This window comes from Hyla sarda, chromosome 3 (genome assembly GCF_029499605.1).
Source record: "Hyla sarda isolate aHylSar1 chromosome 3, aHylSar1.hap1, whole genome shotgun sequence".
In the NCBI taxonomy this organism is placed as follows: domain Eukaryota; kingdom Metazoa; phylum Chordata; class Amphibia; order Anura; family Hylidae; genus Hyla; species Hyla sarda.
In genome coordinates, this window is record NC_079191.1 from 344,368,465 (window position 1) to 344,431,801 (window position 63,337).

Sequence of the window (63,337 nt, forward strand, 5' to 3'; positions counted from 1 at the left end):
TGCTTACAGCTAGGCTGTCAATCGTGTCTGGATAGGAATGCTTACAGTATGAGTAGGCATCATTACAGCCCGGGGTGCCATTACTACTTCAGCAAGTCACATGCTTGTTGACTACTTCAGCCTCATTTACATACTGCATGTGACATTTATTAAAGCTGTTTTCTCCACAATTACAGACATGCCAGTAGACATCCAGGCATGGTAGAACACATGATATTGTCCAAGATACATACAATAGTAACAGCTCACCCAGTCAATATCCACGCATGTGCGTGGACCCACTGGCACAGCCTCTGACTTCACTGCTCAGCAACTTGGAGAAAGAAAATGTCCAGCATGCAAGGTGTGAAGTACAAACAAGGGTCTTTCTTTATTGAAGTAGTTTCATAGACACAGTAAAGCTCTTAGAGATAGATAGATATGGGAGTGGCCGGTTTTTGCTCCCTCCAACCAGATCCGGCACCCGTACACTACAAACGTAGGGTGAACCCACCCTTAGTGAGGGCTTTGCACAAAGACAAGGATGATCTGATTATGATGTTTTCCTCTTACTCACTCGCATTTAAGTGACAGCTGAATGAGGGGATAATAAATGATATTTAGACAAATAGGTTGGTGAGAGGGAAAGGATGGGCTATGGGTTTAGTTCCCCGGAGTACCCCTGTAAGGTCAAAATGGGCTGTGTCCTTAAATAAAACTATGAAAAAACTATACTAATAGACAACCACATTACATCCATCCATTGCTGTTGCTAATCAGTGATATCAATCTAATTTCATCTAAACTTTATCAATACTTGATCCAAACATTATCAAAATTTCCTCTAAACTAATTCCTATTAAAAAAACATGCCCATGCAGACTCAATACACATTTTAATGTATAACACACACCCCATTTAATAAAAATAGCTGAAAGGGTACTACTGTACAACAATTTAACTGTATATTATGCTCTTGTGCTGCAAAGTATTTTTATGATATTTAATATATTTTAATAATATTGTACTGTTGTCCAGCCTGTCCAATTTCCCTTTACATCACGTTTGTGATTAATAAGAAAAATCACCTTTCCGCCCTCCCACAGAGAACTCAGCATCTCCATTGCAGTGCAACTGTTGTCTCCTGGGTTAGGTGCTTGGATCCAATTCAGACTATCCCTCATGCATGTAACTGACTGTAAATTAAAACCTTAATGACCACCAATACATTTTTTTTTTATATGGCAGACGTTAAAGGGGTACTCCGCCCCTAGACATGTATGGGGGGGGTCAGGCCGCTGGGACCCTCCACGATGTCCGGGCATTCAGAAACCCCAAGTGGCTGGACCCTCTGGGATCAGACATGTTAATCTCTGTCCTTTGAAATACCCCTTTATTCTAGAGCGCAGTGTTTTTAAGCACTCTAAAATAGCCACATGGGCTAGGTGTCTGTCATAGGCAAATAAGTGAAATATGTGTTAAAAAAAACAAAACAACAATCTTCCCAGGGACTGGTTGTCTAAATCTTAGCTAATTCTTTCCATCTAGGATCAGGACCAGTAGTGGAGTGATGTAAATATGTGTTTATAATCTCTTCATTTCATCACTTTATTTTTTGTATATACAGATTTCCATCATAGATATTATAGGTTTTAACCTTTTTAAGGATGCCGGGCATATGCATACGCCCTGCATCCCGAGTCCTTAAGGACGTGGGGCGTATGCATACGCTCGTGGGAATTCCGGTCCCCGCCGCTAGCCGGTTGGGGACCGGACTGGGATGCCTGCTGAAATCATTCAGCAAGCATCCTGGCACATCGCCGAGGGGGGTCCTGAGACCCGCCATGTCGGCAATTGCAGAAAATCGCATGTGAATTCAGACATGCGATTTTCTGCTATTCCGGGTGCTGATCGGGACTCTGGTGACCCGATCACCCGTAAAATAGGGATGATCGGAGCTGTCAGTGACAGCCCTGATCATCCTGTGGGATAGAAGCGAGGTTGCAGTGCTGTGATCTCTTCCTATCCCCTGCCATTGGTCAGAACTGATTCTGACCAATGGCAGGGCAGGACAGTGGGTTGCCATGGCATGGGAAACTACAGTGGGGGGGGAATGAAAGTGAAAGTAAAGGGATCTTTACTGTGGCAACCACTAGGAAGGCCAAACCAACTCCCAGCATGCTGGAAGTTGTAGTTTTGCAACATCTGGAGGGTCACAGTTAGGAGACCACTGTTACAGTGGTGCCCAAACGGTAGCCCTCCAGATGTTGCCAAACTACATCTCTCAGTATGCCTAGACTGCCAAGGCATGCTGGGAGTTGTAGTTCTGTAACATCTGTCCCTTCAGATTTTGCAATTTTCATGAAATTTTTGAAAATTGCTGCTCTACTTTGAAGCCCTCTAATTTTTTCAAAAAGCAAAAATATGTCCATTTTATGATGCCAACATAAAGTGGACATATTGTTTTTGTGAATAAAAATGTAATTTATTTGGAATATCCATTTTCCTTACAAGTAGAGAGCTTCAAAGTTAGAAAAATGCTAAATTTTCATGAAATTTTGGGATTTTTCACCAAAAAAGGATGCAAGTAACGCCAAAAATTTACCACCAAAATAAAGTAGAATATGTCACGAAAAAACAATCTCAGAATCAGAATATTCGGTAAAAGCATTTTCGAGTTATTATTTCGTAAAGTGACGGTGGTCAGAATTGCGAAAAAGGGCTCAGTCCTTAAGGAGAAAAAGGGCTGCGTCCTTAAGGGGTTAAGGTTTGGATATAGGTATATTGTATGTACAATTTGTTGGTTGTTAATAAAGTTGATTGATTTTGTGCTTATAAGGGGTGGGGGATAGTACACCTGTTTACTTGCCAATGTACCTATGTTGACCCAGGTTACACCATCAGATAGGCTTCTTTCACACTATATGTTGCTCCTTTTTATAATGTCCCGTTAAGAAAACCCTTAAAAATGGCCGTTACAAAATCCCATTCAACTCTATGGGATTTTTTGATTATCCGTTATTACCCGTTATAGCCCGTTATGAATAACAGACGTTATTTGTGACGAGAGAATAAACGTTACATGCACTAATTTTTCTCCCGTCACAAATAACGTTGGTTATTTATAATGGGCTATAACTGGTAATAACGGATAATCAAAAAAATCCCATAGACTTGAATGGGATTTTGTAATGGCCATTTTTAATTAATGGTTTTCTTACCCGAACATTATAATGGGTCTTTAAAACGGAGCAACATATAGTGTGAAAGGATCCTTGCAAGTGAAGGAACATGCACGTGTTAAAAAGTCTAAGTGCCAGCTTCATACTTTTTTATGTTATTTAATTTTTTTTTATCAATTTTTGTTTGCATTAAAAAGACAAAATCAAACACAAACCATTTTGATATACCAATACAAACATTTTTCATGATCCCCGCCTTTCCCTTGACCCACCTCTCTGACCCTTACCTCCCCACACAAAAAAATAATAATAATAATTTCTAGTTTACTAATGCTATTCTCCTTCATTCTTCATTCACTATCTACTTCATACATTTTTTGCTGTTGAGTAGAGATGAGCGAACTTACAGTAAATTCGATTCGTCACGAACTTCTCGGCTCGGCAGTTGATGACTTATTCTGCATAAATTAGTTAAGCTTTCAGGTGCTCCGGTGGGCTGAAAAAGATGGATACAGTCCTAGGAAAGAGTCTCCTAGGACTGTATCCACCTTTTCCAGCCAACACGAGCACCTGAAAGCTGAACTAATTTATGCAGTAAAATTCATCAACCGCCGAGCCGAGAAGTTTGTGACAAATCGAATTTACTGTAAGTTCGCTCATCTCTACTGTTGAGCAGACTTCCAGGCTCCCCATTTCTTACTCCAAACCATCTTACATTTTTCGTTTTTTCCCCACCTTATTTTCTCTTATCTTTTTAGTCTCTCGATTTCTATACCCCATTCTGCAATACTAGGAGCATTAACAGATATCCATATTCTCATAATTATTAGTCTCCCCAAAATCAATAAGTTTTGAATATGCTTCTTCTTAAACTTGGGCAGCCTGGGAATCGTACCAAACAAAAACACCTCTGGAGACAAGGCCAACCTAATCCCCAATCTTCCCCTTATCTGATTTTGAATACCATCCCAGAAGTTTCTTACTAGCGGACACCCCCATGTCATATGAAGCAGATCCGCCTCTTCCTCCTGGCGCTGAGTTTAATATATAACCAATGCATAAATGTGGGAAAAATACTTTTTTCATTTTAGGGTTTTTATTTTGCCTCAGTAAAATTTTATTTTTTCACACATTAAAATGTCAATATTGCTTAAAAAACACATTTGATATTTGGTAAGTGACTTTAATAACCAACAAATGTGAATATTTACATATTACACTAAGTAATCAGAATGTTAATAAAGATGTAAGTACAATGGAATAGCTGAAGCATGAATCTTCTAACGGAAATGGATTTGCCTTCAGATGTGGAATTATAGTCTTCTGCTTCTTTTTCATAAATCATCTAGTCCAGGGATCCTTTGGAGCTGGAATAGTCAAAAGGTTATGATACTAGATCATTTGGAGCTTAAGGATTAGTTTTGCATATTTCTATACAGTATCCAATGGCATTGTAGAATGCGGTTTTAGAATCCCAAACCTTACACAGTGCAGACCACACCAGATCCAGAATGCTTAGAAAATCTCCTCACCATTGCTACCTTTTTAATGTTAGCTCTCCTAGTTACAGTATTTCCAATGCTCCAAGTCAAAATAGCAGGTTCATAAAGCTTCCTTTACTAGGATATACTATAATATTTTGACCATGGAGCTCCAGCCTCTGGGACCCCCACTGATGCCTAAATGAATGGAACGTATGTCACATGAGCAGTTCTCCCATTTACTTCATGTGCCTCTGTTATCTTGCCCAGATCTGAGGGGGGTAAGAGGCTCCCAGAATACTCACATAGTATATTTAAGGGGTACTCCAGTGGAAAAAAATTTTCAATCAAGAGGTGCCAGAAAGTTAAACAGATTTGTAAATTACTTCTATTACAAAAATCTTTACCCTTCCTGTACTTTTTAGCAGCTTTATGCTACAAAGGAAATGTTGTTATTTTTTAATTTCTTTTTTTTGTCTTGACCACAGTGCTCTCTGCTGACACCTGATGTCTGTATCAGGAACTGTCCAGAGCAGGAGAAAATCCCCATAGCAAACCTATGCTGCTCAGGACAGCTCCTGACACGGGCATCAGGTGTCAGCAGAGAGCACTGTGGACAAGACAAACGCTTTTTTTAAATAACAGAATTTCCTCGGTAGCATACAGCTGCTAAAAAGTACAGGAAGGGTAAAGATTTTGTAATAGAAGTAATTTACAAAGCTGTTTAACTTTCTGGCACCAGTTGACTTATAAAGACCTAAAAAAAAATGTTTTCCTCCTGTGTACCCCTTTAAATAAATCTCTTTAACCTGAGGGGCTTCCCCGGAAAAATTGACATTATGGTAAAAATGTATCCTGTCAAGCCTGTTCAATACAAAATTCAGGATCTGCTTATATACCTTGATATGTTTATTCTCTGTATCTCTTCATGTGTTATAAATAAATTTTTTGTAAATACATAAAATTTTGGAACCGTCAACATTTTTAGGAAATATAATAGTATACGTACGCATGAAATATCACAGAATATATTTTCATCTATTCATAGCTGTATAATTAACTTTGTTTTTTAAAGGGCCCTGCCAAACTTGACATGTGGAGAGGGAAGTGCTCAGTCGCATGCATTTCTGTGCTTACAGTTCTAGCGATCAGTCTGAACAATGATCAGGTAATTAAATACGTCTCTAGGGCATGTCAAATGTTTTTTCAAGTGAAAGGCACAATGTGTATAGTGATAGAAATCTCTGCTTCTTTCTACCCCCATCTTAATCATCATTCTAATAAGGAAGTTGGAGATGCTTACTTTGGACAATTAATAAATCTGTACTTATAGTTTATTGTTCTCAGTGACAGATATAAAACAGCAACCTTGCAAAAATGATAACTTTCAATTTCTGCCAAAAATAAAATGAATGCTAAAAAGCCAAACAAATTCCCTTGATTTGATAGGCTTCATGATTCCTAAAATATATTTGTAAATCACTTAACTAACCCCCCAGAAAAAAAAAAAAATAAAGTCTTTACCACTAGGTATCTCAGTTCCTTGCAAACTGCTGTTCGCTGCCTGGGGAATTCCATCTCTAACAGGAGAGAGACCAAAAAAGAAGACAGGAATTGGGGACATAGTTTAGCTTGTGCTGTGCAGGGTAAAGAGAGAGCCTGCTTGCTTTCCACAATGTGCTTGAAAGGTAAATCAAGGCTTCCATGTCATCTCTGACCAGAGGGCTTTCAGGGGATTAACAACAGCAGTAAGAGAAAAAAAAAAGCATACTTTTTCACCACTCTGAAGGATTAATTTAACAAAACATTGATGGTTTCTAAAAATCTTTTTAAAAGTGCAGGTGCGCTTCAATCAGCAAGCTTTAAATATAATTTCACTTTCTTCATCAGGCATGATATAACAAAATATCCGAAGAAACACTGACAACAGATAGGATATGATTAACCAGCACTATATTTGCTGTATTATTATGTTGTATACCTAATTCTGTACACTAAGGCCCAGATTTATCAAACTGTGTGAGAGAAAAAGTGGAGTGATTTTCCTATAGCAGCCAATCACAGCTCAGATTTCACTTCACCAGAGCTTGTTAGCTGAGCTGTGATTGGTTGCTGTGGGAAATTCACTCCACTTTTTCTCTCGCACAGTTTGATAAATCTCCCATTAAATGTCCTGTTGGGGTCTCTATGTTAACAAATTAAGACAGAAACGAAACACTTTAAAGGACCCACTTTCATTCTATGATTCAGCTCCTGGGCATGCTTCATAGCAGGTGGGTCCCAGCTGCTATCAGCAGCCGGGACCTGTGGCTAATGCTAGTCATCATCAATCACAGCGTCTAAAATGTAATAAATTACATCCCCGCTGCTGTGAGGACAACCGGAGCGCCCTTACCTGCCTCCTCACCATCTGATCGGTTCCCCAATGATCCAGGAAGCCATGGCAGCCTGAAGTGCGGCAATAACACTGATCAATGCTGTGCAATCTAAAGTATGCATGTAATAGTCCCCTATCGGGACTAAAAAAGTCCCAACAAAACAAAACCGTACCAACAAAAACTACAGACTATGGTGCAAAAAACGAGCCCTCATTCAAACCTATGTACAGAAAAATCTAAAAATTTAAATTGGGTATCATTGTATCCATATGGACCTACTGAATAAAGATAATGTGTAATTTTTACTGAAAAGTGCACTGTGTAGAAACAGAAACCCCCAAAAGTTATAAAATCATTCTTTTATCAATTTCGTCCCACAAATATAATTTTTTTTGTTTCATGGTAGATTTTGTGGTGAAATGATTGAGGTAATTACAAAGTACAATTGGTGACACAAAAAAACAAACCCTCATATGGGTCTGTAGTTGGAAAATTGAAAGAGTTATAATTATTAGAAGGTGAGTAGAAAAAATTGAAAGTGCAAAAATTCAAGCATTCTCAAGGGGTTAACACAAGGACAGGTCCCATCACCACACAATAAATTACTTTAAGGCCTCTTTCACACTATGAAATAGTTCCGTTTAGGAACTTCCGTCACCATTTCCGTCACTATATCGGCGAAACCCGGCCGTTACAAAACCCCTGACGGCCGTGACTAAATCGCATTGCAGCCTATGGGGTTTTGTAACTGTCCGTTTGCACCCGTACATGCCCGTAATTCATTACGGGCGTTATACAGTGACAGGACATCGTGGCGGAAAAATTACAGCATGCAATTGCTGCAATGCAATTTAGTCATGGCTGTCAGGGGTTTTGTAACGGCCGGGTTTCGCCGATATAGTGACGGAACTGGTGACGGAAGTTCCTAAACGGAACTATTTCATAGTGTGAAAGAGGCCTAAGGGTACGTTCACACGAGCGGATCCCCAGCATGTATTACGCTGTGGATCCGCTGCTGAAGGACCGCTGTATGCTGCCTTCACAGGTGCCTGCTCGGAGGGACAATCTGCCGATTCGAGCAGTCACACTGCAACGTGCGAGTCGCCGCCTGCATGTGCAGTATACTTGCACATCGTGGCTGCTCTCGGCCTAGCTCAGGGAGCAGGAGGAGCGGCCATGATGTGTGCGAGTACACCGCGCATGCTCAGCTACTCACACATCGCAGCAGTGTGTCTGCACGTAGCAGCGTATTGCCGCTCCAAGCAGGCACATCTAGAGGCATTCTGTAGGGGTCCCTCAGCGGCAGATCGGCAGCGCAAAATGCACTGTGGATCCGCTCGTGAACCTGAACGTACCCTAAGACGTATTTATCTGTCATCAAACATTGTTGCAGCCCAGAACACAATGAAGAATGAAAGTTGCTGTCTTAGGCTTCTTTCACACTACAAAAATACTCAGTTTTAAAGATCCGCACGAAGTTCCGTCTGAAAATCAGCTGTAAAACGTCAGTTACAAAATCATTAACGGCCGTTAGAAAATCCCATTATAGTCTAAGGGATTTTTCTAATAGCCGTTTCAACATGTTATAGCCCCTTATTAATAACTGCCGTTATTTTGTGACAGAAGATAGTAACGGGAGAAATAGTGCATGTATAAATATCATACAAATGATATCATGATAAAACGCCTAAGGAATCTGGTCCAGAGAAAGGAAAAATATCACATCTCTGAACTAACGTCAATTCACACTGCTTGTCTGTTACCAAATTAAAGTGTACCTATCGTTAGCAAAAACTTTTTTTTATAATGTAGATAATACCTTAGGTTATGTTCACACGGCCGTTGTCTTCCATCTCGCTTTTCTTCTGTCACTGCCTCCTAAAAGGACTATACTACTAACAGATGCAAAAGGAAGCCATTTAGTGGCATCCTTTTGAATACGTTTTTCATCTGTTCGTATGAAAAGTCAGCTGCCTACAGACTCCAGCAGCTGGGACTACTACTACTCCCATCATAGAACAGACTTGTTTCCATGATGGGAGTAGTAGTTCCCCAGCTGCGGGAGTCTGCCAGTGGCTAAGGAGACTACGTTAGTGTCTGTTCCATGTTTAGGATAGTAGTACAGGGGCTGAGGGATTGATCGCACCGAGTCTCACTTCTGAGACTCGATGCGATCAGAAGTTATTAAACAGGGGAGCAGGCGGCATGCTCCACTCCCCTGCGATATACAGTGCACTTTTACTTTCATTTTTAAATTACCTGCCGGGAGCCAGGCAGGGCTCCCAGCGGGGTTTTTGAAGTGCAACTGTCATGAGTTTTTAGCCCCCCCAGGCTACTACAATGTTGTTACAGATGTCCATAACGTAAGTGTAACCATACCTTTTTTTGCTTTTCCTCCTTCTTTTATAACTTGTAAAATACATTTATCCATCCATCAGGCACAGTTGGATAGGCGTGGCTTGGCACTGCTGCCACGCCTATCCTCTCCTTTCAACGCTGGGTTCGCTGTGTAGTAAGACATAGTACATGCACAGCGCACGTGCCCCTCCTAACGTGCAATGTCAGTGAGCGCTCACTCCCGCTGCCTATGCGCTCACTGTGCAGGTGCAGCACTAGAGCAAGGGATGGGCGCATGCGCTGCGTCTTACTACACAGCGGTCCCAGCACTGAAAGGAGAGGATAGGCGTGGCGGCGGTGGGGCTTTGCAAACCCCAAGCCACGCCTATCCGACTGTGCCTGATGAATGTATTTTATAAGTTATAAAAGAAGGAGGAAAAGCGATAAAGGCATGGTTACACTCACGCTATGGACATCTGTAACAACATTGTAGTAGTCTGGGGGGCAAAAAACTCATGACAGATGCGCTTTAAACTTATAGGGGTAGATTTCTCAAAACCTGTGCAGAGGAAAAGTCCAGTTGCCCATAGCAACCAATCAGATTGCTTGTTTCATTTTTCACAGGCCTTTCTAAAAATGAAAGAAGCAAGCTAATTGGTTGCTATGGGCAACTGGGCAACTTTTCCTCTGCACAGGTTTTGATAAATCTCCCCCATAGTGTGCATAATGGCCATATAATCATATTCCCCCTACTTTTGTATAATCTTTTTATTCCCTCCATGTATATTTTGTTCCCCCATGTATATATTGTATTATAAATTATTCACCTGCTGCCCGGTCTTCTAGCGCTATCACAACAGGGACATGTTAGTCGATTCCCGCAGCTCACCTCCATACCTTGACAGAGATGAGCAGCCAGTAATGGAGGGACCACTCTCCCCTGTGCACTGCTTCATTCATTCACCGCCGTTGGTTCCCAACATGTCCCCGCTGCTGCCCTGCTTCAAGCGTACCCGACGGAGATGAGCAATGGGGAATAGACTTAGATGTCCCCACTGTGCGGTCAGATTGCGCTTGGAGCAGGGCAGCAGCGGTGACATGTCAGGAACCGGCGGCAGCAGTGAATGAATGAAGCAGCGCACAGGGGGGACAGGTTCCTCCATTCCTGGCTGCTACGGAGATGAGCGGTGGGAATGGGCTGACATGTCCCTGCTGTGCGCTGTGATAGCGCTAGAAGACCGGGCAGCAGGGGAATCATTTATAATACAATCATTTACTGTATAATACAATATATACATATATATATATACAAGTCGGGGGAATATGATTATATGGTCATTATGCACACTATAAGTTTAAAAACCCCACCGGGAGCCCTGAATAACTCCTCGGTGCCGGACATTCAGGGCTCCCAGCAGGGAATTTAAAAATGAAAGTAAAAGTACACCGTACATCGCAGGGGAACGGAGCATGCTGCCTGCTCCTGTTTAATAACTTCTGATTGCAACGGGTCTCAGAAGTGAGACCAGGTGCGATCAATCCCTCAGCCCCTGTACTACTACCCCCAACATGGAACAGACTCTGTTCCATGATGGGGGGTAGTAGTACAAATACTCATCCGTTTGCCATACACTTCAATGTTAAATTTATAATATTAATTTCTATTCCATTATTTTTGAGGAGAGAAAAAATACTGCATGCACCATCTTTTCCCTCGTAAAAAAAAATGGAACAGGAAGCAAACGGGTGCAAAAAGGTGATAAAGGATTTTTTTTTAAATTCCATTGACATCAATGCCATTATTTTACAGCCATTTGCAACCCCTTTGAAAAATTATCAAACGGATTGATAACTGGCATTTATTAATGGCGCAGACGGTCGTGTGAACGAGCCCTAATACATATACTAATAAATTATATGTACAGTATATTTGTAATATACATTGGTTAAAAATGTGTATTTTTTTTTTTGGGGGGGGGTGGTAATTTTGTTCCTGCAGCTATTGCCTGTGTGTCTCTGTGAGGAGACCAAATACAGGAAGTTTGGGCTCTGTGCAGACTCCAAAGTTGTCAGTCATCATGCTGTGTGAGTCGGTGTACAGAGTCCTGCTTTCATCATTGCACAGAGCCCCGCTTGTCCACCCTCACTTCCTGTATTTGACCTCCTCACAGAGATACACCTGCAATAGCTGCAGGGACAAATATATACAGAATTTTTAACCAATATATATATAAAATGTTACGCCGAGCGCTCCGGGTCCCCGCTCCTCCCTGGAGCGCTCGCAGCGTTCTCCTGTTCGCAGCGCCCCGGTCAGACCCGCTGACCAGGAGCGCTGCAATAATGTCCCTAGCCGTGATGCGATCCGCGATGCGGGACGCACCCGCTCGCGATTCGCATTCCGGCCCGCTTACCAGACTCGTTCCTCATCTGTGCTGTCCCGGCGCGCGCGGCCCCGCTCCCTAGGGCGCGCGCGCCGGCTCTCTGCGATTTAAAGGGCCGGTGCACCACTGATTGGCGCCTGGTTCTAATTAGTGTGTTCACCTGTACACTTCCCCATATAACCTCACTTCCCCTTCCCTTCCTTGCCGGATCTTGTTGCCATTGTGCCAGTGAAAGCGTTGTGTGTCCCAAGCCAGTGTTCCAGACCTCTTGCCATTGCCCTTGACTACGATCCTTGCTGCCTGCCCTGACCTTCTGCTACGTCCGACCTTGCTCTTGCCTAACGCCTTGTACCGTGCCTATCTCAGCAGTCAGAGAGGTTGAGCCGTTGCCGGTGGATACGACCTGGTTGTTACCGCCGCTGCAAGACCATCCCGCTGTGCGGCGGGCTCTGGTGAATACAGTAGCAACTTAGAACCGGTCCGCCGGCACGGTCCACGCCAATCCCTCTCTGACACAGAGGATCCACCTCCAGCCTGCCGAATCCTGACAAAAAATATACATAAAATGTTATTTTCTATGTTATAAATAGTTAACGACAGGTACGCATATGTATTTATCCTCTAAGGCTTTTTGTTCTGAATCTGTGAGAAAGGCTCCTATATAAAAAAAAAAAAAAATCTCCAATGCAGATGTCAAGATGGTCCAACACTGTAATTTTTAAAGTAGTATACCTCAAGATCCCCAAGATATTCCGACTTTAGCACTTTTAATGCCAATTGAGCAGCATACTTCTTTGCTTCTTTCTTGTTGTTTCCTGTCGCTTCTGGAAATTTCCTTTGACCAATTAATGCATGGCAGAAAAATCTACAAAACAAGAATGTGTTTAAACACAGATAGTCCAACATTTTATTGAACAGGGCAAAATGCACAAATGACAAAAAATGTCATAAAAATAATACATGTAAGTGTGTTTGTGTTAAAGTAATGATGTTGTAAGGGGTTACAAGATTAGAGCGAAAACTGTACAATGGAATGGAGGATCTAGTACTCTGCCACTGCTAGCCTGGACACTAGATGACATTGTAAACTCCACTCCCTCCAGCGCAAACTACAAGTGCTTGGTATCCTTGATATAACCAGGTAGTTAGGGGATCAAAGGTTGGAGAAGACTGTCCACCCAAGCTCACAGGCTCTCACTAAAGCTAGGTTCACACGGCCGTTTGCATCCGACCCGTTAAGGGTCTGATCGCCTTTTTTTTTTTCTTTTCTTGAGCCGATCGGACCCCGAAACGGGTAAGATGCAAACGGCACCCATTCACGTGCACGCGGTCCGTGGGTGATCTGGTAATTTTACAGGAATTTAGCGGGAAAAAAAAAATACTGCTAAGGCTGCATTCACATCTCGTTTTTGACATGCGGGTGCCGGATCCGACTGGGGGAGGGGAAAACCGGGCGCTCCCGTACCCCAGCCAGATCAGCCCGTAACTCCATTTACGTTAATGAGCTGACCGGAGTCAAACGGTGACTCCGGTCGGCTCATTTTTGACCCGTATGCGGTTTCCTGACCGGACCTTAAACCATAGTATACTACGGTTTTAGGTCCGGTCCAAAACCGGATACGGGTCAAAACTGAGCCAACTGGAGTCACCGTTTGACTCCGGTCGGCTCATTAAAGTAAATGGAGTCACGGGCTGATCCGGCTGGGGTACGGGAGCGCCCAGTTTTCCCCTCCCCCAGCCGGATCCGGCACCTGTATGTAAAAAACGAAATGTGAATGCAGCCTTACACTGTTTTTTTTTCTTCACTAAGCTTGAAAGAACTGCCAACAGAGCTCCACCTAACTGAGCTTGATGGCAGTGTGAACGAGGCCTGAAGGAGCTTATCCCGGCCACGATGGCCTGACGGGGTGGGGGAGGGGGGTATTGACTCTGTTAGTTTAAATAGTCCTGTAAATCTTGTATGCACTCGGCCTGCTTAATATCCATAATCAAGGCTTCCTGCTTGTCCAGGTTCTCCTGGATTTCATGGTCCAATTCCATAAACATGGAATGACCCTTAAACAGTGATACACTCTCCTCCTGTAATGTAATAATGTTCATTTGAATTTTTTTTATGTGTCCACTAGATTTTACTTGTTGTGATGTCATGTACCATGTGACCTATAGTACTGCTATAAATTCAACCTTTGTGGTCATTTCTAATGCTATGACTAAGGGTCTTGCATGATCCGAATTGCGTCGACGTTTGTCCTTTGCTTGGGATGTGATTTTACTGATCTGTATAAAGAGTTCCTGTTTTGCACCTAAAGATGCTGGACTTTAAGTTTTCTTCTATTGTACCACGTGGCAAGGAACGCTGCTGGCTGGTCAGGGAGCAGGTATAACAGTTTGGCGTGTGAGAGTTGTCAGTGCATTTTCTTCAATGTTCATTTGAATGTTTCTTTGTCTATGGGTCTATTAGAATAGCTTCCCACTCATTTTCAAATTCATCTGTGTAGATTGTTGATGGAAACTTGCGAATCCTTAGCCTTTATATATTATCCGGCAAGTACTTTTGTAGGGTAGAAATGTCCCATGTATGTCTAGACTCCTGGACAAGAGCAGTTTCCAACTGAGACATATTGATGTGTAAGTCCACTAATTCCTGATTGTCTTGGCTGGCAGTATTAAGAAACTGATATTTTGTTAGCACAAGCCTTCCGATCTTCCACCTATTATAAACATACACTTGTAGGAATCGTTCCTTGCGTTGTTATGGTGGACATCTTGATGGAAGACACGGGACTTGGTATTTCACCCCGGGGGAAGTGTGGAAATACCAAATGTAGTATTAAAGGAGTACTCCGGTGAAAACCTTTTTTTTTTTTTTTTTTTTTTTTTTTTAATAAACTGGTGCCAGAAAGTTAAACAGATTTGTAAATTACTTCTATTAAAATTTTTTAATCCTTCCTGTACTTATTAGCTGCTGAATACTACTGTGGAAATTATTTTCCGTTTGAAACACAGAGCTGTCTGCTGACATCATGAGCACAGTGCTCTCTGCTGACATCTCTGTTCATTTTAGGAACTGTCCAGAGTAAAAGGAAATCCCCATAGCAAACATATGCTGTTCTGGACAGTTCCTAAAATGGACAGAGATGTCAGCAGAGAGCACTGTGCTCGTGATGTCAGCAGTCAGCTCTGTGTTTCAAAAAGAAAATAATTTCCGCTGTAGTATTCAGCAGCTAATAAGAACAGGAAGGATTAAGATTTTTTAATAGAAGTAATTTACAAATCTATGGAGGTATATAAACATAATTTATATAAAATCAGTCCTCAAGGTACAATTGAAAAATAGGTGAAATAAGAGTTGGTCCAGTAAAAGTTAGTATATGGTATTTATTAGATACAACAATTAATTAAACTATATATGTATAATAAAGGACAACCTATAAAGCCCCAGCAGGGCCCTTGCATGGGGTATAGGGGTCCAAAAGAATAATAAAAATGGTAATAAAATGGTAATAAAAATTATAAAAAATGTAGGGGTATGCTGTATATTGAAACAATTATTAATAGTCTCTAGTATAGATGAAATTCATTCCGTTGAAGCACTTATTAGTCAATTTGTTACAGTTCAATCAAAATTTTTTTGAATGTTCAGCGTTGAAGTGAAAGTATACTGTGATAATATGGTAGGTTGTCACAGTTCATTCATAAATTGAGGATACAAAGTTGTTGTAATGATGCAGTGTAACAATATTGACACAGTTCATGTGGCAATATACTAATATTATCACAGCTCAGTCGTCGGTAGGTGATGCAAAGTTATTGTAGAAGAGCGCTGCACTGAGATATCGTCTGAACGGCTGTTTATGATAGGGTTCGGTGCACAGCACCACTCACCGGTTCCTAGGGGAACAGGACAGGATAGGCTGGCACGGCTGGGTAGTCGGCGCAAATGGGTAAGTGCCTGTCCGGCAGTTGGGTGGCTGAGTCCTGGGCTGGCACGGCTGGCATCCGGCCTATTGAAGTAGATGTCCTGGACTCTGATTTGCCGCTGGGTGTTCTGTAGCTGGTTGCGGGAGTGGTGATCTGTGATGGCGTCCTCGTGTCTGAACAGAGCGCTGACTGCGCGCGTGATGCGGTGGTCACCGAACAAAGGGCATCCAGCAGTTGCAAATGCCGGAATGGCAAATTGATACTGAATGTCGATATACAGTATATTATAGAATAGCTATACGCGTTTCAAGGCCTCGGGCCTTTTCTTCAGTAGCAATGGGGTTCCCCCATGCACAAACATGTACTGGACGATCCTGTTCTTCGATAAGCAAGTGAAGTATGACCAAGTATGCCATAAGAAGAGCTGCAAGTATAATTTACTCATGTTTACATTCTCCATTTTAACCCATTCATGGCCAAAGGTGTGTGGGGCCTTTTTGACCCCTGCAACATTTTGGTGGTGTTTGATTTTTGATTGCTTTCTTGTCCACCTCAATTTAGGGATTTCTAATTATTTAAATTGGAGCAGATATCTAATTATTTTCTAGCTTTTACATACAATTTTTCCAGATTTTTTATGTTTAGATTTAATACTGTTTATTCATTTAAAGAGTACCTGTCATAAAGTTGATAGATATTTTTATCCTCCAAGTTCATCCTCTGCTTTTAATTGTAATACTTTTTAGTTTTCTACCTTGATATTGAGCGTTCCCCAGCAGGTATGACATCATCTGAAGCCCTGCAGGGGAGAACTTCCTCCCTCACTCTGCTACACACTGCAGATTGGCTGAGACCGCACACACACACCCCTCAGCTCTCAGTACTGAACTCTACAGTGTGCTCAGATCTGCTCAGCAGCTTGCATAGGGAGCAGAAATATTTAGCACTATCTTAAGCACATTATTCAGAACTTTGCACTGAAGGCATCATGACTCAATATTCAGCTCCATACACTCTATACACTGAGCTGAGGTTCCCCTTGCTGCATTTCCTGACTTTTGTCTCTGCCAGGTTGCTGCAGGGGAAAATCTGCTAGCAGGACTGCAGGTAGGACCAGAAAGAGGACCCTTGGGGGCCAAACCTTTAGGGGTTAATTTAACACATTTATAGTGTATTAAAAAAGTAATTCACATAGGCTAATCTATAATATATTACATTTCGTTCATTAACCCAAAAAAAAAAAATCTAGTTCTATCCACTATACAATGTACATTGCTATAGCAGTGTGTGTGTGTGTATATGTATATATATATATATATATATATATATATATATATATATATTGTGAGAAGGTGAAAGGGGCCATCGTGGATGGTCGGTATGTGTCACCGAGGTTCCTGGCCTCGGTGGAGTAAGAGCCGGTAATTTTCCAGTGTCTGCGCTGCAGATTGAAGACTGACACTACAGTTATAGTATAGCTGTAAAGTTAACCGGGACGGCTCTTACTGGGAATGGCCAAGTGTGGGGTGGGGGCCATTCCCCACAATCCAGGTCCCCTTTTGTTGGCCTTAAAGGCAGCTTGCTCCACCAGCTGGAGGGGATTGTGTTTTTTGTAGCTTACTTTGTGTGAGTGGTGAGTTTAAGTCCTCCATGCCCTGGCTCTAGTCTGAAAGCTGGTGAGAAATCTGCCTGGAGGCCTGGAAAAGACATTGTAATTGCCGCATGGTATGGACTCTGGTGTGAACCAATACCTAAGGGAACGCAGGTGTTTGTTGTTTTTTCCTTTTACTGCACTAAGACTGTTTTGTTATTGCCAAGTGTGAATAAAGCACGGCACTTTGATTTAAAAATCCTGATTCCTTTCCTCTATAACTGCAACCACACCTGCCTGCAAGAGCGAGTCATCACATTATACAGTATATATATATATATATATATATATGTATATATATATATATGTATATATATATATATATATATATATATATGCCCTATTTTAGCTTTAAATGCAATACCCTTCCTTAGGTTAAGGCGCAACCTCTGTACATAGGTGATAATCATAACGTATAGAATATATTTAGTAAAAACACAGAAACAGATGGGGCTGGGCAAGAAAAACCTAAAATCAATGGCTGGGAATGATTGTTGGTGCAAAGTATATACTGCATGACAAGAACATTATATGTCTAAGTACCTTATGCCCATGCAAATGTATTTGTGTCATGCAGGATGTCAGAAATTTGTACTTGATAAGAGCACAGGGAACAGGTTTTTTTGATCGTCCGTCATAGTACATAATTTGTCTCTCTGTGGTACAGTCCCATCTTATGCTATGTGGTCAAGTGCGTGCAGGGCTGTCAAACCTAGTTATGTTTATTAACAGGCTGCAGGCACAAGGACCATCTTTGTAGCCTGTTAATAAACACAGAGAGGTCACATTTAATTTTTCAGAATATTTGAAAGAAATCATGTTGTCCAATGATTGGATAAAATCAGAAGGATGTAGAATTTAAGTCAAGAAAGGTATTCTTAAATATTATTTGTCACTTACTCTGGCATGTGAGAAGGTCCTCTGCGCATATCCACAAAACTAAAATCCAAGCATTTATTTCTCTGGCAAAAATCATTGAACAGTCCAACATAATTTACATCAGACTAAATGAAAAAATAAATACAATTATTTCTGGATAGTTCTATAGTAAAAATACATTGAAGAATAACTACAGTATACTGTTGTGGTAGCGTTCACCCCCAGTAGCCATTTGCATGTTCATTACGGGGGCGGGCCAGATGGGGAATATGAAGGAGGCAGGGGAGCTTGGTCAGCTGGCTCCCTGCTTCCATTGTGCAGAAATGCACAATAGGAAGAGAAGATTAACCTGCCATAACTCTACAAATACTCACCAAATTAAAGTAAGTGACAACTTTATTTTATTTTTTAATTTTTTAAAGCGGTTCACCTGCACTATAACCCAGTATATATTGGGTTTAGTGCGGGTGAACAGCCTGTTTCTCTTTTTAAGCTATGGCAGCTCTGCAGACTCCTCTTTGTATGGGGCCATCAGGGGCTTATAACTGCTGAGAGACTTTCTTTAAGTCGAAAAGTTTAGCATATAGAAAAACTGCAGAAAATACATCAAACAGAAAAAACCCAAATATTTTGCATAAAAAAATTGTCTTATTTAAAGTTCCACCCCTGTTAGTAATGCCAGATTAAGTTAGAGGTGTCTGCCCCTCAATCAATCAGGCACTTCTGTGGCTGCCTGTGTGGCATCCTTAGATATGTATGTCAGCTCCAACCTGACTTAGATTGCCACTTGAAATTATGCCAGTTACTGGTGTAAATAATAATAAATGCTTCCCCTGCCCCCTTTGCTGGCAAGCCCAGAGCACTTTTTTTAAAGTGTGGGGTGCGGCGTAAATGGACACAGAAGTTGCACATTTTTGCACAAGCAAATCTCCCCCATAATCTTCAAAGTAGCATCTGCCTGCAAGAATTAACACCATGAAAAAAATGAGTGATTTTTGAATGATAGATTGTTCAGCTCATCCCCTTGCCTCCTCTTTGTCCCGGACTGGGATACTCCAATCTCCCCTTGAATCCACAACAGTGAAAGAGTAGTCCAGCACAGATTTAATGCATAAATTCTTTATTCACAAGACACGGACATGTACAAAGGTGACGTGTTTCGGCCGCGTTAAGGCTGCATACAGCGGTCAAAATGTCGTCAACTTTGTACATGTCCGTGTCTTGTGAATAAATAATCTATGCATCAAATCTGCGCTGGACTACTCTTTCGTTGTTGTGGATTCAAGGTGAGATTGGAGTTTCCCAGTCTGGGACACAGAGGAGGCCAGGGGATGAGCTGAACAATCTATCATTCAAATATCCCTCATTTTTTTCATGGCGTTCAAAGGTGACGTGTTTCTGGCGCATTAAGGCTACGTACGGTGGTCGAAACGCGTCACCTTTGTACATGTCCGTGTCTTGTGGATAAAGAATTTATGCATCAAATCTGCGCTGGACTACTCTTTCATTGTTCTAGGCACGAGTAATGTCATCATCATGCGCCAGAGCACAGACCCAATGAGAAGTGGGGAGAAGAGGCCACGCTGTGGACTGCGCAGAAGCCAGGTGAGTATCTTTGTTTTTTTTTATTTTTATTATTACATCACCGATACTATTACCTAACCAATTACTATGACCTAAAAGGGGCTGCTCCTCTTACTACTACCACCTAAGCGGATCTGCTACTCTTACTACTACCACCTAAAGGGGCTGCTGCTATGCTTTTACTACCTAGAGGGGACTGCTGCTGCATTTACTACACAAAAGGGGCTGTTGCTGCTTTCACTACCTATAGGAGGATGCTGCTGCTGTTTTTACTACCTAAATGGGGCTGCTGCTGCTTTTACTACCCAAAAGGGGCTGTTGCTTCTTTTACTACCCAATGGGGGCTGCTGTTGCTGCTTTTATTACCTAAAGGGGGCTGCTGCTGCATTTAGTACCTAAAGGGCGCTGCTGCTGCTTTTACTACCTAAAGGGGGCTGCTGTCGTTGCTTTTACTACCTAAAGGGGGGCTGCTGTTGTTGCTTTTACTACCTAAAGGGACTGCTGCTGCTTTTACTACCTAAAGGGGGCTGCTGCTTTTACTACCTAAAGGGGGCTGCTGCTTTTACTACCTAAAGGGGGCTGCTGCTTTTACTACCTAAAGGGGGCTGCTGTTGTTGCTTTTAATACCTAAAGGGACTGCTGCTGCTTTTACTACCTTAAGGGGGCTGCTTCTGCTACTTTTACTACCTAAAGGAGGCTGCTGCTGCTGCTTTTACTACCTAAAGGGGGCCGCTGTTGTTGCTTTTACTACCTAAAGGGACTGCTGCTTTTACTACCTAAAGGGGCTGCTGCTGCTTTTACTACCCAAAGGGGGCTGCTGCTGCTTTTACTACCTAAAGGGGGCTGCTGCTGCTTTTACTACCTAACGGGGCTACTGCTGCTTTTACTACATAAAGGAGGCTTCTGCTTTTACTACCTAAAGGAGGCTGTTGCTGCTTTTACTATCTAAAGGGGGCTGCTGCTGCTTTTACGGCCTAAAGGGGGCAGCTTCTGCTGCTACTTTTACTACCTAAAGGGGGCCGCTGCTGCTTTTACTACCTAAAGGGGGCCACTACTGCTTTTTTACTACCTTAAGGGGGCAGCTGTTGCTGCTTTTACTACCTAAAGGGGACTGCTATTAGTACCTAAAGTAGGCCACTGCTACTATGGTAATGAGGGAGGGGATCGAACCAGAGTGAAGGTCTTCTGTGTGTTTCTTTGTAAGGGATGCCTTGTGTTTAGAGAGTTTGTGGGGTAGGCTAGAGTTTGAAACTATTTTTATATATCATTTTCTTTTTCTTTTTTTAATAAGGTCTATCCTATGGATAGGGGATAGGTTTTATTTCCCTGGAGTACCCCGTTAAGTTCGAAATTGGTCTGGTCGTTAGGGGCATTAGGGGTTAATAATATTCTGTTGCGCTAATTCCTGACTCACGTTTTTTCTAAGGCCTCAGAACTCACCGCTTGCAGAGAGAGAAAAGCCCTTTTGCATGCAAGGTTCTCAGCCGCCCTTTTAGTTCTGTCATGTCCTTCTCCACATTTTTTTTCATTTACAAACACACAGGCAGTAAATCTAAAAGTAAATAAATAAACATTGTTTTTTGTTTTCAAAACAACAGTGAATTAAACCTAAAATACACTAAACAAGTTATGTACATAGACTTATTTGTATACCTTAAAGCGTACCTATCATAGTTCCAAAAAAAAAAAAAAAAAAAAAAGCCATATGTTACCCGAACCCTAATCCTGATCGTGTACATATATGTTTTATGTCTCTAGGATCTTTATTTCCAGAGATACAAGCATTTATCTTTTGCTCAGTAACTTTTTCAGTGTGCAGACTGGAGGGGGCGTGTCTGTGTCTCCCTCACTGTGTCTGCTCTGAGTCAGGAGTGAGCCTGGGCTGTCAGCCAACTCTACTCTGTAACCCTTTCCTCTCTGCTTTCATGCTGTACATGTTACACAGAGGAAGATGCTTGGAGCTTGCCTGCAATATTCCTAAGACATCATGGCGAGTTCATAACAGGATAAAATGTATAAAGATAAGAATAGATCTTTATAAAATTAGTGCAAGGATTTTATAGATAAAAGTACAGCATTTTTATGAATACGTTTTCTGTCTGTTTTATCTTTTCCTAGTAAAATTAGATGCTAATGAACATAGCTGTCACTGGCTGGCACTGGAGTTCCCCCACAATAGGGACAGGCACCGGAGTTCCCCCACAGTAGCACAGTTTACCCACATTAGGTAGCAGTTCCCCCACATTAGCATAGTTTCCCCCACATTAGGTTGCAGGTCCCCCCACATTAGGTTGCAGGTCCCCCAACATTGGGTTGCAGGTCCCCCACATTGGGTTGCAGGTCCCCCACATTGGGTTGCAGGCCCCCCACATTAGGTTGCAGGCCCTCACATTAGGTTGCAGGTCCCCCACATTAGGTAGCAGGTCCCCCACATTAGGTTGCAGGTCCCCCACATTAACATAGTTTCCCCCACATTATGTTGCAGGTCCCCCAACATTGGGTTGCAGGTTCCCCACATTGGGTTGCAGGTCCCCCACATTGGGTTGCAGGCCCCCCCACATTAGGTTGCAGGTCCCCCCACATTAGGTTGCAGGTCCCCCCATATTAGGTTGCAGGCCCCCCACATTAGGTTGCAGACCCCCCACATTAGGTTACAGTTCCCCCACCCCCCTAACACACACAGAGACACACATACATACAGACACACACATATATACATACAGACACATATATTTTTATATTGCAAAAAGCCATCATATGATTAGTTCTGTAACATATAAAAAGTTTTCAACAATGACAGTGCCTCTTTAAACATTAAGGTACACAAATACTGTAAGTCTAATGACTTTATAGAATTTTTCTGTGAGTCACTTAGATTCATTCTGTCTAATAATACTTCACAATATAACAACAAATGATACCTTCAAAAGCAGGGGACTGCAATGGGGTCCCCCTGTATCTTGTGTTTATACTAATGCATTTTTACCGGTGCTGGAAAGCAACTTCGTCTTCACCTCCAAAAATCCCTACGTCAGACATATTAAATAATTTTTAAGGTTTGTCAACGATATTTTTAACATTTTTATAACATTTTTGATAAACGTGAAGACGAATTTGCAAGGTTTGTACAACTTGAATTCAATTAAATGGGTATTCCGGGCAAAAACATCTTATTCCCTATCGAAAGGATAGGGGATAAGATGTCTGATCAGCCCCCCCCCCCCCCCCCCGCGATCTCCCTGCTGCAGCTGCGTCTGAAGTTTCAGAATCCTCCGGGCTTTCAATAGAAATGAATGGAGGGGGCGTGGCGTGACGTCAGGTCCCCGTCTTGGAAGCCCTGCGGTTTCCGAAGCTTCAGACGCAGCTACGCATAGAACGCGGGCTGCTGCAGGGAGATCGCGGGGGTCCCGCCGGGCCCCCCTCCCGCGATCAGACATTTTATCCCCTATCTTTTCGATAGGGGACAAGATGTTTTTGCCCAGAATACCCCTTTAACAATGTTAACACAATGATTACTTACCAATTTGATGGAACTAAACTCAAAGTTTTTAGATGCTATGGTAATAGCCTCTGAAAACACTCTAATAACTACATCTTTTCGTAAAACTACTTCCAAAAATGCATTACTTCATTTCCAAAGTTCTCACTCTATGCACACTTAAAAGAGTCAGTTCATCTCAGATTAAAAAGAATTAATAATGATCAATAAAATTATTTGGATGAGGCAAAAGATTTTACCAACAGACTGACAGAAACGAGTGACAGAAGCTTTTGAAAAAGTAGAAATGAAAACTAGAAAAGAATTGCTGAACGAAAATAAAAGTAAAGGTCCTGAACAAAACAAACATTAACATTTCATTAACATTTGTGCATAAAATCATTTAAATAAACATCCTCTTAGACATTTGAAACCTGCTGCCTGTGTGAATACTGTCATTGCCGACCCCACCGTGTGAGCTGTTCCCTACACACCACTGAGTCGCAACACTAAAATTGAACAGATACACGTGCTGTATGCTAATGTATGTTGGGCACTAATGGGACCGTGCTATTCACACACTAGCAGTGCCGGACTTGTGTTCTTTGGAAGAGTGTGACATTTAACAAGTTGTATGATGAACAAAAATTTTTGAACAAAGATTACCTGAAACTAAGAGAAAACTAAGGATAACTGGTCTGAACTACCCACACAGCTCCTGAAAGAACAAAGTAGAGATTCCTCAGTACCTTGGATCATGAGATGGTCCTGTCCCGGAGTTATTAAAGCGATAGGTCAGCCCAGACGAGGTACAGTGTTTTATAAGTTTTCCTTTATAGTTCTGCTCTGCCATAATAAAAAATTGAAGAAAAATGAAAAATTTTGAAGGAAAAAAAAAAACATTAACAGCGTACATCTATTGAAGTGCTTATAGCTAACATACACTGGTGCTGTACTGCGGGCCGGTCTCATTTATTATAACAATGTTATGTGTCTGATCCCCCGTGATTAAGTGTTGTGTTGGAACATGCTCTATTCATAGTCTATGAGAGAGCCAGAGATACATGATCACTGAAATATAGATGAGCAAGAAGAGGCCGGAATGTAATCACTAGCTGGCCAGATTTGGGTTCAAAGGGGTTATCCAGCAGTTTTGGGGGGTTCAAAACTATGTCCGTTCTGTAGTAGATAACAAAACAAACCTTTTCTCAACACCTGCTCTACTGCGATGACTCAGGTGTCCTGTTCAGGGCCCCGCAGATTGTTTTATTGAGCAGCAACCTGACGAGTAGGGCCCAGGAAGAACCCGGGTCCAGTGTGTGACACTTTCGCTTAGGGAATTGCTGGCCACAGAGATGTCCCACCTTGACTACCAATTCTCTGAGAGGCATTGTCACTCACAGGGCCTGGGTGCTTCCTGACGCCAACAGTAACGCTGCAGCTCAGAAAGAGGATGGCTGAGGAGCACAGAGAAGGACACTGGAGGCATCATGGGAGCACAGGAGGTAAGTAAAGGTTTGTTTTGTTATATACTACACCAGAGCTTTCCAAACTGGGTGCTGCAACACACTAGTGTGTCAATGCTCACCCCCAGGTGTGTCGAGGCACCATCTAGTCCCGCATCAGTAGCCACCGCCAGTTACTGTTCTAAAGCAGCCATGGCCCAGGCTTCTGATCTTGAGCAGGCCTTTAAACAGTGAGCTGAGCTGTGGTGGCTGCCGGGACTGCTGAGTGAACCGCTGATGACACGCCGAGGAGCCATGCAGGAGACTGCACACAGAAGAAAGCTCAAACGCCACCTGAACCTGAGCCTGCAGGAATGCTCCCAGACACAGGCAAGGTAAAATAAAAATAAAACAGGGGAGACAGGAATAATGTGGCACATACACTGATAAAGGAGGAATTGAAATGGCACGGGGGGGGGGGGATATAGAGGGGGAATGATATGGCACAGGGGGTGATAAAGAGGGGAATAAAGTGGCACATGGGGGAGGAAGGGGGGAGAAATGAAATGACACAGATCGGGTTCAAGCGGGTGGAGAATGAAGTTACACAGGGGGTTCAAGGGGAAAATAGAGTGGCACAGGGGGTGGTCAAGAGGCAGGATGAAATGGTACAAGGGAAGATCAAGGGGAGACTAAATGGCTCAAGGAGTGATGAAGGGGAAATAAAGTGGCACAGAGGTGATAAATTAGGGGATGAAATGGCACAGGGGCTTAGCAGCCACATTTGTAATGCTGAAACTGGTATCACGTCATGTGTTGTAGGATGCACAACATTATACGTGCAATTTGTGGTATGGCGAGGGGTGTGTCACCAAACTTTGGATGGCTAAAAAGGGTGAAGAGTTTAAAAAGCTTTGCTCTAGTGGCTGCTTAATCTATTGTGGTGGTATGCATCTATATTTATTGCAACACTTCTATGTTTGCTGTTTTCATGTAAGATGCTACCCCACTAATAGTCAATGGTAGATTTGCTATTCCCACTTCATTCTTATCTATATGTGCATTTTTGTGCCATGATATTGTTCTCATGCTTTATAAATGTATTTTTTGTACTAATTACATTTGATTATATTTTGGTCTCCTTTTTGGTGGTTATGCGTCTCTTCAACCCTTTTTTTTTAAGTAACAGTGCCCATTTAAGTAGCTACAAATATCACTCAACACTGCTCCCTAAATCACAGCCACTTCTCTCAGCAAACATTTCAGGCACAATTCTTTACATTCTATATGTGTCTGAATAACAATCACCTTGGCTGGTTTGTTCTTTTTTTTCCAGTGGAAGTTTTACAGGGGCTGGGGAAAAAAAAAGCAAGATTCATGCATTACTAGTTATGGAAACTTAAAAACGTTTTCCTTTGTCAGTGTAACAGTTGCTCACAATGGTGGACATAACCTTCAAACGGTTAAAAAAATAATTAAAAAGGTAAACAAAAAAGTGTACAAAGAGTGTAAATACAGATTGGATCCTTCTAATTTTTTAAAAGACAAAGGCGTTTTCTGCTGTCCCCAAGTCCATGCGTCTGCTGTGCAATGTTTAAGTACATGTTCTGATCTGTGTGTATATATTGCATTATTTATGTCTTCTGTATATGGCAGTATTGTTTATTTATATATACAATACCCCATACAGTATGGTGTTATTAATGTATACTGTACATGACATTGTTCCATATATGCAGTTTATGGAAATTTAATTTGTGTGTACTGCAGTATTATTTATAGTTACTAAATATAACAATATTTATATTTATAGATCATTTTTTTACAGGATATATGCATTATATGGCAGTACTCTTTATTAATCGTTCACTCTCAAAGACAAACTGTCATGGTACCTCTGGCTGCTAGCATACAGGTCACTTTAATTACGGTACCCACTCCTTCGGCCCTACTTCTCAGAAATCCCGGTCACAGGTGCTCACATAGTAAGATAGCACATAATTCACACAGCATATAGATAGCATGAAGCACAAAGCACTCACCAGGCATCTTCTGTTCAATCAGGGCTTGCCACTGCACCTGCCCGCTCTCCTGCTGCTGTACTGCACCATGAAATAAAGATTTCTTACTGATTGAACAGAAGATGCCTGGTGAATGCTTTGTGCTATCTATATGCTGTGTGAACTGTGTAAACTCTGTTGTTACACAGTGCACTCCGGCCGCAAGCTCTGGCCGTGAGCGCAGTGTCCCTGGTCCCCATCTGCCGGCGGGGCTGGGATTCGCATCGCGAGACGCGCCCGCATGTGAATCCCAGCCCGTCACTCAGCACGCTCCGCTGTCCCTCTGTCTCATCTCTGGAGCACGTGTCCCCGTCTCCTAGGGCATGCGCGTGCCGGAGCTATGAAATTTAAAGGGCCAGTTTGCAACTGACACCACATTATATATCTCTGCACCCCCCACAATTCCCTGCCGGATCTTCAGTGCCCCTAGCCAGAGATAAAGTGTTCCCTATTGCCTGTTTGTCATTCCCGTGTATCCAGACCTTCCGCTACGTTACTAGATTCCGCACCTTTGCCGCCTGCCTTGACCTTCTGCTACGTTTGACTTCACTACTGCCTTATCCTTCAGTACCTCGCCTTGTCCAGCTACCTGTGTGGTCGAGCCGTGTCAGGGGCAGCAACCTGGGTGTTGCCTGCCACAGCAAGCCCATCCTGCCTTGCAGCGGGCTCTGGTGAAGACCGGGGCACTTTAGACTCCACTCACCCATACGGTCCGAGTCATCAGTCACACAGCTAAGAGGATCCACATCCAGCTTAGTTACAGCAAGATCCGACCATGGATCCTGCTGGGGTTCCTCTGCCTGATAATCCGGATCTTGCTTCCATTGTAGCGCTCCAGTCACAGCAGTTGGCCCAGCAGGCACAGCAGTTGAGCCAGTTATCCGCCATGATGCAGCAGTTGCTAACAGCACAGCAACAACCACCACAACCACAGCCTCCTCCTGCTTTGCTGGCACCTCCCGCCCCTGCAGTCATCTCCAGATCAAGACTCTGTCTGTCTCTTCCCGAGAAATATGAGGGGGATCCCAAGTCCTGTCGTGGTTTTGTGACTCTGTTCTCTTTGCACGATAAACTCATGGTGGATCAGTTTCCTATGGAACAAGCAAAGATGGTCTTCATCCTCAGTCCTGACGGAATTTCGGGGTGTCTTCTAAGAACCTGCTCGAGCTTCCTCCACTGAGACAGCATTGATGAGTCTTACTCAGGGCAACTCCTCTGTGGGCGAGTATGCCATTCGGTTTCATACCCAGGCATCGGAGTTAGCTTGGAATGATGATCACATTAAGGATGTGCTTGCCGCCCGGGAATTGCCTGCTACCCTGAATGATACAGTTGGCATCTTGGATTAATATCTGTTTCTCTGAACGACGTGAGGACTTTTGCCAAGAAAGGGAGACTGCACGACTTCGGTGCTTCCCTCGTCTGGTGCCCGTCTTGCAGCAACCACCGCAACCTTCTATGATGCCTCCCGCTGTGGAGGCTATGCAGGCGGATCGGTCTAGCCTGACTCTGCAGGAAAGAACCCACAGTCGAGCTCAGAATCTGTGCTTATATTGTGCCAGTGCAGACTATTTCCTCAGAGACTGTACTCTGCGTCCACAGTCACAGGGAAACGCTCGCACCTAGGGTTTGTAGGAGAGGCCTCCCTAGGTGTGAATACCTCTTCTCCACGCTTGAATTTGAAGGTGCAGCTGTCTCTACCTTCCAAAGAGACTATCTCCGTTCTAGCTTTCCTGGACTCTGGTTCTGCGGGGAACTTTATCGATGTCTCATTAGTGCGTTGGTATCGTCTGCCTGTAACCTGCCTTCTGAAGCCTTTTTACATCTCCTCGGTTAACAGAGAAATTCTGGACTGCACTATTCTGCACAGTACCCTTGTCTATGCAAATTGGAGTTCTGGATAAAGAAGAATTGTCCTTCTATGTACTTCCACATTGTACCTCCACTCTTCTACAAGGCCTTCCCTGGTTACAACTACATGCCCAGCATCTTGACTGGAAGACTGGAGAAGTACTTTGATGGGGAACGTACTGCTATAACAACTGTTTCCATACCCTGCAATCCAAGTTGGTGTCTCCTTCCACTCCTCTGCCTGGTCTGCCGTCTTTTCTTCAGGAGTTTGCTGACGTATTCAGCGAGAAGCAGGCTGAAGTTTTACCTCCACATCGTCCTTACGATTGTCCAATTACTATAAAAAAACGCTACACACTTCCTTTGATCTCTGAGTTATTTGATCGTCTACGTGGTGCTAGGATTTTCTCCAAACTTGACCTACGAGGGGCTTATAAATTGATTTGCATCCGTGAAGGGGATGCATGGAAGACTGCGTTCAATACTTGGGGTGGACATTTCGAGTATCTGGTCTTCGGGCCATTTGGGCTTTGTATCTTGTCTTTGAGTATCTTGTCTTCAGGCCATTCGGGCCATTCAGGCTTCATGCCATTCGGGCTTTGTTATGCTCCAGCAGTCTTCCAGGAGTTTGTCAATTACATTTTTCGGGACCTTCTTTACTCCTGTGTTGTCTACTTGGACGACATACTCATCTATTCGCCCAATGTCCAGTCTCATCGACTTCATCTCAGTCAAGTATTACAGCGTCTCCAAGAAAATCATCTCTATGCTAAACTTGAGAAGTGTACCTTTGAAAAAAACAGCCTTCCATTCCTTGGGTATATTGTCACCAGTCAAGGTCTTCAAATGGACCCCAACAAGTTGTCCGCAGTGCTGGATTGGCCACACCCCACTGGTTTGAAAGCAATTCAGCACTTCCTAGGCTTTGCCCATTACTATCGACGGTTTATTCCTCACTTCTCCACCTTGGTTGCTCCCATGTTCTCGCTTACCAAGGAGAATGCTAATCCTAGGGTCTGGACTCCAGAGGCTGAAGAAGCTTTCAAACAGCTAAAGTCCGCTTTCACTTCTGCTCCTCTTTTATCTAGACCCGATCCCAGCAAGCCATTATTCCTAGAAGTAGATGCCTCCTTTGGAGCAAGAACTGTAACCTGTGGATTCTTCTCAAAGACCTTCTCCCCATGTGGAGAGAAATTATACTATCGGAGATCGGGAACTTTTGGTCATAAAGTTGGCCTCTCGTCACCACTATCTATTCAGACCACAAGAACTTGCTCTATCTCCAATCTGCCCATTGTCTCAATCCCAGACAGGCTTGTTGGTCTCTGTTCTTCTCCAGATTTAATTTCTTTAACCACTTTCGCCCTGCTGAGAAGAATCTTTGTGCTGATGCTCTGTCCAGATCCTCTGATGTACTAGACCAGGAGTCCCATACTCAACATATTATTCGTCCTGATCGTCTCATCTCTGCAGCGCCTGCATATCTTCAGCACTTGCCTTCTAGGAAGACCTCCTCGTTTTAGACTCCGAGTCCTGAAATGGGTTTCTTCCTCTCTTCTAGCTGGTCATGCTGGAATACATAAATCCTTATAGCTCATCTCCCGACAGTACTGGTGGCCCACTTTGAAGCAGGATGCTGTTGATTTTGTCCATGCTTGTTCAATCTGCGCTCGGGACAAAACCCCTCGTGCCAAGCCTGCTGGTTTACTACATCCTTTGCGAGTTCCTGAGCTACCCTGGACCGACATAGCAATGAACTTTATTACTGACCTTCCTTCTTCTGGCAGCAATATGGTCATCTGGGTTGTTGTGGACCGATTTTCTAAAATGGCTCATTTTGTGCCCTTGCCAGGTTTACCATCTGCACTGCAGCTTGCTAAGCTTTTCCTTGGTCATATCTTCCCGTCACCATGGATTGCCTACTCATATTGTCTCCGATCGGGGAGTCCAGTTCGTCTCCAAGTTCTGGAGGGCCCTCTGTTCTCGTCTACAAGTTCAACTGGACTTCTCCTTGGCTTACCACCCTCAATCCAATGGTCAGGTCGAAAGGGTGAATCAGGTCCTGGGGGACTATCTTCACCATTTTGTCTATGCTCGCCAAAACAGGCAGCAAGCCTATCCTGCTCTGGTGAAGACCAGCGGCACCTTAGACTCCGCTCCGTGATATGGTCCAAATCATCAGCCACACAGGTAAGAGGAACCACATCCAGCTTAATTACATCTGTGTTGTTTGCTTGTGTGAGTATTTTTTTTTTTTCACTAAGGAGCCCTTGGCAGAAAATAGTGATAAGCTCTTGAGATTTTTTTAATGCATAGATTTTAGTGGTGATAGTGGTTTATTTATCCAAAAGAAAGTGCCAAACACTTGCAAAGTCCTAAATGCCAACCTTTTGCATTTATATTCGCAAGCCAAACACCTGCAAATTCCTAAATGCCAACCTTTTGCATTTATATTCGGCAATTATTGACAGAATCACCAAAATTCTTTTAAGTGTTCACATAGACGTATACTTGCACCATGCACTTACCTGATGGCTGTAAGCTTGCTTCACCTGGTTGGATGGATTGTGTGTTATTTGTATTTTGTTCCTGTGTTAATAATAGAAGCTCTGCTGCAAACAATATATATTAACATCCAGGTGGTATAGTCAAGGCTGGCGCCATCTATAGGCCAAGTAAGTGCTGGCCTAGAGCGCACATTGAAGGTCGCTGCATTACCAGGGAGCAGGCTTTTTTTTCTTTAGCTTCTCCTCTACACAACCCACACAAGTGGCTCAGGTAGTGCAGCTCATCCAGGATGGCACATCAATGCGAGCTGTGGTAAGAAGGTTTGCTGTGTCTGCCAGGGTAGTGTCCAGAGCATGGAGGCGCTACCAGGAGACAAGCCAGTACATCAGGAGATGTGGAAGAGGCCATAGAAGGGCAACAACCCAGCAGCAGGACCTCTACCTTCGCCTTTGTGCAAGCAGGAGCACTGCCAGAGCCCTGCAAAATTAACTCCAGCAGGCCATAAATGTGCATGTGTCCACTCAAACGGTCAGAAACAGACTCCATGAGGGTGGCTAGAGGGTCCAACATCCATAGGTGGGGGTTGTGCTTACAGCCAAACATCGTGCAGGATGTTTGGCATTTGCCAGAGAATACCACGATTGGCAAATTCACCACTGGCACCCTGTGCTCTTCACAGATGAAAGTAGGCTCACACTGAGCACATGTGACAGACGTGACAGACGAGTCTGGAGACGCTGTGCAGAACATTCTGCTGCCTGCAACATCCTCCCGCCTGACTGGTGGTGGGTCAGTAATAGTGTGAGGTTGCATTTCTTTGGGGGGCCGCACAGCCCCCCATGTGCTTGCCAGAGGTAGCCTGACTGTCATTAGGTACCGAGATGAGATCCTCAGACCCCTTGTGAGACCATATGCTGGTGCGGTTGGCCCTGGGTTCCTCCTAATACAAGACAATGATAGACCTCATGTGGCTGGAGTGTGTCAGCAGTTCCTGCAAGACGAAGGCATTGATGCTATGGACTGGCCGCCCGTTCCCCAGACCTGAATCCGATTGAGCACATCTGGGACATCATGTCTCGCTCCATCCACCAACACCACGTTCCACCACAGACTGTTCAGGAGTTGGCGGATGCTTTAGTCCAGGTTTGGGAGGACATCCCTAAGGAGACCACCCGTCACCTCATCAGGAGCATGCCCAGGCATTGTAGGGAGGTCACAAACACTACTGAGCCTCATTTTGATTTGTTTAAAGGACATTACATCAAAGTTGAATCAGCCTGTAGTGTGGTTTTCCACTTTTATTTTGAGTGTGACTCCATATCCAGACCTCCATGGGTTGATACATTTGATTTCCATTGATAATTTCTGTGTGATTTTGTTGTCAGCACATTCAACTATGTAAAGACGAAAGTATTTCATACGATTAGGTCATTCATTCAGATCTAGGATGTGTTATCTCAGTGTTCCCTTTATATATTCATTACAATATAACAGCAGGGGCAAAACCCAAAAACTGGGAAAAACTGTTTAGTCACGGTATGGGGGTATTATTCTGGTATGGTGATGTTCTTACTCATGGTATGGTGGTGTTATTTAGTCACGTTATGTGGGTATTGTTCTGTTCTGGTATAGTGGTGTTATTCAGTCACAGTATGGTGGTATTGTTCCATGGCCAGTAATTTGAAGATTCTGTCAGAAAAGGACACCTCAACACATTTTGCACTGCCGCTAAGAGGTGCTTTGTTGGTAAAACCACGTACAGCCAAACTGACTTTAGCAGAGTGAGAGACGGCAGTAGCAATGTATTTGGCCATACAAATACTGTACATAAGAATATGTATATGATAATATATATATACATATTAAATACAAATAATTATATTTATATGCAGATATAGAAATATATGTTTTAGATAGCTACATTTCATATGAAAGTTTTGTCAGTCTAGTTTTGCAGCGCCATACTAGTCATCATTTTTATATGCAGATGGTTTTATGGAGTTATGTTTAAGTAGTAGATTATTTTTTTAGTTATCACACATTTACTTATGCATTCTGGTCTCTATTAGAATATAATGCGATATAATTCCATTGTATAATTGTACCTGTTATCCTCAGATCCTGGCTAAGAGCCTGATCCTTTTCCATAATAATTTTCAGTAGTACATTACAGCTGTGATCTCCTTTCTTTATCACCAGGTCAATCAGTTCTCGGCATTGGTTTGCACGTCCAATTCTACTTTCATTGATATGCTCCACCTCTGTTGGTCTGAGCACACGTCTATGACGTAATTCATCTAGTAATTGTTGGACCAGTGCTGTACTGCAGCGCTCTACCAACTGTAATCGGAGAGCTTCAAGTTTACCTGGAGTATAGGATTTAGAATGAAACACAAAGACAAAGACATAATTTACCAGTTGTAATAATAAAACTTTCATGCAGATCTCTCTATTTGGGGCCGTCAACAATATTTCCCATAGCATAAGTTATAGAACATAGCAAACTCTGGTAAGAGCCAGCACAGAATGCCACCCCACTTGAAGGAGACCAATCTGGGTGCCAATGTGGCAAAAGGTATACAATACGTGTATAGGTCCAGGCAGAGTCAGGAGGCTTGGAATAAGTTATATTTTACCGTTCAAAAGTGTGACAGTAGATTGAAACTTAAGCTATCGCATATTCTGGGGCCTTCTGACTCTGCTGTGACCTAGAGACATGTTGTTATAGAATATAAATAGGTATTTCTAACATAGGGATTCTATTCTGGCAGATTACAGTATGCTCATATGTTGTATTTACTATTGGAGTGTCATGTAATTTGTGGTGAAAAAAGAATGTGGATATGCATTTCAATCTATGTCCTATGAGCCAAAAGTTCCCGGCCTCCAAAAATCACGTTCAAGAATATAAGGGAAAAAACACTTGAAATTTAATTTAAAAAAACACACGTTATTGAGAAATCAGAGCCTTTATGTATGTGGCTGTACAGCATTCTGTAGTTAACTTGGTAGGAATGGTTATCCTGAGATCTGCTAAGGTAGGAGGAGACTCTGAATACTTTTACCTGACCAAAGTTTGGGCAGAAGTGTGAGTAAAGGGAGAACTGCTTTCAGAAGTACTGCAATGTATTTTAAAGTAAAACTGTCAGCCTGTTCACCCACACTAAACCCACACTGAGTTATAGTGGGGTGACCAGGAGTCCAACGAGGGGTTACTTACTTAAATATGTCCAGTAGGTCCTGAGATATGTCCCCCAGAAGAACCTCTGCTAAATTTAGTGAATCGTGCGCATGGGGTGTGGCTTCACTGGCTTAATTTACATGTTCATTGTCTGTGACTCCACATCCTAGTGAAGTGGAGTCATAGACAATGAATATTTAAATTGAGCCGGCGAAGCCCCGCCCCCTGTGACTTCAGCAGAGGATTTTCTGGGGGATATATCTCAGGACCTTTAGTTTATATTTTTTTATTGTCTCACCATGAGACTAGACTCTGATGTCCTGCTTGCACATATAACACACTGCAGTATAGAGACTTACCTTACATCTGGGGAAATTAGAGGCTTAAAGAGTCTATACCCCCTTGTCTAGAGACCCCACTGGAAAATACCTTGGTCAATTGCAAACATCATTATGATGTTTTGTTAAGAATCATGTTATCTCCTATCATACTGCTGAAAAGTTACTGCCTAAATTCCTCAGTAAACGTAGGTGGTACCACCTTCCAAAAATCCACAAGTCACTGACCCGACCCCATGGGTGACCTATTATCGCAGAGATTGGGTAAGTGATCAAAAGGCTGTCTAAATACACAGACTGGCCTTTGAGGCCACTATTCAATGACTTGCCTGCATAACTAAAGGACTTTGGAGTATATAAGGGGGCTTGGAGGATATACAGTCATGGCCGTAAATATTGGCACCCCTGAAATTTTTCAAGAAAATGAAGTATTTCTCACAGAAAAGGATTGCAGTAACATGTTTTGCAATACACATGTTTATTCCCTTTGTGTGGAACTAAACCAAAAGAAGGGAGGGGAAAAAAGGAGATATTTTTGTACTCACCACAAGGCCTGCGGACGAGCCCTCAGGCGGAGACACACTAGGCCCAGAAATGGAACTCCCGGCAGATCCCCCCCATCCAAGGAGATGGACTAGGATGCCAAGGAAAGGGCCATCCTCTGAAGAGACCCAAGGCACCCGGGTCATATAGGGAGACAAGGAATCACAGGAAAAGCGGAAAGACGGGATACTGTTCTGGAAAGGGCCAGTGCATGAGAGCAAAAGCCGAAAACAGCAGCAGGCACAAAAACCGCTGTCCCAAGGGCCCGCCATGGGCACCCATAAGGCGAAAGAGCAGTACTGGGGTAATGCGGATAACTTGAACGCCCTCCAACTCGGGAGGACCTGGACCCCTAGGGAAGAAAGGAGCAACAAACACCCAGAAGAGGGGGGCATCTCCTGAAGTGTAAGAAAAACAGACTTCAGCGTAAAAATCTCCGGAGGAGTCTTGGCCGGAACACTACACATGTCCAAGACCTGAACCATCACCCAGGCCCAAGGAACCGGAAGAGCCGCCTAAAAAGAAGATACGCCACAGCATCCTAGGACAGAGTCCAAGCCAAGGAGACCAACCAGTCCTAGACCCGAAGGTCCGAGCGGACCAGAGCACACTAAAGAAACATCCGGCCAGAATGGGAATGGAGGGAGAACCAAATGAGAACCCAGCTGGGAATCTCAGGGTTTAGGCACAGGAAGGCTGACTCCAGAAGACTTCGGTGGCAGTGCAGTACAACTGACACGGACAAAAGGGAAGGAAGAACACCCTTCCAGGTATATTGTACAAACTGCTCCAACAAAGAAGAGAGCCAATCTGCGATAGTGGACAGGAAGCCCACGAGCCTAGGCAGGAAAAGGGCCCTGTGGAATGCATTCCGCAAAAACCAAGGGCCCTGCCAGATACTTCACCTATACAGTGGGAACAGCGAGACGGCAATGTCTGGGCAGCAGAAAAGAATCAACAAAATAGTCCCTTCAGAAGAGGGAAAACAAGGGGGGACTAGAGGAAAACTCAAGTACAGACCCATGCCAAGAACCCTGAGCCCTGTACCCCTTATAGAAAGGGGATTGGCAAAGCGCACCAGGTGCAGGAGGAGCAGGGAAATGCTGCCCCACAGCCACGGAATAAGTACTGGGAGGACGGAACCCCCAGGCTCCAATGGCAACCCATCGCTGTCTGGAGGAGCCACCTCGTGTCCCAAGCGGGATCGGAATCCAGTTGTCACGACTCGGCCGGCTGGATGTGGATCCTCTGTGTCAGCGAGGGATTGGCGTGGACCGTGTCGGTGGACCGGTTCTAAGTTGCTACTGGTTTTCACCAGAGCCCGCCGCAAAGCGGGATGGTCTTGCTGCGGCGGTATCAACCAGGTCGTATCCACCGGCAGCGGCTCAACCTCGCTGACTGCCGAGAAGGCGTAGGACAGAAGGACTAGACAAAGGCAAGGTCAGACGTAGCAGAAGGTCGGGGCAGGCGGCAAGGTTCGTAGTCAATGTGGATAGCAGAAGATCTGGAACACAGGCTTTGGACAACACTAAATGCTTTCACTGGCACAAGGCAACAAGATCCAGCAGGGAAGTGCAGGGGAAGTGAGGTAATATAGCCAGGGAGCAGGTGGAAGCTAATTAAGCTGATTAAATCTTAGAGAGCTAGTGCGCGCGCGCCCTAAGGAGCGGAGCCGCGCGCGCCAGGACATGACAGCCGGGGGACGGGACAGGTGAGTGACTTGGGATGCGATTCGCGAGCGGGCGCGTCCCGCTATGCGAATCGCATCCCCGCCGGCAGTGTCAGTGCAGCGCTCCCGGTCAGCGGGTCTGACCAGGGCGCTGCAGAGAGAGGAACGCCGCGAGCGCTCCGGGGAGGAGCAGGGACCCGGAGTGCTCGGCGTAACACCAGTACACTATAGCTGGGCAAAAGGTACAAGACATGTGGAGAGCCATTCCAGATAGTGACGCGTAGGTACCTGAGCCATCCCGGACCGAAACCCCTGGAAACACCCCTGGAGGCATAGGGAGGAGCTGAACTGACTGTCGCCCCAGCAGGCCCCGAGCCAGAACAGAAGTGCTCAACCGCCGCAGAACTGCGGAAACAAAGTCACCGGAAGTCCCGAGGCACAGCCCACCGAACAAAAGGAAGGTGGGCTCCACACCTAGAGGGTGGACCTAGCATACGTAGGAACACAGACATGGGTACCCTTCAACAGCAGTGGGGTACTAAGTCTGCGGACATGAACTAAACCTCAGAAACTCAAGGGACCAGCTGGGAAGGTAGGTATGCCTCTAGCAGACCAACAGTGCAACCTAAGAAGGGAGAACAGAGTGATGCTGCCGTTGCTGAGAAAATCCCTGGGACCTGCAGAAAAGAAGCCTCCACCCCATCTCCTAATGGTGTCAGACACCAAAGCTGCAGATGCAGACTCAGGAGATGAAGAAAGAGTGTGGAGCAGTGGAGTGAGATACCAGCCTGTAGACCAAGAAGGTAACCCTGTAAACCTAGTATGTGGTGCCTTGTATAAGGCCCATTGGCATTGGTAACCTTAACAACCGTCAGCAGGTGGAAGGGTACGGTAGGGGACCCAACATAGTAGCAAGCCATGCGGAAAAACCATCTGTCCAGCAGGTATAGGAGTCCTGAGCACCCAGGGTCACTCCAGTCAACCTTCCCCAGAAGGCGGGGTACTAGAGTGCAGCCCAACCAAGGGGCGCCCTGGTGCTGTAGAAAACCAGCAGACAAGGGATTTTCCGACTGGCAGCAATCCTGTATACCTGTAGGGATATACTCCAGAACCCTCACCCAGCAGTGAAGCATGGGAAACCTGGCTATGTCCGCGGCAGCCCGGAGGTCAAAGACCAATGGCAGCGGCAACAGTGTAGACAGGAGCCTGGATGAACAAGAACAACCAGAGGCGGATAGCGAAAAAAGGGAACAGGCAGACATGCTATAGCTGCGCCCTTTGCCATAGGTGGGAGGGCAGGGAGGCTGAGAAACCCACCCCATGGGAGAGGTCGTGCGGCAGACATGCAGACAACTATTTGGCTTACCAGTAGGGATCCATAGTGGACCGCGAGACACTCCGTCAGCACCACACACAGCGGTGAGGTATCGGAACTCCATCAGCAGATACAATATCCGTGAGATGTGACAGGCAGTGCAGGAAAACATGCAGACCGTTGTCTAGTCTACTAGTATAGAACCAGAATGGACAGCGAATCATTCCTTCGAACACCTCACCCCGCAGTGAGGCACCGGAAGTCTAGACGCAGATACACCAGCCATGTGAGGTATGGTAGGTGGTGTAGAAAACCAAGCAGACCACTATCTGGCTTTCTGGTATGAGTCCATAGACGTCAACGAGTCATTTGGTTGGCATCTCGCACGGAAGTGAGGTACCAAAACTGCATCCGCCGATGACAGGCGTTGTAGGTAACCCTGCAGACCACTGTCTGGCCTACTGGTACGGGTCCATAGTAGACAACGAGACATTCCATTAGTCACCTCACCCAGTAGTGAGGTACCGGAACTCGGGCAGCAGACTGAGTCCCTTTTTAGGTGAAGGAGGGGGGGGAGGACATACTCACCTGCAGACGCCAGTTTCTTATACTCACCTTAGGCGTCTTCAACCAGCTTATGGCCGCACTACATCATACCAGGCTAGGATGGGGGCAAGCAGGGGCAGTGGGGGACCCTGACCCAGGATATAACCTCCAGGCGCTGGCCGTTGGCGGGAAGGGGTTAACGGTGCATACTTCTAAGTCCCATGCCCCTTAGCCGCATATGGGGGAACAGGTAGTGCAGTGCTTCTGAACCCCCACCTGAAAAAGAGGGAAACAAAGAATCTAACTAACAGCCCTTACTAGAAAATAATAAAAAAGACCAGGTCTGGGGAGCACCCAGAACTGTGTCTTGCCTCCTAGCTGATACTAGATAAAACTGATTACCTCACTGTAGGTGGGCGGGTATATTCTGCCAGGGAGGAGCCGACTTTTTTTCCTAGTGTCAGCGCCTCCTAGTGGCAAGAGCATATACCATCAGTAAGGTGTCCCCCAATGAAGAGCGACCGAGAAAAGCAAATTGGACATAATGTCACACCAAACTACAAAAATGGGCTGGAAAAAATTATTGGCACCCTTAACTTAATATTTGGTTGCACACCCTTTGGAAAAAATAACTGAAATCAGTCGCTTCCTATAACCATCAATAAGCTTCTTACACCTCTCAGCAGGAATGTTGGACCACTCTTCCTTTGCAGACTGCTCCAGGTCTCTCTTATTGGAAGGGCGTCTTTTCCCAACAGCAATTTTAAGATCTCCCCACTGGTGTTCAATGTAATTTAGATCTAGACTCATTGCTGGTAACTCCAGAACTCTCCAGCGCTTTGTTGCCATCCATTTCTGGATGTCTTTTGACGTATGTTTGGGGTTATTGTCCTGCTGGAAGACCCAAGACCTCGGACACAAACCCAGCTTTCTGAACACGTGTATAGCAAAACATGTGTTACTGAAATCCTTTTCTGTGAGAAATACTTCATTTTCTTGAAAAATTTCCGTGGTGCCAACATTTACGGTCATGACTGTATGGGGGCAGGAGGAATACCATTTAGCATCATTAGACGCGGAAAGCCTGTACCCCCCCAGGATTAATCTATGAATATTATTCATCGACGAATATTAGGAGATCAGGTGACTTCTCAAACATTGTTAATGAGGCCCTAAAGTATATTCTCAAACAATGACTTCAAGTTTCAGGAGAAATGGTTCAGCCAAGAATCTGAATCACCATGGGCATGCCAATGACATGCTGTTTTACAAAAATCTTCCTTGCAGCCTTAGAAAAAAAAGTATATCTTCTCAGCCAATAACTTGTTTGCAAAATTTTGAGTGTTTTTCATGAGGTGCATTGATGATGTTTTTTAATGTCTGGTCGGGATTTGAAAATCAGAGTTTAGAGTTTTTAGATGTAATGGTGGAGATAAATGATGGGATGGTTGTAACCTCAGGCATCAGAAAGAACACCGCTATTACTTCTCTACTCCATTTTAATAGCTTCTCCCTGCTCCATGTTAAGAAAGCCGTATCTTATGGCCAATTTGTTTGGCTTAGCAGACTCAATAGTGATGACACAAATTATACTTGGTCAGAAGATCTATCACAACAACTTTTACAGCAGGGCTATCAATCACACTTTATACATGAGGCTATGGAAAGGGCCAATAGACTCACCTGAACTGATGTTTTGCAGGGCCAAAAAAAAAATTACAAAATATTAAACTTTTTATTTTTCTTTTAAAAATTCTTCCCTGGATACCCTGGTTCAGTCCTCTATAAGATATAATATACCTATCACAAAAGAACTGAACATATACATCATATATGCACAATATAGAGACGATATGGAAAAGGGAGATTTAACCAAGGAATATTCTCATGTCATTTTTGTAATTGAAGCCCAAAGAACCCATGGCTTCACAGCACATTATCCAGGTCGCTTCCTTTCTCAATAGATTTTTAAGGTGATCTCCCCCAAAAAGTGGAATGTCCACCACTTCTATCACTCCACTTTAATACTTTCTGGGTATTAGCAGTGCGCTGGTCGTCTGTTCTTTTTTTTTGTCTATGAGGGACAGATGTTTGGTGGATGCACAAGCCTCAGTGAATCCTTGTTTTATTTCTGGTCCCTAACATGAAAGTGCGCTAAGAGCCTCCATTTTTTTAACCAAGAGTGCAGCTGAAAACTTGTATTTGTATACTATGTATTATCCACAGCAGCGGGCACTTGTGTATCAGGTAGTCGTGCTGGCTGGTTTGTTTGTTGTATGTATTCAATGATACCGCATAAAATGTGTGCTGCATACATTTAGAAACAGATCACATATAATAATATAAACAACCATGTCCTGAATCACTTTATACATTCAGGAACACATAGGGGGACATTTGCTTTCTCCAGTGTTTTGGTGCTTTGCACACAAATAAAGCTCCGAAAATTGTATGGTCTGCTGGATTTGCTATAATGTGCAGGCCTCTTAGTAAATCCAACAGATCCATGGTTGTAGTTGCACCTGGCGCACAAATATGCACAACCTATTAAGGTGTTGTACAGGGAGGGCCATTTATATGGATACACCTTAATAAAATGGGAATGGTTGGGGATATTAACTTCCTGTTTGTGGCACATTAGTATATGTGAGGGGGGAAACTTTTCAAGATGGGTGGTGACCATGGCGACCATTTTGAAGTTGGCCATTTTGAATCCAACTTTTGTTTTTTCAATACGAAGAGGGTCATGTGACACATTAAACCTATTGGGAATTTCACAAGAAAGACACTGATGTGCTTTGTTTTAATGTAACTTTATTCTTTCAGGAGTTATTTACAAGTTTCTGACCACTTATAAAATGTGTTCAATGTGCTGCCCATTGTGTTGGATTGTCAATGCAACTCTCTTCTCCCAGTCTTCACACACTGATAGCAACACCGCAGGAGAAATGCTAGCACAGGCTTCCAGTATCCGTAGCTTCAGGTGCTGCACATCTCGTATCTTCACAGCATAGACAATTGCCTTCAAATGACCCAAAAGATAAAATTCTAAGGGGGTCAGATCGGGAGACCTTGGGGGCCATTCAACTGGCCAACGACGACCAATCCACTTTCCAGGAACCCGTTCATCTAGGAATGCTCGGACCTGACACCCATAATGTGGTGGTGCACCATCTTGCTGGAAAAACTCAGGGAACGTGCCAGCTTCAGTGCATAAAGAGGGAAACACATCACCATGTAGCAATTTCGCATATCCAGTGGCCTTGAGGTTTCCATTGATGAAGAATGGCCCCACTATCTTTGTACCCCATATACCATACCATCAATTTTTGTGTTCCAACAGTCTTGAATGGATCTATCCAATGTGGGTTAGTGTCAGACCAATAGCGGTGGTTTTGTTTGTTAACTTCACCATTCATATAAAAGTTTGCCTCATCACTGAACAAAATCTTCTGCGTAAACTGAGGGTCCTGTTCCAATTTTTGTTTTGCCCATTCTGCAGCACCTGAAACTACTGATACTGGAAGCCTGTGCTAGCATTTCTCCTGCGGTGTTGCTATCAGTGTGTGAAGAGTGGGAGAAGAGGGTTGCATTGACAATCCAACACAATGGGCAGCACATTGAACACATTTTATAAGTGGTCAGAAACTTGTAAATAACTCATGAAAGAATAAAGTTACGTTAAAACCAAGCACGTCATTGTTTTTCTTGTGAAATTCCCAATAAGTTTGATGTGTCACATGACCCTCTTCCTATTGAAAAAACAAAAGTTGGATTCAAAGTGTCCGACTTCAAAATGGCCGCCATGGTCACCACCCATCTTGAAAAGTTTCCCCCCTCACATATACTAATGTGCCACAAACAGGAAGTTAATATCACCAATCATTCCCATTTTGTTAAGGTATCCATATAAATGGCCCACCCTGTATATTTATGTGATTTTAGGTGTCACAAGTCGGCTGTAAAGTTGCATGTGAGGCCAAGCTCCCTTCCAACCTCCTTTATGCCACCTTGGCACAAGAGGCGAACAGCCACTAAAGTCGCACATTGGGGGAGATTTATCATAACCTATCCAGAGGAAAAGTTGCCCAGTTGCCAATAGCAACCAATCAGATCGCTTCTTTAACTCCTTAACGACGAGTCACTAAGTGTCACTTCGCGCACAGCGCCATACATTTACGGCGCTGCATTTCTTGATCACTGCTTCTCCGGATGCAGTGATCGGAACGGGATGACTGCTGATATCTATCAGCAGCCATCCCAGCATATCGCCCAGGGGGTCCTGAGACCCCCCTTGTTGACGATCGCCGTGATTCACCGGTCAATTCTGACCAGCGAATCATGGCTTTTTCTGATCGGGTCTCTGGTGACCCAATAGAGACAGCTATAGGAGCGAGATGGCAGGGGTGCCACCTCCTCATATCTCCCGCGATTGGTCGATCAGGCCAATCGGCGAATCGCAGGGCATGTGCGGGGGGGTCCAAGTTGAGATCCCCGCTCTGCCCACTCTGGAAGTCCAGGGTACAGGGTACATTCACATGGGTGGGTTTACAGCGAATTGTAAAAACACTACACTACACCTACACAAAATAAAGGGTAAAACACTACACATACACATACCCCTACACTGACCCCCCCCCCCCCCCCAATAAAAATTTAAAACGTCTCAAAAACACTGTAGGCACCCTGTTTGGGGAACACTGCCGTGTCCGTCCCTATGCAAACCTCTAATTTAGGCCTCAAATGCGCATGGCGCTCTCTCACTTCGGAGCCCTGTCATATTTCAAGGCAACAGTTTAGGGCCACATATGGGGTATTTCTGTAGTTGGGGTCTACACCAGCTTGTTAGTGTAAAAAAATAAAAAAAAGTACACTAACATGCTGGTGTTGCCCCATACTTTTAATTTTTAGAAGAGGTAAAAGGAAAAAAAGACCCCCAAAATTTGTAACATAATTTCTCCTTAGTACGGAAATACCCCATATGTGGGTGTAAATCTGCGAATGCACAATATGGCTCAGGAGTGAGAGCGCACTATGTACATTTAAGGTCTAAATTGGTGATTTGCAAAGGGGTGGCTATAGTTACAGCCGTTCTGACATAAACGCAAACAAAAAAAGTCACCCACATATGACCCCATTTTGGAAACTTCACCCCTCACAGAAAGTAACAAGGGATATACGGAGCCTTAACACCCCACATGTGTTTGACAAATTTTCATTAAAGTTGGACGTGAAAATGAAAAATCAGATTTTAGCGGGATCCATGTGCCCACTAGCGGTGTCACAAGAATGCCTCCCGCGAGCGCGAGCGCTACCATCACCACTAGCGGGGTCTCTGTGCCCACTAGCGATGTCACAAGAATGCCGAGCGCGGCTCTGTTCCCCGTCCCTGTCAGCGCTCAGGGTACGGGAACAGATTTAAAAGCCTCGCGCGCGGCTAACATAGTACTGCGCAGGTGCAGCACTACGCAAATAGTGTAGGGCTAACGTAGGCAGCGCTATGAGCCTGGCGTTAGCCCTACACTATTTGGGTAGTACTGCGCATGCGCAGTACTACGTTAGCTGCGCGCAAGGCTTTTAAATCTGTTCCCGTACCCTGAGAGCTGACAGGGACAGGGAACAGAGCCGCGCTCGGCATTCTTGTGACACCGCTAGTGGGCACAGGGACCCCGCTAGCGGTGATGGTAGCACTCGCGGGGGGCACATTTGACACCACTAGAGGGCACAGGGACCCCGCTCGCGGGGTGGGGGGGACAGGCGGTAATACCATGATACCGCGATAATAAAAAAAAAATACCGCAATATTCATTTTAGGCCATACTGCCCAACACTACTCATGCCAGATGTATATAACATATATATTTATCAGACTTACCCATCCGGAGGATCAGCGCAGCAATGAGTGCGCGCGCTGCCCCCGGACAGGGTAATGGGGGCGGGCGGGCGGGGCCAATGCGTGCAGCCTCAGCTATCAGCGTGGTCGCTCTTGCCTGTTTGATTGACAGGAGGGAGCGAGCACCGCAGTGACTGAATTTCAACTCATTACCAGGCTTAAATGAGTGGAAATTCTGTAGTGACGTCACTGCCGAATGCTTTCGGCCACTAGGCGGGCGACCCCTAGTGGCCGGATTTAAAAGTGATTTTAAACTGGTTTAAAATCACTTTTTTAAATTAAAGTATATTAGAGATATGTTGTAGTACTTAAGTACTACAACATATCAATTTTTTGATATCATGACAGTGCCCATTTAAGGTCAAAATGGGATGCGTCCTTAAGGGGTTAATTTTGCACAGGCCCTTTTAAAAATGAAAGAAGCAATCTGATTGGTTGCTATGGGACTGGGCAACTTTCCCTCTGCACAAGTTTTGATAAATCTCTGCTATTGTCTACAGAAATAGTAATTTTTGAGCAAACATTTCTGCGTCCAAATTTGTGATCATTTATTTTTTTTAATTTTTTCATCTTATACATAAAAACAGAAGACCTGACTCACTGACTCAACAGCGCCCAGCCTAAACCCTTGGACCTAGAAACCTGAATTTTTGCACAGGTGTTGCTTTTAAGACGTAGACAAGGAATAAGAAAGGATTTTTCGTGTGAAAAAGGGTTTTTTTTTTTTTTTTTTTAAAGTCCCTTACAAGTCTATGGGAAATGTATGTTCCCACATAACTTCTGTACGGCTGGAGATATTTCAGTAATACTTGGTCACATGTTACTTATATGTCCACTTAAAAATTAGGATAGTTAATTTAACCCTTAACTACCCCCATTTGTGAGGGTCGGGGTTTTTGTTTAAAGTCCCATGCAAATCAATGGGAAATGTATGTTCCCACATAACTTCCATACGTCTGGAGATATTTCAATACATGGTCACATATTACAGGTCGGATATGAGGACGGGATGGGAGGTCGGAATATGAGGTCGGGATAGGAGGTCAAGATAGCAAGTCGGGATAGGAGGTCGGGATAGGAGGTCGATATAGGTGGATGGATAGGAGGTCGGGATAGGAGGTTGAGATAGGAGGTCGGGATAGGTGGTCGGGATAGGAGGACGGGATAGTAGGATGGGATAGGAGGTCGGGATAGGAGGTCGGGATAGGAGGACGGGATAGGAGGTCGGGATAGGAGGTCGAGATAGGAGGACGGGATAGGAGGTCAGGATAGGAGGACGGGATAGGAGGTCGGGATAGGAGGTCGAGATAGGAGGACGGGATAGGAGGTCGGGATAGGAGGACGGGATAGGAGGACGGTATAGGAGGTCGGGATAGGAGGTCAGGATAGGAGGACGGTATAGGAGGATGGTATAGGAGGTCGGGATAGGAGGAAGGGATAGGAGGACGGGATAGGAGGACGGGATAGGAGGACGGGATAGGAGGTCGGGATAGGAGGTTGGGTTAGGAGGTTGAGATAGGAGGTCGAGATAGGAGGTCGGGATAGGAGGACGGGATAGGAGGACGGGATAGGAGGTCGGGATAGGAGGTCGGGATAGGAAGACGGGATAGGAGGTCGAGATAGGAAGACGGGATAGGAGGTCGGGATAGGAGGACGGTATAGGAGGTCGGGATAGGAGCTAAAGATAGGAGGAAGGGATAGGAGGACGGGATAGGAGGTCGGGATAGGAGGTCGGGATAGGAGGTCGGGATAGGAGGTCGGGATAGGAGGTCGAGATAGGAGGTCGGGATAGGAGGACGAGATAGGAGGTCGGGATAGGAGGTCGGGATAGGAGGTCGGGATAGGAAGACGGGATAGGAGGTCGAGATAGGAAGACGGGATAGGAGGACAGGATAGGAGGAGGGGATAGGAGGTCGGGATAGGAGGTCGGAATAGGAGGTGGGGATAGGAGGTCGAGATAGGAGGACGGGATAGGACGACTGGATATGAGGACGGCATAGGAGGTCAGGATAGGAGGACGGGATAGGAGGTAAAGATAGGAGGTCAGGATAGGAGGTTGGGAAGGTCGGGATAGGAGGTCGAGATAGGAGGACGGGATAGGAGGTCGGGATAGGAGGTCGGGATAGGAAGTCGGGATAGGAGGACGGGATAGGAGGACGGGATAGGAGGACGGGATAGGAGTTCGGGATAGGAGGTCGGAATAGGAGGATGGGATAGGAGGTCGGGAAGGTCGGGATAGGAGGTCGGGAAGGTCGGGATAGGAGGTCGAGATAGGAGGACGGTATAGGAGGTCGGGTTAGGAGGTCAGGATAGGATGTAAAGATAGGAGGTTGAGATAAGAGGTCAAGATAGGAGGAAGGGATAGGAGGTCGGGATAGGAGGTTGGGATGGGAAGTCGGGTTAGGAGGTCGAGATAGGAAGTCGGGTTAGGAGGTCGAGATAGGAGGTCGAGATAGGAGGACGGGATAGAAGGTCGGGATAGGAGATCGGGATAGGAGGTCGGGATAAGAGTTCGAGATAGGAGGTCGGGATAGGAGGTCGAGATAGGACGGGATAGGAGGTCGGGATAGTAGGTCAGGAAAGGAGGTCGGGAAGGTTAGGATAGGAGGTCGAGATAGGAGGACGGGATAGAAGGTCGGGATAGGAGGTCGGGATAGGAGGTTGGGATAGGAGGTCAGGATAGAAGGTCGAGTTAGGAGGTCGAGATAGGAGGATGGGATAGGAGGTCGGGATAGGAGGACGGGATAGGAGGACGGGATATGAGGACGGGATAGGAGATCGGGATAGGAGGACGGGATAGGAGGTCGGGATAGGAGGACGGGATAGGAGGACGGGATATGAGGACGGGATATTAGGACTGTTGGCAGTATATAAGCAGCGCGAGAAGGCGGTTCTCCTGCGTGCAGACTAGGTTAAAGTCCTCAAAGGATGTCGATCTTCAATTCCATGAAACAGCAGATGTAATGTTTTGGGTTGTTTGGATGCCCGTAGACTTTAACCAGAGCGGCCTCATTACTATAGGATCGTAAAAAGTTAATCATTGTTACCTCAAATTTAACGCGAGCTAATCCGCGGGCAAAAGCTAGTAATTTATAAAGTGACACAAAATAATCATATCCAATATCAATGCATACATTCCAGACTTTAGGAAAGCTGAGTGATGACTGTTGTGGGGGAAATTACAACACTCAGCTTTGCCTATGTAACGAATGTATGCAGAGATACGAGATAAAGTCTTTATCCTGTATCGTTGCATACTTTGAGGAAGATATGATTGATATAGTGACATATAATAACTATATACAGTATTGCTGCATACATTCAGGAGACCAAGTAAGCTGAGTGAAGGAAATGATGTCCCCCTTCTTTCCAGATTACTAGATACTTACATAATACAGTTATCTTGTGTCCAGGATACTGTTGGGAATGCCATATTCTGCAAGTTACTGAATGTACCGTATGTAGTAATGGTTATGTCACTATATAACTAGTGTTTGAGAAAGCTTTCTGCAACTATGGAAACTATATAGACACAGTATAAATACAAAACAGATGCACAATGCATGGCTGTGGACTTCCTAACCAGGATACATTACCCGCCGCCATCGAGAAATAGAAGCTCCGTCCAGACTTCAGGAACAGGAAATACTGTACATGCTTTTGAAGAATGTGGCTTTCACCTGAACAGCAGGTAGAGGGTGACACTGCAACAGTTTCACTTTCACAGGTTCTTCTTACAACAAGGAAACGAAAGAGCCGAGTTGCTTTATGTTCTATTTCTATAACACCACAACAAGGTTACTGTACATGTAAATATACATATAAGCTTACACTTGTGTGTTGTGGTTTCCATTTCTAGGCCAGAGGAGGGAAGCCAGTGGTATTTTGTCACCTAGCACCCTCCCATTTCGGAGTACCCACATTAGATATTCTAGTTATCTTTGAAGGGTCGCTTTAAATGTGGCCAGAGTGGTTGCATTGTTTGTAAGCATTCTGTCAGATCTACTGACACTAGAGCTACGGATAATAAAGTTTTCCCCATTAAACAGTTCATTAATTGCCAAACATTGTTCATGGTTTATAGGATTTGGTGTAATGTGTGCAATCTCTCCTATGTTGGTAGCACTACTTAAGGACATCTGCAGCCCTTTTACACTTATCCCCTATCCACAGGATAGGGGATAAATGTTTTATTGTGGGGGTCCGACCACTGGGACCCCCGCGATCTCCTGCGACTCTGCCGCAGCTCACCTGTGCCGGAGTTGTGCCAGCCACAGTATGATGTTTCGGCCGACATGCCTCCTCCATGTAACTCTATGGTAGAGGCACGTAACCAGGGGAGGGGGCGTAACCATTGATCTTTCAGGTCGACGCTGAACGCATTAGCGCTAACACTGAGCGCTAAAGCCGGGGCCCCATTTAGGAGACTGCGGGGGTTCCCAGTGGTCAGCCCCCTTACGATTAAACACTGAAATGTTAATGGGCTGCAGATGTCCTTTAAAAAAAAGGATTCAAGAACACCCAAGAGTTCTTAGAGAGGTAAGTTCAGTAATATCTCTACCCTTGTTCATGATATTTAGAGATTCTCTGGTGTCTGGTATTGTGCCAAGGGACTGGCGCAAGGCAAATGTGGTGCCAATCTTCAAGAAGGGCTCTAGGTCTTCGCCAGGTAATTATAGACCGGTAAGTCTAACGTGCATTGTGGGTAAATTGTTTGAAGGACTTATAAGGGATTACATACAGGAATACATAGGGGATAATTGTATTATAAGTGATAGCCAGCATGGGTTTACTAAGGATAGAAGTTGTCAAACCAATCTAATTTGCTTTTATAAAGAGGTGAGTAGAAGCCTTGACAGAGGAATGGCTGTGGATATAGTGTTTCTGGATTTTGCTAAAGCGTTTGATACTGTCCCTCATAGACGTCTGACAGGTAAGTTAAGGTCCTTGGGCTTGGAAACTTTAGTTTGTAACTGGATTGAACACTGGCTCATGGATCGTACCCAGAGAGTGGTGGTCAATGATTCGTACTCTGATTGGTCCCCGGTAATTAGTGGTGGACCCCAAGGTTCAGTACTGGGCCCGCTGTTGTTTAATTTATTTATCAATGATATAGAGAATGGTATTAACAGCTCTGTTTCTATCTTTGCAGATGACACCAAGCTTTGTAGCACGGTACAGTCTATAGAGGATGTGCATGAGTTACAAGATGACTTGGATAGACTAAGTGTCTGGGCATCCACTTGGCAAATGAGGTTCAATGTGGATAAATGTAAAGTTATGCATCTGGGTACTAATAACCTGCATGCATCGTATGTCTTAGGGGGGATTAAACTGGCAGAGTCACTGGTAGAGAAGGATCTGGGTATACTTGTAGATCACAGACTACAGAATAGCATGCAATGTCAGGCTGCTGCTTCCAAAGCCGGCAGGATATTGTCATGTATCAAAAGAGGCATGGACTCAAGGGACAGGGACATAATACTCCCCCTTTATAAAGCATTGGTACGGCCTCACCTGGAATATGCTGATCAGTTTTGGTCGCCTGTCCATAGGGGGGACACTGCGGAGTTGGAAAGGGTGCAGAGACGTGCGACTAAACTAATATGGGGCATGGAACATCTTAGCTATGAGGAGAGATTAAAGGAGTTACAATTGTTTAGTCTTGAGAAGAGACGTTTAAGGGGGGATATGATAAATGTATATAAGTATATTAATGGCCCATACAAAAAATATGGAGAAAAACTGTTCCAGGTTAAACCCCCCCAAAGGACGAGGGGGCACTCCCTCCGTCTGGAGAAGAAAAGGTTTAGTCTAAAGGGGCGACACGCCTTCTTTACCATAAGAACTGTGAATTTATGGAACAGTCTACCTCAGGAACTGGTCACAGCAGGAACAATTAATAGCTTTAAAACAGGGTTAGATACATTCCTGGATCAAAATAACATTAATGCTTATGCAGAATTATAAAACTAAATCCCTTTCCCTTATCCCCTTACACCATTCCCTTCAATTCCCTGATCAAGAGGTTAATGTCTGTGGTGTATACAAGCATTTCAGAGATTGTCACATAGGTGATGTCTCCCACTGCATGTCCCATGGCATTGTTTGTCAGCCACAAAGGGGGGGGGGGAGGCTTGAGCAGACTCCGGGCACCCTGCAAGAGATCATCCTGGATCCACCTGCTGCAGACGTCTCCATCTGTTGGGACTGAACTGCAGGTCTGATCCTATTCTCCATTATTAATTGGTGTTGCTATATAAATGGATAGTCTGTAAAGTTATATTGGAAGAATTTGTGTTTCATTTTTTCCTGTGCTGTCACTACTTATTGTACCATTGAGGCTAATATGAAGTTAAAGGGAAACTCTGAAGGAAACTTTCAAATCAATTGGTGCCAGAAAATTAAACAGATTTGTAAATTACTTCATCCATACTTAATCCTTCTAGTACTTATCAGCTGCTTTATACTACAGATACTACAATGTGTGATGTTCTTTTCAGTCTGACCACAGTGTTCTCTGCTGACACCTCTGTCCATGTCAGGAACTGTCCAGATTAGAAGCAAATCCCCATAGCAAACCTCTCCTGCTCTAGACAGTTCATGACACGGACAGAGGTGTCAGCAAAGAGCACTGTGGTCAGACAGGAAAGAACTTCACACTACTGTATACAGTAAGTATTGTGACAGCTGATAACTACTAGAAGGGTTAAGATTTTTAAATAAAAGTAATTTACAGATATGTATAACTTTCTGGGACCAGTTGATTTGAAAAAAATGTTTTCCACCGGAGTTCCCTTTTAAATGTATCAGTTTATACTTCCACATTTTTGTATTTGTGTACATCTTTTCTCTTTTTCTTTATTGTTCACTTTTGTGGATAGGCCTTGTATGTTAAGTACAAGTCAGACCTCAGGTCTAACTCAGTGGGGAGCTAGATTTGGAGAAGTTATCTCCTCCCTTATCTAATTAAGTCACCTGTGTTTCACCGCATAAGCCGACTCTTCCCACCAGTGTGTGTGTGTGTGTGTGTGTGTGTGCATTTGAAAAAAGGTAACTGGAATAAAGTGAAAAATGAATAATAAAGGGTAAAGTGAATAATCCTTTTACCGCTGGCTTCCCTTGTCTGGTCTATTGCTACGGAGCTTACAGTCGTGCGGTGGTGTCTGGAAAGCGGACTTCTTCTACCTCACCAGTTTCCATTTATAGTAAAAACCACACGTGACACGTGCTGTCAGATCCACCGGCATACTACTGAAACCACCGGCATTCATGAGGTATGGGGGCTAATTTTTTGCGCCATGATCTGAAGTTTTTATCAGTACCATGTTTGTATTGATCAGACTTTTTGATCTCTTTTTATTCATTTTTCATTATATTAAAAAGTGACCAAAAATACGCTATTTTGGACTTTGGAATTTGTTTGTGCGTACGCCATTGACCGTGCAGTTTAATTAATGATATATTTTTATAATTTGGACATTTCCGCATGCGGCAATAGCACATATGTTTATTTTTATATACAGTTTTTTTTTTTAAATGGGGAAAAGGGGGGGGGGTGATTCTTACTTTTATTAGGGAAGAGGTTAAATGATCTTGACTTTTTTTCACACTATAACACTGCACACACTGATCTTCTACACAGATCACTGCCATGTATTAACATGGCAATGATCAGTGTTATTGGCGGTCGATTGCTCAAGCCTGGATTTCAGGCTTGGAGCAATCAATCGCCGATCGGACGCACCGGCGTGACCCTGCATTATAGACCAAGAATGGGTGATGGACGTACAGCTACGCCCTGCATCCTTAAGAGGTAAAAATTAGGTGAATAATTAATATAGCTAGACATTCTCAACTTTCTTGCTTGACCCGAGGTAATGACCTTCTTCGTTGCCCGGTTTTTCCATCCTAATCCTTGTTGGGGAGGAAAATCAACAAAGGAGGAAGCTTTTGACTTCATATGCCATCCTATTATATTGTTGTCATATCCCAACCCCATATCCTGTCCTCATATCTCGACCTCCTATCCCGACCTCATGTCCCGTCCCGACCTTGTTTCCCATCCTCATATCCTGTCCTCAGGTGGGACTGATTTGTGATGAAGCTATTGTAAGCTGAAAATAAAAGGGGATGTGGCTTTGTGGGACTGGGCGTGATTTGCAAGCCAGATCAATGCAAAAAAGGTAGAGAATAAAAGGGGTGAGGCTTAAACATTGGGTGTATCTTTGTGAGATGGGGTGTGGCTTACAAGTCAGACAGACACATTCACCAGGAGATGCATAGCAGAGCTTGTGGAGTAAGGTACTGGAAGTCCCATATACTTGCATGGGGCTTGAAATAAAAACCCATCTTTTATATAAGGGTGTAGGTAAGGGTTAATTTAACGATCATATCTTTTTATTTGACATATAAGTAATATGTGTACCAGGTATTACTGAAACATCTCTAGCCATTTGGAAGTTATGCAGTAATATATATTTCCCATAGACTTGTACAAAAACCCCGACCCTGGCAAATGAGGGTGAGTAAGGGTTAAGATACCTATCCTATGTTGTTGACATATTAGTAACATTTAACCAAGTTTCATGTTAATATCTTTAGCCGTTTGGACATGATGCTGGAACATACACATAGACACATTTCAGCGTCACGATAAGGCCTTTCTCAAGCCTCAAACCTTTGTCAAGCCTCAAAATGAGGCTGAAATGTTGCACTTTGTAACAGTAATGGGTGCATAAAATCAATTTAAAGTTAAATTTAAAGTGCTGCTCTTCTACTTTCTACAGACGATGCGGAACAGAGCACCCATCTTTAGCCTTGAAGTCTTTATGCAGTGCAAGCGTTCAATATTTTTTTGTCTTTTACTTTTTTTAACATTTTGTTATTTTGCAGCCTTGTGCTGTTTGAAAAAAAGTTCCCCCTATCATTCACCAGACCATTTACCATGTACTACTGAAGCACCTTTGGCAGCTATTACATCCTCAAATCTTTTTGAATATGATGCCACAAGGTTATCACACCTGGATTAAGGGATTTTCTGCCATTGTTTTCTGCAGGTTCTCTTAAGCTCTATTAGGTTGGAGGGGGATCGTCGGTGGAAGACATTTTCAGGGCTCTCCAGAGATGTTCCATTGGGTTCAAGTCAGGGCCACTCAAGGACATTCATAAAGTTGCCCATATGCCACTAATCAAGTTTTTGGCACCTGTATATAGTTTATCACATATTTATACATTTCTTAGTATTTTATTGCAAAAGATTTAAACTGCTAGTGCTAGTTTCCTTTATTGATGATTAAGCTGGGATGAATAACAGTAAATAATACAATAACTGGAGACAAATAAATATTGTGTTGCCTTAAAAAAAAAAAAAAAATCTTATATATAAAAGGAGAAGATCTGACTCACTGACTCATCAACGCCCAGCCTAAACCCTTGGACCTAGAAAGCTGAATTTTTGTACAGCTGTTGTTTTCAAGACGTAGACAAGGAATAAGAAAGGGGGTGAAAAAGGTCCCATACAAGTCTATGGGAAATATATGTTACTGCATAACTTCCAAACCGCTGGAGATATTTCGATAATACTTGGTCACATGTAACTTATATGTCCACATAGAATATAGGATACTTAATTTAACCCTTAACTACCCCCATTTGTGAGGGTCAGGGTTTATGTTTAAAGTCCCATGCAAATCAATGGGAAATGTATGTTCCCACATAACTTCTGTACGGCTGGAGATATTTCAATACCTGGTACACATATTGCAGGTCGGGATATGAGGACGGGATGGGAGGTCGGGATATGAGGTCGAAATAGGAGGTCGGATAGGAGGACGGGATGATCGGGATAGGAGGTAGAGATAGGAGGATGGGATATGAGGTCGATATAGGAGGACAGTATAGGAGGTCGGGATAGGAGGTCGAGATAGGAGGACGGGATAGGAGGTAGAGATAGGAGGACGGGATAGAAGGTCGGGATAGAAGGTCGGGATAGAAGGTCGGGATAGAAGGTCGGGATAGAAGGTCGGGATAGAAGGTCGGGATAGAAGGTCGGGATAGAAGGTCGGGATAGAAGGTCGGGATAGAAGGTCGGGATAGAAGGTCGGGATAGAAGGTCGGGATAGAAGGTCGAGATAGAAGGTCGAGATAGAAGGTCGAGATAGAAGGTCGAGATAGAAGGTCGAGATAGGAGGACGGCATAGGAGGCCAGGATAGGAGGTCGGGATAGGAGGTCGGTATAGGAGGTCGAGATAGGAGGACAGGATGGTCGGGATAGCAAGTAGAGATAGTCGAGATAGGAGGACGGGATGGGAGGTCGGGATAGGAAGTCTGGATAGGAGGATGGGATAGGAGGTCGAGATAGGAGGTCAAGATAGGAGGTCAAGATAGGAGGTCAAGATAGGAGAATGGGATTGGAGGTCGGTATAGGAGGATGGGATAGGAGGACGGGATAGGAGGTCAGGTAAGGAGGTCGGGATAGGAGGACGGGATAGGAGGACGAGATAGGAGGACTGGATAGGAGGTCGAGATAGGAGGACGGGATAGGAGGTCGGGTTAGGAGGTCCAGATAGGTCAAGATAGGAGGTCAAGATAGGAGGTCAAGATAGGAGTACGGGATAGCAGGACGGGATATGAGGACGGGATAGGAGGTTGGGTTAGGAGGTCAAGATAGGAAGTCGGGATATGAGGACGGGATAGGAGGTCAAGATAGGAGGACAGGATATGAGGACGGGTTAGGAGGTCGAGATAGGAGGTCTGGATAGGTCGAGATAGGAGGTCGAGATAGGAGGTCGAGATAGGAGGTCGGGAAGGTCGGGATAGGAGGATGGGATAGGAGGTCGGGATAGGAGGTAAAGATATGAGGTCGAGATAGGAGGAAGGCATAGGAGGACGGAATATGAGGACGGGATAGGAGGTCAAGATAGGACAGGATAGGAGGGATATGAGGTCGAGATAGGAGATCGGGATAGGAGATCAGGATAGGAGATCAGGATAGGAGGACGAGATATGAGGACGGGATATGAGGACTGTTTGCAGTATATAAGCAGTACATAAAAAGTAAATCTATGGTTCTCCAAATTTAACGCGAGCGAAGTCGCGGGCAAAAGCTAGTAATTATATAAAGCACATGTTGTGATATCCGTGTGTGATATTATTTGTCTTTCTTTCTCGTCGCCTACTTATACATGTAAATGCATTCCATGTCTTTACAATGCATCTAGTACATAAGATAAGAGGAAGGGATAGGAGGTCGGGATAGGAGGTCGGGTTAGGAGGTCGAGATAGGAGGTAGAGATAGGAGGACAGGATATGAGGATGGGATAGGAGGTCGGGATAGGAGGTTGGGATAGGAGATTGAGATAGGAGGTCGGGATAGGAGGTCAAGATAGGAGAATGGGATAGGAGGACGGGATAGGAGGACGGGATAGGAGGATGGGATATGAGTACGGGATAGGCGGTCGGGATAGGCGGTCAGGATAGGAGGACAGGATAGGAGGTCGGGATAGGAAGGTATTTCAAGAGACGTCTACTGTTAGGTATACTAAGTCAGAGAAAGTAGAGATTCTTGTTTGTGACAATGGGTAGTAAAAATTGAAAGTCAGCAGATTGTGCCTGTTGGTTATACCATCCTTTAAAGGGAGATAAGAAGTTCATACATGACGAGATCTGGACTCAGTAAAGTATTGTGATAAATAGGAAAAGAAGTTAGGGTTTAATAACACATTGACTAAAATCATGGCAAGCTTTATGTGAAGGATCAAGGAATTGGGTACAAAAGAACAAAAGAGACATGGTTTGGGTGTGGCTCAGCACTGGCTGCAGCGGGAAATGAACAACCCCCAAAGCAGATCTCACTGAAAAAAAACAGAGCAACAAAACCACCTCTGTATGCCCCTAGTGAATAAAAAAGTTGAAAATACAGCTTTTGCTGAATGCCAACTCCCAGAGGCACACCCACCCTATATGGAGGTGCTGCTTCTCCAAACCCAGGAAGCCATAGTCACTCCCACTGTGTTCCTAGTCCACCCTGCAAGAGTAGACCCTCCCACTGAACAAAACCCAGCAACTTCTAATCCTGTAGCACCAGTCACCACCACACTTCAAAGGAGACAGAAATTATCAAATAAGAGCAGGACCTCAGACCAAAAGCCCCCGTACCCCCATATGAACTGCTCTATGATGGAAACAGTGGCCAAGGCCCTATGGGTTACCTCCAGGCTTTTAGAAATAAAGTAGAAATAAGTAGAAAATAAGAATCCCTGTAAACTACTGCACCATCTACTTGGGAGGCCAAGTAGATGGTTAAGAAGGACAAATTCCTCTTACCATGGCAGTTTTCCAAGCTTGGACGGAAAGTGATGTTCAAAAAGCTACTGAGCATATCAAACATCAATGAATTAATAAGAGGATAACAAGACAGTTACAAGCTAAATGGTATTGAAGTAGAGAGAGCAGTGCACAGGGTCACGGGACTGGATTGGGCTTCAGTAAAGGGAAACTGGAACCCGGGTGGAGATCTAGATGCAGATGGTCGCAGAGTCCCACTAGAGCCTGAGGCCCTAGACACGGGTCTGAGGCTACAGGCTCTGATGGACCGCTGCACTCAATGGTGGACACAAAGAACTGACTGGCACCCAGGACTCTAATGAAAGTGTAGAGCAGTTTATTCGGGTAAAGGGAAATATTTTAAATTCCCTCTGGTCTTCCAGAGGATGACCAAGTAAATTTAGCCTTCCAACAACAGCTGAAAAACATTTTTGTGGCCGTTCTGAAGAAAGTCATTGTAGACTTGGTAAAAAAAAAGCAAATGTTAACTTTCAAAACAGCGGAGCTACAGGTGTTCTGGAATATGCCAAACATTCAGAGATAGGTAAAGAAAAGGCAAAGAAGAATGTGAAAGTGTATGTCTAAGGAGATGCCAAAATGGAGGGGGGAGCTAGAAAAGTTTTTTTGAGAGACCTGTATTCCATACAGGGCTGCAACGATTAATCGATGGTACCAATAATATTTGATAACAGAAATCGCTGTTGATGATTCCAGTTATCGAATAATTGTGTTTTAATTCGTTGGTAGACAAAAAATGAGCAGAAAAATTTCATAACACGGCTCATGATCCTCCATAGCAGCATGCAGGGAAGGAAGTGGCGCAAGAAGCATGCTGCAAACACCAGAAACCTCAGGGGCACAACGAAAGCCTGGTGACATGGACGTACTGACCCCAGACGGAAGACAGAGGGCATGGCGCAGGTGACATTCTAGCTACCGGATGCCGTAGGAATACAGCAGGACTTTACTACTGTTCTGTGACTGTCAGTGCTGCACTTCCACTTAACGGTATTCGGGAGTACAGTACTCAGATGAGAGATGACAATGGTGTGGACGAGTCAAATATGAGAGATGAAAAATAATGTAGTACGGTATATGAATGCAACTAGTTCAAGAGGAGGTATCACATATCAGGCTGAGATACACCTGATCTTCACACAGTATCACATGTCTGTGATACCTCAGATGTGAACAGTGTCACATATGAAGCTTTGTTACCCCAGATCTGCAGACAGTATGACATATCAGGTTGAGATACCTCAGCCTGTTTTTCGGTCCCTATTAGGTCGACCAGTGGTTTGGTTGTGAGAAGCTGCAAGGTGTACGCTGCTGTGTAAGTTATGTTATTTAACCGGTTTCCTGCATGTCTTATTACTAAACTCCACCTCCACGAGCGCTTTTGCATTTGCTTTTACCAATTACAAACTGCATTATGTCTGACACCGGAGACAAGGTGACCGCAGAAAAAAGTGTGCGAACCAACAAACAGTGTGCTACACCCCTCAAACAAGTTTGTCATGTACAAAGTCTGCAAAGCAGAGATGGCGTGGCAGGGAAGCACTACGCTGGTAAATGAGCACCTGAAAAGAAAACATGTTTGCTTAACAGAGGAAGGAATAGCCCTGTAAGTTAATAAGGATTAAATTATATATTATTCAAGTCCTAAGCTCTTTCTGTCAAACCTACTCATACAATTTATATAAGAACGTGAGTTAGACAGAAATAGATTTTTTTGCATATTACTAATATATTGCCATTTAATAATTTCAGCATTATTCACCAATAATGTCATGGGATAAAAGAAGAATTTAACATTTACGGTGGCCCACAGGAATCTGCAGGTCCAAATGTCAACTTGCCTATGAACAAGGATGTATTTGTTAGAACAGGTTACCAAACATATGTGTGGTGAGGGTGTGATGAAGGGCAGATGTTATTACCCTAGGGGCAGATGGCATTAACCCCTTGTGTTCGTGACGCCAGGGTGTGGTTATCCTCTACATCACTTGAAGTATGGCCGCTGAATCCTGGGCTAGGCGCAGGGCAAATAATGACTCAGATGCCAAGTTACGGAACAACGGCAACTTTACTGAGGCAGACAGATGGAGTCTTTACAGCTCAGTTAGGCACAAGGAGGTGATCAGTGACTTGGACAGAATGCTGCAGACCCACGCTGACTTGACTGACTCGACTATGACAGACTAGACTTCACCCCTTTGGTAGCTTACCAGGCTTTGACTTTCACCTGTGGGGCACTTGGTTGGTGGAAGCGTGGCTGCGTGTTTAGGCCTTGGGTCTCCTCAGGACACCAGACACTTTCAGGTCTTGACTGAACCTAAGCAAACTCTAGACTGGAGCTCTAGACTCACTGGCTAGCTCCTCCCTGGGTTTATATAGGGAGTGCTTTGGAGGGGTCCCATAGGTCACCCTCTAAGTCACCTGATCACTGGCACATTCCTTGGTTACAGGGCTTAGTAACAACACTTAAAAGGTATATACATTATAAACACACTTTCATGAATAACATAAGGAATGGATGGGAGATACAGGAAAAAGCCGGATAAATAGCGCAATCCACTCAGACGTCAGTTTCAAAAAATAACCTTCTTCATCGGAGCCAAATCACAATGTGTTTCGAGGCTTGCACATCAGGTAAAAACAGGCTTTCAGGAAAAGATGATACCTGATAAAGAGGCAAGTGCAAGCCTTAAAATGTGTTGCGATTTGGCTCCAATGGAGAAGATTATTATTTTAAACTGACGTCTGAGTGGATTGTGTTATCTGGCTTTTTCCTGTATCTCCACTACTCTGGATACATGCACATACAGTAGTTGTGGCTTATACACAACTATCCAAGGTGAGCAGTTCTGCTATTTTGTTCCCACACAAAAACACCTAGACTCCAGCAATACCATCCCATGGTAAGCTCTGCATTTTTTCTGTTGTAGAGTGTATGTATGAATAACATAAGGCACTGATTAGCCATTTAACATACTCAATAGAAGGGTGGACTCAGGGGTCACTGAAATGGATTCCGCCACATAAGTGCAACTCCTGTACTGGGCTACCACATGTTAGGGATGTCCCGATATCAGTATCGGGGCCGATACTTGTAATTTAATGTCAGATACCTGCCGCTGTGCAGCCCCGCTCCGTTGTCCCGTTCTCCTGATCGCATCATGGCGTCCTCTGGATGAGCATGTTACACACGTCACTCCTCCTCCCCTGCCCCCATCGTAATGCTACGGAGGAAGCAGAGTGACGTGTATGTCACATGCTCCTCCATAGGACGCCATGATGCGATCGGGAGAACGCAGGTGAACACTCTCTATAAGGCGGGGAGGGGGGGGGGGCTGCTGTCTATAAGGGGGGGCCCTGCAGTCTATAAGGGGGGGAGGCCGTCTATAAGGGGGGGAGGCCGTCTATAAGGGGGGGAGGCCGTCTATAAGGGGGGGAGGCCGTCTATAAGGGGGGGAGGCCTGCTGTCTACAAGCGGGGAGGCCTGCTGTCTACAAGCGGGGAGGCCTGCTGTCTACAAGCGGGGAGGCCTGCTGTCTACAAGCGGGGAGGCCTGCTGTCTACAAGCGGGGAGGCCTGCTGTCTACAAGCGGGGAGGCCTGCTGTCTACAAGCGGGGAGGCCTGCTGTCTACAAGCGGGGAGGCCTGCTGTCTACAAGCGGGGAGGCCTGCTGTCTACAAGCGGGGAGGCCTGCTGTCTACAAGCGGGGAGGCCTGCTGTCTACAAGCGGGGAGGCCTGCTGTCTACAAGCGGGGAGGCCTGCTGTCTACAAGCGGGGAGGCCTGCTGTCTACAAGGGGGGAGGCCTGCTGTCTACAAGGGGGGAGGCCTGCTGTCTACAAGGGGGGAGGCCTGCTGTCTACAAGGGGGGAGGCCTGCTGTCTACAAGGGGGGAGGCCTGCTGTCTACAAGGGGGGAGGCCTCCTGTCTACAAGGGGGGAGGCCTCCTGTCTACAAGGGGGGAGGCCTCCTGTCTACAAGGGGGGAGGCCTCCTGTCTACAAGGGGGGGAGGCCTGCTGTCTACAAGGGGGGGAGGCCTGCTGTCTATAAGGGGGGGCCTGCTGTCTATAAGGGGGGGCCTGTTGTCTATAAGGGGGGGCCTGCTGTCTATAAGGGGGGGCCTGCTGTCTATAAGGGGGGAGGCCTGCTGTCTACAAGGGGGAGGCCTGCTGTCTACAAGGGGGAGGCCTGCTGTCTACAAGGGGGGAGGCCTGCTGTCTACAAGGGGGGGAGGCCTGCTGTCTACAAGGGGGGAGGCCTGCTGTCTACAAGGGGGGAGGCCTGCTGTCTACAAGGGGGGAGGCCTGCTGTCTACAAGGGGGGAGGCCTGCTGTCTACAAGGGGGGAGGCCTGCTGTCTACAAGGGGGGAGGCCTGCTGTCTACAAGGGGGGAGGCCTGCTGTCTACAAGGGGGGAGGCCTGCTGTCTACAAGGGGGGAGGCCTGCTGTCTACAAGGGGGGAGGCCTGCTGTCTACAAGGGGGGAGGCCTGCTGTCTACAAGGGGGGAGGCCTGCTGTCTACAAGGGGGGAGGCCTGCTGTCTACAAGGGGGAGGCTGTCTAAGGGTGGCTGCTGTCTATAAGGGGGGGGGGGCTGCTGTCTACAAGGGGAGACCTGCTGTCTTTAAGGGGGAGGCCTGTTGTCTTTAAGGGGGTGCTGGGGGCTGCTGTCTATAAGGGGGACCTGCTGTCTATAAGGGGGGCCTGCTGTCTATAGGGGGGCCTGCTGTCTATAGGGGGGCTGCTGTCTACAAGGGGGAGGCCTGCTGTCTACAAGGGGGGAGGCCTGCTGTCTACAAGGGGGGAGGCCTGCTGTCTACAAGGGGGGAGGCCTGCTGTCTACAAGGGGGGAGGCCTGCTGTCTACAAGGGGGAGGCTGTCTAAGGGTGGCTGCTGTCTATAAGGGGGGGGGGGCTGCTGTCTATAAGGGGGGGGGGCTGCTGTCTACAAGGGGAGGCCTGCTGTCTTTAAGGGGGAGGCCTGTTATCTTTAAGGGGGTGCTGGGGGCTGCTGTCTATAAGGGGGACCTGCTGTCTATAAGGGGGGCCTGCTGTCTATAGGGGGGCTGCTGTCTACAAGGGGGGAGGCCTGCTGTCTACAAGGGGGGCCCTGCTGTCTATAAGGGGGGGGCCTGCTGTCTATAAGGGGGGGCCTGCTGTCTATAAGGGGGGGGGCCTGCTGTCTGTAAGGGGGGGGCTGCTGTCTCTAAGGGGGGGCCCACTGTCTACAAAGCGGGGGGGGGGCCCACTGTCTACAAGGGGGACAAGAGAGAGCACTGTCTACAAGGGGGTGGCTGTTGTCTACAAGGCAGACATGGGGGGCGCTGTCTACAAGGGGGAAACGGGGGGCGCTGTCTACAAGGGGGACAAGAGGAGGGCGCTGTCTACAAATGGGGGCTACAGTCTACAGGGTTGGGGCTGCGGTCTACAGGGGGGCTGCTAATAATGTCTGCAGCTATCTATACCACCTACAAGGGGATACTACCTACTATTAAAGGCAATCTTACACCAGAGTCCCCTGCACTAACTTGAATTTATAAGTAGATAGTGCAGGTGATCTGGTTTCTACCGCTTCTCACCATGTGAACGTCAGCGCAATCGCTCTGGAGACATCGGTTTTGCCGCCAATGCAAATTCCCTGTTCTGCCCAATGGAGAAGAGAGAGATCTTGGCTCATACTACAGCAGCTGCCTCCATTGTACACAACAAGGACCCCACATATCATACGGTAAGCAGCGCCAGAAACCGGGTCACCCTGGAAGTTGCTGGATTAGTGGAAATTCTGCTGGTGTATGCAATACATAGTAAAGGTGATAGCAGAATCATTATCTAAACATTTCTCAGCCCAAGCTGCTGAACTTATCGCACTCTCAAAGACATGTAAAACGGGAAATATAAAAAAAATGAAGGATGTAAAATATTTATTTAATGGAATCTATAGGTCTCTTGAAAACTAACTAGTATTGCCTAAATCCCTGTTCAGTTATGCAGCAATATTGACCCATGCCAAAACAGTAAGGGGAAGTCACAGCATCGGCAGTTAAAATCCTCTTAATTTCTTCTCCATCATAAAAACAGCATACAAAGTTGGTGCAACAAACAGGACAAGATCATGGTGAGTTGTTCATTCTCTTACTTATTCTTTTGACGCATTTCCACCCTACCGGGCATTAGTCATAGAATACCTAAGGAATTTTTTTTTTCTTTGAAAACACTTCTCTATTTAATAATTTAGCTCTTCTATCTCCTCTTTGTGCTGGGACAGAAACTCTTTCTATACTATACTTCATTAGAAATTTTTATTTCCTTTTTTTATAGAAATCCTGGCTTATAAAATCATGGCTTTGTCCAAGCTAAAGCACATGCAGGGACAAAGTCCAGTAAGTGAGGGTG

General features: G+C 44.8%; 1 protein-coding gene across 1 annotated transcript; it reads right to left on the reverse strand.

The window, feature by feature from the left end:
* Positions 1–3,790: 3,790 nt before the first annotated feature.
* LOC130361062 (uncharacterized) lies at positions 3,791–34,747 on the reverse strand. Its single transcript, XM_056563624.1, has 8 exons — positions 34,726–34,747; positions 33,221–33,481; positions 26,005–26,049; positions 24,001–24,097; positions 21,214–21,325; positions 18,211–18,314; positions 12,471–12,603; positions 3,791–4,528 (listed from the first exon to the last, which is right to left on the reverse strand). The coding sequence occupies exons 1-8, from the start codon at positions 34,745–34,747 to the stop codon at positions 4,496–4,498; spliced, it is 807 nt and encodes a 268-aa protein (XP_056419599.1). The 3' UTR covers positions 3,791–4,495.
* Between the last annotated feature and the right edge of the window lie 28,590 nt (positions 34,748–63,337).

Coding starts and splice junctions, on each gene's coding strand:
- LOC130361062 (XM_056563624.1), bottom strand. CDS start 34,747: ATGATGTTTGCAATTGACCAAG. Junction 33,482..34,725: donor GATGTTTGCAATTGACCAAG/GTATTTTCCAGT, acceptor CCTATACTCCAG/GTAAACTTGAAGCTCTCCGA. Junction 21,326..24,000: donor GGACCATCTCATGATCCAAG/GTACTGAGGAAT, acceptor ATTTACTTTTAG/ATTTACTGCCTGTGTGTTTG.